Raw genomic sequence first — 72,089 nt, forward strand, 5'->3', positions numbered from 1 at the left:
AATACTGCAAAGTCAACACGACAATCACCTGTGCTTCTTATAATTTATATATGAAAACTACAGTGGAACCTCTCCTTACGGACACCTCTTTAATACGGACACCTCTCTATTACGGACAGTTCAATTGGTCCCTGAGAGACTGAAATCCATATAAAGCCTTCCTCTCTAAAACGGACACCTCTATAATGCGGACACTTATCCCTGCCCCCTTGGTGTCCATAATAAAGAGGTTTGACTGTAGTAATAATCAAAACTGGATTAGGGAGTGTGTTTGATGACCTCAATCCTAGGTTCTCTCTCCTTTGCCAAGTTGGTGATGATTTCATCTGCCCCTGCAAAATTTTGAAGGGGGGTGGGTGCCAGATACGTGTCCCAAGTGCCTTTCATTCACGGCAATCAACATTGGTTGCCCCATACAATCTTAACTCCAATCTGTATTAGGAATGAGTTATTTCTATGTTGAATGCAATAAACGTCGAAAGTCTAATTATCCAATAAAAAAATGTTTCCCTAGTCCCTAGTCATCTAAACCTGGTTTTAAATTAAAATTAGTAAAATTGATTGAAATAAAATCAAGTAACACTGGAGTATGAATCCTCAACTGTCCCTGTCCAAATCTTTACCAAAAAAAATCCATCAGGCAGTCATCCCCAACAGTTTTTTTACACTTTGCTATATGAGAGAGTTCACTTGGAGTAAAGTTAAAATCAAGTAACACTGGAGTATGAATCCTCAACTGTCCCTGTCAAAATCTTTACCAAAAAAAATCCATCAGGCAGTTATCCCCAACAGTTTTTTTACACTTTGCTATATGAGAGAGTTAACTTGGAGTAAAGTTGAAAATAACACTGACAACAATTAAGGAATAATGAAATAATTTATAAAAAAAAATATTTTGTGCTGTGTTAAGTACTGATGATACAACTGAGAAATCAGAGAATTATCTCTGGAGTGTAAATTTCTGTGTTGGAAGGGTTCCTTTCACCACAAAAATTTACACTGTAGATTTTATTCTCTAATTTCTCAATTAAGGTAGGGGCCTTGCTTCAATCCATTAACCTTTTGTCCTTACGAGTAAAAACCCAGTTGAAGAAGTCAGTAGCGCTAATCACTACACTGCTGCAGCCTCACCACTCCAGCTTACGGATAGCACTTCATCTGCAAAGTCCTAATGCATTCATTTTTACACAACAAAATACCTACCATGTATCATTTATAAGCATTCTGTAAAATATTCCTTACAGTACATTTCATCATCTTGTTTTTCCCATAAAAAAATAGAAGGTACAAGAGTGCTTAAGAGAGAGTTGAGTGTGCATATAAAAGTCCTCTTCTGAGTTCACAAAATGATGAAAAACTAATACTTTGAAATAAATATTGCAACTTACCGGTAAAAGCATTTTATCACTTACATAACTAAAGAATATTTTACACGAACCCTGGACAGAGTGGAAAAGGAAATGTTAAGTAATGTTTTTACGCGGGATGCCCTGAGGGCATACCATGTCAAAAAATGGGCTCTGTATATCTTTTTTTTTTTTCACGGTAGCTTCAAATCTGCACATTAATAATTTATTCATTAAACTCTCCCCTCTCCTAGTAGGGATGTATTGTTCCGATTGTCTTCAACAAAAGTGAGCCAATGAAAATCCATTATTGGCGCGTATATCACCAGGGAGGGGACCCCGTAATCCCTACCTGTGTGACGTCAAATCATCATTTGATTTATTCATTAAACCTGAATTAAATTCTGCTCTTCCCAAGAGGGGATGTTTTTGTGGCTATTGTAGCGGCCAGATTGTTTACATGCTTTAAACTCACTATGCCGTTTTCAAAAAGAACATTAACCCTTTTAAAGCGGTAAATCAAAAGAACAACTTCTAAGAAGCACTCGACAGTTAAAACGGTGAAAATTGGACAGTTGCTGGCGAAGACATCATGTTTTGTTTGGCAGTTGCAGAACCACGAGGAGAAGAGGTCATTAATAAGCTAAAACACATGTCACACCACTTTGTCGAATTGATGCTTAAACGCTTCTGGAAATCCACTTCACAAAAAGATTAAAGGTTCTGATTGTTAATTTTACTAAAAGTTTTCTTTTAGGAAAGCTTTCTGCCTGTTTTCTTTGTTTGTTTCGGGGTTTTTTGGTGAAACGAGAACAATTTGTAATCTTACACTTTTATTGAAATTACATAACCAGAATAGAACGTGAGTCAGTCCACGTTTTAGTATTAACACAAGGGAATACGGAAACAACATTAACATCACACTATCTTGGTGACTCAAACTATTCCATTAACTAGGATAGTGTTATAAATCTGCGCATACAATGGGAATAAATGAGGCCACATTTTGCATTCCGGGAAAATGCCATTAGGGGCATCTTGTTCCTAATATTACTGAAAAAGTTACACCAGACCATGTGATTAGGGTTAGAAAACTGTAGCACTGGTAACTGACGTCACAAAACCCATGCATGAAAAATAAATGGTTATTGTTGGATAATCAAAAGTAAGTAAAAGAAAACAATTGACTTGGTGTATAACATTTTGTATAATAATGATACATAAATTACTACAGTGGAATACCAATTTTTTTAACCTCCTAGGGAAACTGAATTTTGTTCAAAAAATAGGAGGTAAAAATCTGACTGAAGCAAATCCAAGAGAATTAGCAGTTATTGGTTCAAGGAAATGGAAGTGTTGAAAAATTGAGGGTTCAAATAACTGAGATTGCACTGTAAATGTAAATAACTGTAGTGTACATATCTCATTACTCATTACTAAGTTTCGAATTTTTCTGTTAATTAAAAGAGATGGCTGATAAGAAGTTTGACCTTTTATCTGTAATCAGTTATCAACAGAAGCTAGGGCCTGGTTGCATTAAACATGGCCTGAATATCAGCCAGTTCTTCTCCAGATGATTGGTGAGCGATGGGAAACAGATATACAGGGAATGCCCCTTGTTCAGCCTATTTTTGTAGCCTCTTTATCAACTGAATAGTTATAAGAATGATTGAGTGACAGTGCTCTGTTGCTTATAAACACAGCTGAGCCCAGGCATCCAGTAGAAAGTTTCACACAAGAATACATAATTTACAAGTTTATGAACTGCCCCAGCAAGAACTTCCATTAATAAACAAAGTGATTCTTGAGCCATACTGTATTTTCATCCCCTCAAACTGTCTAATGGACAAACAACGATAATAACCGAGTCGCTTTGCACATCACTACGTCCGCCCGTCTGATAACGCTAATGAGGTCGGGAATTAACTGGAATGTTAAAGATTTACCGTAACCAGTGGGCAAAACTTCAATCACATCTTGTCCTATAAATGCACTACCTCTAAGGCGCGAACTTGGACTACCTCAAAAACAACAGAAACATCGCATTCAACAGCACTGAACAGCAAAATTCAGAGCTTGAAGGAAGGAGGTGACCGCCATTTTTTTAAACTTGGACGTTAACCCCATGCCCTCTGCGCCAGGTTGAAAGCGAGGTAATCTGCACGATTTGAGCAGATTTTATCAGCCTGTACCAGGGCTGTTCGTCGTGGCTAACCCCGCGGACGGCCCTGGGAACGAGGTTGACTGAGTACCGGCAGCCATCTTGGATTTCATTCAGACTGGGAAGACTGGGCATGAACAAAGCCATTTTGGTCAGCAGATATTGCACTGCAGGCTCGGGAAAAGACCATTTCATTCAAGATTTTAAGCGGGATTCGAGCGTTCAGGAGATATTTCCTCTGGATGTTTACCTCGGTTAAGCTAAAAAATGATGGATTAAAGCAGCAAATGTGGATGACTACTTTTATAAAGAGGTAAGATTGATGAAAGACTGCGTGAAAATGTGTGATTTTATAGATCTTCTGGGCGAGTGCAATAATGCCCCTCTTGAATTTTATAGAGCAAATTCGAGATTTTTGAAGTGGACATTCCCTATTTATTTTTAACATAAAGCCTTTGCAATTGTTTAACGGGGTAATAAATATTATTATCTGTAGCCGGTTTAATATAATGCCTTGGTATAAGCTGAAGACTTACGTGATCTTGATTTGAATGAAGTTGCATGGAGATCATTATCAACTTCATGCATATAAATTATTTGCTATTGGGTGTATATTTTTGTAACTGCCACCTCAGATGTCAGCTAAAGGCTGAATACCCTCATTTTACTTAGAAACTAACAAGATCACTGTGATCACTCAGAAGAACTCACTTAAAGCGCTCAATTTTCTGTTTTACTACAGTTTTTCAACTCAATATTGTTGTCAAGGCCGATACTCAAGACTGCTCAACAAGCTAAGTCACTTATGACCATTGGACTCTATTTTAACTGATTCATTTTGTTATGAATCGTGACTTCTGCTACTACTACTCAGGAACAAATTACCAAATAGCTCAACTTCCCTTTTCAACAATGTAAACATCCTCCTGCAGAAGATGTTTAAAGTTTTTATTGTATTATTTTTATAGCGATTGTATTGTATTTTTATTTTACATTATCATAATCCTGTTGCAATTTCTCTTATAATCTCACATATTATAACAATTTTTTAGATGATTAATGCCGAAAAGCCCCTTTGGGGAGTGTTAATAAAATTTGTATTCTATTGTAAAGTGGATGAAATTTTCACACTTGGTCTCTGGAAAAGCACCCAATTAAAAAACTGGACATTCACAGTAATAATATTATAAGGGCCTGGAAAGGAGATTTGGAGGCTCCAGTAAATACTCTTACAAGATCAGGGACTGTGGAGGGGGTGAGACTGGGGGGACTTCAGCCCCACTCCCCTTACTTTTTGGAGAGTGAAAGAAATATTTTAGTTTTCTACATGTATCAGTTACAGAAACAACTAACATACAAATTGTTAAGTATTTCATGAGAGACATGATAAGTGAATTTATCAACACACCCCTTCTTATGAATCCGGCAACCACTGAAACATGGTTGACCTTTTCGTAATAAATTAGTGTCAATAAATTAAGACTGTAAATCATTTTTCTTTGCTGGATTAGCTAAAGAACAATGGCCAGATAGGACAGAGGCACAAATTATAAATAGCCTAAACACCATGCTCAAGGAAATTCGCCATACATGTAATTTTAGCAAAGTTTGGCATGAATTTTGTTGGGCTTAAAAAATAAAACTTGTTCTCTTTTCAAACCTTTTAATGCACTATTTCAATTCATTTTTTTTTTTTTTTCAATTTCAAACGTTTTATACTAGCTTATTTTATGCAGTATTTATCCTGTAGTATATTCAATAATTTTTTATGTATATTAATTTCCATTAAACAATTACTGTAGTTCAGTTTATAACAGTTACAAAATTATATACAGTATATTAAGCTACAATAATTCTCACTGAAAAATATCATTCTCAGTAATAGCAAATAACTGTGAATGTAAAGCCTGACCTCAGAAAAGTAATTAATTAGCGTGTCCCTTCAGTCACTACTTGTGGTTAAAGCCTAATTAGTATAATTTTAAGCTTTATAATAATAATTATTATTAAAGCTGTTTCCATAGCATTTTATGGCAAAGCATGATCAGTGAAATGTTTTCATCAATGAATTCTATGGATTTTGTCTTTCCATCAAATTCCATGGAAATTCATTATGAATGCAGTTGTGTTCCATGGAACTCTATGGAACTTTTGCCCATGGAATTCCATGGAAAATTTTCCATTAAATTCCATGCAGCAACTCCATTTTACTTCCATGGAATTCCATGGAAAATTTTCCATGGACTCCCATAGGTTCTGCTGTACATCTACATGGTTCCCAACCACAAAAACAACACTTTGTACATGTATGTTCTCCTTTTCATTTTCTTCTTTTCTTGATGGGATCCTATTATAATCTGGTGGTGCCTGTATTACCATGTTGTGAACTAAACCATGTCTTGTTACTCTTTCCACATGCTCAGTGATATAGAAAGGAGGTATGCATCTGAGTTGTGGAGAGTGATCTGTAGTGAGAGACAAGCATATAACTATTAATTTTGTGTTTTGTAAAGTCTTTTACATGTCTGTTGCTAATGTGTACTGTAATTAACAGGTTTATTCTAGAAAATGGTTTCTGTGGACCCACTAGGCCCCATTGGAGACCTTAAGGCTGGGTGCCCCACAGGGCGTTGTTGAAAGATTACATAGCCGGCAATTGTCGCCTGTGTGTAAGCTACGATGATGCACCCCCAAATGCACCCAACCCTGAATTTGGTACTTCATACATGTATAAAACAGGCCTTTTTGTCGTTTTCATATGACTTTATGTTTGACAGAATTATGTGTGTTTTCGTGAGAATTAAGGTTAGGGGACACCTTATCAAACAGTTCGTGAATCTCATTAGCATGCACTTCTGGACATATCTCAGTCATTGATGCATGCGCCTTCTGTCTTGGCAATAATCTTTCAACAGACGCATTGTAAGATTTCATGATGCTTTGTTCGATCACGTTTTTGTATCAACAAACTTAATTTGCTGTGCAATTTCGCAGTGAATTTAGCCGCGATTTACATTAAATTTGACTTCTCTGCACCCTTTGGGTACCCAGGTTATTTCTGCTTCAACTGCAGAATATACTTGATTTAACACCATATGTACACAGATTGGATGTGTAAATTAAATAATTACATTTTTTTATAATTTTTTTTTTGACGTTTGATTAACAGTCATGTACACTTGTACATAAAGTAGGTTAAATTGTAGGTTAAATTTCCAGCATACTGTAGCATTTTCAGGTGTGTGGTGTGCAACAAATTTGAAAATTAACCATGTTTGCAGAGGGCATTAGTTTTATTTGTCAAATCTCTGATTTATAATAAGAATACATACTGTGCAATGCAGCTTAATAGCACAGACATGCACTGCAGCAAAGTTTATGTGCTTATCAACTACTAATTGATGATTTTTTTCTAATTTCTTATTATGTTGGGTTACATTGTCTCCATACGTGAGAGTGCCATACATGTACATGTAATTGTAGGTTTCAGATACCTCTTGCAGAATTTAACCCAAAATGTGTAAAATAAATGACAGCTGTGATGTTACTCTTGTAAATGGACAAAGGTAATGATATCACCAGTTTTATGAAATTAGTTATTAATTTTAATTCTACAATCTTTTAATGCAGATTGAATATAATGGAAAATTATTTCACTTTGATGTGGAGATCAATACAGCAGGGCAGGAAGAATACAGCTCATTCCTTGATTCATCAGTAGCGACAGGTGATGCATTCTTAGTGTTGTTTGCCATCAGTTGGCATGAGCTCCAGGATCTCAGAAGCAAGATCATCCAAGATCATCAACTCACTTCAGCTATCCCGATGGTCATTGTTGGAAATAAGTTTGTAAGTTCTTCTATACATGTACATTGATATGTGAGTTACATGTACATATGTAGTTTCTTAAGAAACTATAGTGTTGTACAGTGGGGACTGGAAACGAATGTTTGGTTTTATCAATAGAGTTAATCAGGTCATTCAGACTCCATTCATATGTAAAGAGATTCAAGTGCTGATGTTTCCAGTGTTACTGTACATGTAAGAGGGAATCACAAAGGGTTTACACTCGAAACGTCAGTACTCAAATCTCTTTACAGTGGCCAAATTACATGTACCTAATATCAAGTGTGTTGGTAAATCTTACATTTGTTTCAGCTATACATGTACATATACAATTTCAGGGGAGCAGGGATGACGCAGTGCTAAGAGCACTCGCCTCCCAGCAATCCCCGGGTTCGATTCCCAGACTCAGTGTCATATGTGGGTTCAGTTTGTTGTTGGTTGTGGTCTTTGCTCCAAGAGGTTTTCCTCTGGGTACTCCAGTTTTCCCTTCTCCTCAAAAGCCAACACTTCTAAATTCTAATTTGATCGGGAAAGTGTCCCCAATTAGTGCTCTGCGCTAAATACATTGACACTTAAATGAAGTGATTTATTTATTTATTTTATTATAAATTATTTTTATGACTGTGTTGCTGGCCTACCATAAATTATCTGGTATTACAAGAAAAAATAAATAATTAAATAAATAAAAAATAAACCAGTGTAATAGATAGGATGCAATTAAATTATAAAAGAAAAAAAAAACCCAGCGTAACCAGATAGGACACACACACACAAACATGTACACAAAGCAAGAAAAAAACAAAAAAAAAAACACTAGGGTTCAGTAAACATGTACATGTGCAGCGCTTTACACCCGATTAACATGCTACATGTAGACATGCTGGAAATGACACCGTGAAACTCAAGACAGATCCAATATACGTGTATGTGGGAACCCAAATAAGTTCTGTTTCCAATGGTCCCTGCTTCCCTTTAACCAACTAAGGATTCAAGATAACTGATACACACTTCCCATTTCTCATTTCTCATTCTAGGATTTAGAAGAGGAAAGAGAAGTTATGAGAGATGAAGTGTTAGAATACTGCAATTCATCTGATGTGAACATCCCATTAATTGAGACATCAGCCAAGGTAGGTGACACTGTTACAAGGTGTAATGGGCATTACCGAAGGTTGGTTCCAAGGAACTGTATAATCCTTTTCTAAAACAAATACAATACCCCAGAACAGCCCCGCGGTCTGAAAGTGAGCCAAAACAGATTCTCAATCCTAGTAGGTCATGTGACCCAAAACAAAACAAAAAACAACAGTTACTTCATATACAGCACTCAAAGCATCCTTCACATCAAAAGTCTCAAAATATTTTGTAGCATTAGGCGCCATCAACCCCTTAATAATGATATCAGGTCGATGGAGCCAGGTCCAAAGAGGTCTTGGGGAAAGTTACTGTGAACGGAAAATCATGATCTGTGGCTGATAACGTCACTAGCTGTTGGTACATTATGAGTTGGCTGCAGAACAAAAACTCCTCTGCACCGCACCCTGTGGGTACCAAGGATATTTCTACTTGAACTACAGAATATACTTGATTTAACACCACATACATACACAGATTGGATGTGTAAATTAAATAATTACATTTTTGATATTTTTTTACCGTTTCATTGACAGTCATGTTCACCTGTACACTGTACATGAAAGTTGCTCTTATAGCTGTACATGTAGGTTACATTTCCAGCATACTGTAGCATTTTCAGGTGTGTAGTATGCAACAAATTTCAAAGTTAACCATGTTTGCAGAGGGTATTTAATATTATTGACAAATCTCTGAATTATAGTAGGTATACATACTGTACAATGCAGCTGTAGCACATACATGCACTGCAGCAAAGTTTATGTGCTTATTGACTACCAATTGATTATTTTGTCTTTTCCAATGGTGTTGGGATACATTGCCTCCATACATGTACATTTACATGTAATGGTAGATTTCAGACACGTCTTGCAGAATTTGACCCAAAATTTGTAAAATAAATGACAGCTGTGATGTTACTCTTGAAAATGGACAAAGGTGTTGGCCTCACCAGTTTTATAAAATTAGTAATTATTTTAATTCTACAATCTTTTGATGCAGATTGAATATAATGGAAAATTATATGATGTGGAGATAGTTGATACAGCAGGGCAGGAAGAATACAGCTCATTCCGTGATTCATCAGTAGCGACAGGTGATGCATTCTTAGTGTTGTTTGCCATCAATTCTGTATCCAGTTGGCACGAGCTCCAGGATCTCAGAAGCAAGGTCATCCAAGATCATCAACTCACTTCAGCTATCCCGATGGTCATTGTTGGAAATAAGTTGGTAAGTTCTTCTATACATTGATATGTGAGTTTCATGCACAGTGTACATGTAGTTTCTTAAGATACTATGGTGCTGTACAGTAAGGATTGGAAACAAATGTTTTTTTTTTTTTTTTTTTTTTTTTATCAAAAGAGTTAATGAAGTAATTCAGACACCATATATATGTAAAGAGATTCAAGTGCTGATGTTTGCAGTGTAAGTCCTTTGTACATGTACATGTAAGAGGGAATCACAAAGGGTTTACGCTCAAAACATCAACTGTTACTCGAATCTCTTTACAGTGACCAAATTACATGTACCTAATATCAACTGTGTTGGTAAAATCTTATATTTGTTTCTGCTATACATGTACATAATTTATACAATTTCAGGAGAACAGGGATGATGCAGTGCTGAGAGCACTCGCCTCCCACCAGTGTGGCCTGGGTTCGATTCCCAGAGTCGGCGTCATTTGTGGGTTGAGTTTGTTGTTGGTTCTCGTCTTTGCTCCAAGTGGGTTTTCCCTGGGTACTCCGGTTTTCCCTTCTCCTCAAAATATAATTTGATCTGGAAAGTGTAGCACTAATTGGCGACACTTAAATGAAGTGATTTATTTATTTATTTTATTGTATTTTTGTGACTGAGTTGCTGGCCTCTCGTAAATTATCTGATATTACAAGAAAAAATAAAAAATAAATAAATAACCAAGCGTAAACGGATAGGATGCAAATAAATAATATGATAAATGTGCAGCACTGTACACTTGATTAACATGCTACATGCATGCGCGCTGGAAATGACACCATGATACTCAGTGAAAACAGAACTCATTTGGGTTCCCACGTACATTCTGTTTCCCCTGGCCCCTGCTTCCTTTTAACCAATTAAGGGGTCAAGATAACTGATTCATACTTCCCATTCCCCATTTCTCATTCTAGGATTTAGAAGAGGAAAGAGATGTAATGAAAGATGTAGTGTTAGAATACTGCAATTCATCTGATGTGAACATCCCATTCATTGAGACATCAGCCAAGGTAGGTTACACTGTTACAAGGTGGAATGATTACCGAAGTTTGGTTCCAAGTAACTGTATAATCCTTTTCCAAAACAAAATACAATACTCCAGAACAACCTCGTGGTCCAAAAATGACCCAAAACGTATTCTCAATCCTACATGTAGTAGTTCATGTGACCCAAAACAAAAAAAACAACTTCATATACAGCACCTAACGCATCCTTCACATCAGACGTCGCAGAATATCTTGTAGCATTAGGCAACAGAAACCCTTTAATAGTGATATCAGGTCGATGGAGCCAAGTCCAAAGAAGTCTTGGTGAAAGTTACTGTGAACGGAAAATCATGTTCAGTGGCTGATAACGTGGCTAGCTGTTGGTACATTTTGAGTTGGCTGCAGAACAGAAACTCTTGTGAAGATGACCCTGCTGTCAGTGTGGCTGATCGTTAGAATTTTTTTGTGAGGTTGCACCGTCTGGTTCTCCAATTTCAGACCTCTGATTATGTAATTTCCCGGTGCCCAGTTATGTAAAACATGGTCTCTAAAGTTAATACATAACCTCTTTGAGACCTGTGATGTTTTTCCTAATAATTATTTCCGAAAAAGTATTATTTTAACGTGCACAGTGTCCAATTTATCACTCAAATTATATACACTGTATTCAGTATGTGGCCAATAGCAGAATTACCACAATGGATATTTACCTTCATAATCACCGTAAAATCGTAGTATTTACTTTCAAACATCTTAAAAGTACAGATATCGTTATTCAGATATCTTCATTTTTAAAGGTAACATCAACTGCCATTAATGTGGTAAAAGAACCCAAGAATATGAACTAAAATTGATTAAAAATAGTAGCAATAGTTATTTCCTTGAAAGGATTGGTTAAAGATCAAGTTGGGTAGACACTCATCAAAGGAAGGTGAACAAGGTGTTATCAACACCAAATAAAATTCCTTTAACTATTTTAACCCCAAAAAATAGCGTCGTAAATATTTTTCCATTACTGACAATTTTTATCATCTAACAAACATTGAAACTCTAATCACAATGGGACAGTAAACACAAGTAGCGATCACTAGTTGGTAGAAACGGATCTGAAAAATGCTTATGAGAAACGGACCTGTTCTATGTTAAATCCATGCAGGTTTTCAGACTTTATAACAGTATCGTTAACATCTATACCCAGTGACCAGCACATACAGTGTAACTTATAACGAATATACCCAACCCCACTTTTATAGGTTGCTTTGATACCAGATGAAATTTGTAATGTGGCGTTTTTCAAGTGTGGTGAAAAAACGATTTCAAAATATTACCCTTGCTCCCAAAGGTATGATGCATTTAGTCTGTAAGACTCTTTTTTGCAGTAACATAGCTCGCCTTGGTGAAATTTGAGCGCCGCGTTTGACACACTTCTGCAAATTGTATGTGTCTGTTTGTTTTTATTTACGGTGACCCGGCAATGCCATCCTTTAGAATAAACCCTACTCTGGAAATACATGTACCCCTGATAGTTTCCTTATTTTTGTGTTTACACTTGAAAACAGCACTGATATAGCTGTGTTCTCTTCACAACTGAAAGCGGCCTTCTTATAGTTGTGTTCACACTTGAAAACAATGAGATGTAGCTGTGGCACGCTTGAAAGCAGCCTTGATATAGGTTTGTACTTGAAAAACAGGTCTTATACGATCGCGAGTATGGCAGTGTTCACACTTAAAAGCAGCATTCATATAGGTGTTGACAATTGCAAACATGCCTGATTTAACTGTGTTATTCACTTGAAAGCAGCCTTGGTGTTGTGTGTTAACAGCACTGCCGCTGCTCTAACATTTGTTTAATGTTTTCTTTAGACTGGCCTGAATGTCGAGCAATCATTCCAACCGATGATGCAACAGATCCAGCGAATTCAGCCGTCGTTGTTAGAAAGAACAGTAGCCAGAAATCCTGGGAGCAAACCGGCCAAACCAGAACAATGTCTTTTACTCTAGGATTAGCATTTAAATAGGATTCATTTTGTAGTTTACATTTAGGAAAGGCTATTCATATTTCATTGCCAACAAGACATAGTAACCGGTTACTTCTCCTACATGGCAATTCTTCCTTAGTGGAGTTAAGTCGCCCATGCCATGGCTTCAATTTTACATACAAGTCACTATTTACTTTTGAGAGTGTCGCATTATTGCATCTGTTTATCTAAAGACAGCTACTTCTTTTATACGGGCATATTTTGACATTTTGGGCGAGTTAACATCTCTGCGGGCAACTTTAGGGAAGGAGAGTTTGTATGTGGTCTAAGTAGCCGACATTCTTAGCAGCTTGTTTTGACATTATGATATCAAAACTTGCCTTTCTTACGGATCTTTATGGGCAGTAGCTATCTCCAAATTTAGTCTTTGTTTTATAAATTATAGTGTCTCGTCTTTAGCCGGACTTTCCTTTTCTTTTCTTTTTTTTTTCCTGGTCAACAAATGGTACTTGAAAATCAGTAGCAGGAGACGTATTGCTGGTTGGGTTTATTCTAAGGAAGACTCATTTACGCCTCAGAAACACGGGCCAAAATTACCTACGAGTCAACATTGTACTGCAAAGTAGATTCTTTCGATTTACTTCGATATAACATGTACCGAGAGAAGACTTGCGGAAATAAATAAATAATTCCCTGACAGCATTGTCGTTAGTGTGTTTGAAACCCCAGCTAAATGTTCCAACATTTCTGTGCATTTCGATGTAAGAATGTTTAGCACTCTGCTCCCCATTATGCTGGACCAGCGTATGTTGGTTGAATGCTCTGTGATCAGACAATTTAACTCGATGATTTAATTTGCGAGTAGACCCTTGCTTTTTCTTGGGGATAGTAAAGCGACCCAGCGTGTAGATTGCTTCCCAGGAGGAGACGAATTTTTTGCGCGCGCTCCACTTAACCATCTCTGGAAAAAAATACTTGCAGTCAACAACGCATTTGTTGGAGGCAACAATTTTGGCGGCGTTTAAATTGAGCTTAAACACACCATGATTACTGAAAATTCCTCACAGCAAGCTTTGGAGTCACAGTAGAATCCCACTGACTTCAACTCAGAAGGGAAACAAAAATAGTTCGAGTTAGCGGAATTGGTGTTGAATTTTAAGTTGTTGGAGGCTGTGCATTATTGAGATTATATGATTAGTTTGGATTATTCACGTTTAAAATTGCGGATAAGATAAGAACAGCATAAGGAAAGACCAAACCCCAAACTAGATGGTGGCCTCTCCCTGCACTCCCCTTCCTCAACCTCAAAAGATGGTCTCTTTATTGCATAGCCACTCCTCTATATAGCAGTAAAAAATAACGATGAGATTAGAACCTCATTTTTCTTGTTTATCGAGCAATGCTGACTCTTGCTAGCTGAATATTTCTGTGTCAACTCAAATTTAAAGCCAGTAAAATGGTGTTGGTAATGTTCACAGAATAGGTGGTGTGTTCTATAGCCCCTACTCCAGACAAGGTGGGTCTTCGAGCAAACTTGTTATGACCAGTTCTCTTAGTTAAGTAAACGAGATTAATATAGCTTTGTATCAAAATAGCCTTTGACAAGTCAGTGTGTGAGAAAGCTAATATGTATATGAAATAGCATGAAGCCGAGTAGAATTAAGGATTAATTTTCACGCATATTTTAAAAGTTTTCGCAAATTAATCCTTAACTGTACGAGGACTCATCGCAATTACGTAACTATTATAGAGGGCAAAATTTTCTTAAAACAACACGGCTTCACACACTTGAGTTTTCCTGTAGTGCGTAAGGACGGACGGAAGTGACGTCATTTCTCGTATTGATGGGCTTATTAATTTCTCTTGGCTATGGTGCTCCCGGCGCGCAGCTTCGCCGCGCAGAGCACCGTTTTCAATCGCAATGGAACCAATTTAGTGAACGTTGTGAAAATCGAGACAAGCAAATAAACCAGTGAAGTGTCGGAATCCTTGTGGACTTTCTTGTCTCATTTCTGTGTTTCAAGCTTTACAAATATATTTCAATCGTTTTGAAAAATATTCGTGGATAAACTAATTTTTGAACAATTTGTTTCGGGGCAGTTTTGTTCGCACCGCCCGGCTCCCATGCAGTTATAAACACACAGAGTTTACTTATGCCCTTAAAATCATGGGGTTTTTGACCTCTTTTGTTAAAAATTGTGAAATAAGAATTTCACTTTGCTACAAAATAATTCTAGAGCAACGACAGGAGAGAAATCAACTCAATACTTGACAGGAACAACTCGTACTCTGTTCTAGCGCATTTTGGAAGTACAAAAATGGGAAAACGTGAAAAACATTAGCCTAACATTTTTTCAAGTTTCAATTCATTCCGACCCACTCTGTCTCTGGCCAGAGGCACTAATCGACAGTTGTTTTGCACTGGGGTGATAATTTATGACAAAACTAGATAATTTTTTGGTTTTTGTTGTTAGACAAGCATTTTCTGGTTTTGAAATGACGTAAAATTTTCGTGATACAGTCGAACCTGTATATAACGGCCCTGTATTAAGCGGCCACCCTCTATTAAGCGGCCAATTCTTAAAGTCCCGATTGTTCGCGCATACAAACGCTGTATTTGGTACCTGTATTAGGCGGCCACCTCTATTAAGCGGCCGCGGCCACCCTGTAGCAGTCCCATGTTTGTCTTTCTTTGTTATTTTTACCTGTATTAAGCGGCCACCCTTGAATAGAAAAGCCACATGCGCAGTACCATGGATAACAGAAATTGTCGCTGGGAGTGCCGACAGTCAACGACTTGCTCTACAAACAAAAGTCTCAAATTCCGAGGTGCCAAACGCACGTGTCCCACTTGTTTAAGTCGCTGTAATTCTTATCCTATTCCTATTTTAACTTGAAGAATTTTATTATATATTGTGTTACTTTTAATTAACAACATTACCGTTATAACTCCACTTCGATCGTATCGACTATGAAATGACGGAATGAGATATTTTGTTGTGAACTGCAAGTCACGTAAGTAAGTGAGTTAGAAATAGTATTGTACACCGTACAAGAGTAGAGGACAATTTATTGCACAGTGCTTTTACACAAATGTTACGTATATTATACCATTAAGTTACAAGTTGGCACTGAACTTTGTTTAAAGTATTGATCTCTTGAAAGAATGTTGATTGTCCTACTGTTTCCTTGCATGAAATGTTTTTGTATGATACACCATTAAAATTGACATTAGACAACGCCCAGTGAGTATTTTTAGTGATCCTGTATTACGCGGCCACCTCTATTAAGCGGCCAGTTCCTCAAGTCCCGAGGGTGGCCGTTATATACAGGTTCGACTGTACTTCCCCTTTAAAGATCACTGCCAAGCAACAAGGAGTGATTTTCCTGTGTTCTCCTTTTCTTGACGTTTACTTAGATTTCAGTAGGAGCAACATTGACTGAGTGAAATATTTTATGGGACACGAAACTGCTCTTAATTGAACTATGCTCTTGTAAGGGAATTCATCACAAGGATGAAGTGTAGCCTCCCACGCAGTCCTGTTTTAGGGGATTCGTATTACCTCCTTGTGGGGAGGAGGTAATACGAGTCCCCTAAAAACGACTGCATGGAAGGCTAGGATGAAGTGATGATAGGAAGACGACCATCGAGTAAGTGACAGCATAGGTGCTCCAAGCTCGCGTCATTACTGGAGAGCGTGTAATAATTAATTACTAGTGGGACCTTTTGGGTGCAAGCGGTATTGTGTTACAAGCAGCCTTTGAGAATTTAAACGCGTTATAAGACTTTATATGGGAAATAAAATACTGTCGATTCTGAAGTTTAAATAACGCTAAATTTGACTGTCATTCAATAAAATAAATAAAACTGACTCACCTCTGGTGTATTCTTGTGCGTTTGGGGACTATTTTACCGTTACGGGCATTCTTTTAAATCACTGCTATTCCCTTCATAAGACGGAGATATCACGGTCATTTTCGAGTGGTCTCTTCACCTTTGATTACATATTTTGTAGCTCGAGAAAAACCCACAGAATATTCAAATTTTGCTGTCTGTTGATATCCCGTCGCCTCGCCTTGCCATTGGTCGCTCATAATAATGGAGCTGGCCGAGATGTCGCTGTGGGGATGGGGTAAATGCTGTACATGAAATGACAGTACCACATGGGGAAGAGTTAATTTGACCTCGGACTCAAGCCCCGTATCCATTTTCAAAATCAACAGCTCTCGAAGAAAAGAGGCGATCGTGGAATCGGAAGCAGAAAATGCCCATTGCCAGCCAAGTGTGAGGAGATTTGGGATGACGAAGCATTCACCAAGGTTCGTAAATCATGGGGCTTTACTGTGAATCAGAATTCGCCGCTGGGATGGATTTTCGAGGCGCAAACCCCCTCTGAGCGGACTACACGAGCGAACGGTCGAAATCCAAGTGTGTTACCTTGACTCCGTCTTATGAGTGGAATAACAGTGATTTTAAAGAATGCCCGTAACGGTAAAATAATCCCCAAACACAGACTAATACACCAGAGGTGGGCCAGCTTTTTCAATTTGTTTAAATGAAATTTAAATTAAGCGTTATTCAAGCTTTAGAATCGACAGTTTGAACACTTCATTCATTCAATATTTACGCAACATCCTTTTAACTTTTTTCTGTTAAACGAATGTTGGGCAAATGTTGAAAACGGGCCTTAACTAAAAAAAAAAATAGCCGATCCCGATATTTACCTACAGTATACATAATATTTTGATATTTTTTTTACCCCCCCCCCCCCCCACCCACTCAAACATAACCATGTAGCTTAGAATGTCAGTTCAACTAAAATGGTTTTTCTTACTCCCCTGTATAACACGTATTATTAAATTCTTATCCTCGGATAATGCATTTCTAGCGTTCTGATTGGTTCACTAAATCCCAGTTATCAGCCCATATACCTTAGTTTGACGTTATGTGGAAAACGATTGCCCCACGTGTTGCTAAGCTAATGTTTTTTTCGGCGGGAAGCGAAAGTTTCTTTGGAAAAATGGAGAACAAAAAAAAAAAAAAGAAAAGAAAGAAATGCCAGAAAATGCCATCGCAATATAACAACAATTAAAGCCACAGAGTTCGGTATGACACTATTTAATGGTACGTATCTCTGAAGTTTCCTTTAAAATCAGAAAAATTGCACGATTTTACGATTTAGGCACATAGCAACAACAACAACAACAATAACAATCGGTCACCTTCAAAAAATTCAGGACGGCTCGCAAATCCTGGCGGTAAGAGGTTGAAACCGATCGAAGAAACTTCTCAAGAAGAGGTTAATGCCTACCTTTATGTTTCTATGCATTTACGAGGACTCCAGTTACAAAAGTTCGACTATGAAATCCGTACGAGCGACGGCCATAATGTTCGTTTCCGTCGCTCGGCACCACTCAGCATAACATTTGCGCAAATGCCGCGCTCTTGCGCTTCACGGTTGAATGCTTGTCTTAGCGCGGTTGTACCTCGTACACTTGGACTTGCCTTAGTGTTGCCAGGCAAACGATACGGTGTAGAAGAGGAAATAGGGACCTCAGCAGAGACGACGACGATGGCAACGAAAGCGGAACTTAAAAATTGCATTAGTGTCTTCTGGAGAAAAAAAAAGTGATGTTGTGTAATGTGGCCGGACTATAGGAGCTAACCTCGTGGAGGCGGTTTTAAAGTTCAGAAAGAGAAAAGAGTGTTTTAAAACGTCTACGAGGAATTCAGGTCAGCATAAAAAAGCCGTCCTTGATCCCTTCCTTCGCTGGGCACCACACAGCAAAACATTTGCTCAAATGTTCACTATTACGCTTCTCGATGAGCTGGAACTTCAAAAGCACTTAAATGCTTATATCAGAAAGGTTGTAACTCGTACATGTCCGGGTGTGTCTGATCTACTTCGCTTTCGATCTTTTCATTCAACTCCGTTTGCAAAGAGCTGCGTGTGTCATGTGATCATAATGTTGTTGCTTTGGTCGAAAGTTGCTTCAACATCCGGTCGTTTTAAGTTGAAAGAAATTTTTACTTAAATTAAATTCAGCAAACTTCAACAGAAATATCCAAACGCGGAGAATTTAATAAAACAATTATTCCATTCGCGCTTGTTGGATATGAGATTGGTTATAGCCAACTCGGCGCTTCGCGCCTCGTATCCTATCTCATATCCAACGCGCTCTTCGAATAACTGTTAAGTATTATTCTTACGAGGCCGAGTATAATTAAGGATTAATTTTCAAACGCATTTTAAAAGATTCCCAAAATGCGCGACAGGGACAATTTGCGAAGACTTTGAAATTACAAGTAAAGATTAATCCTTAATCTATAAGGAACCATTGCGATTACGCTTGGAAGGCAAAATTTTCTTACAACCATCAAGGATTTCGTAAAAAAATGTCAGTAAAACAGTCACCGTAAGCAAGCCGAAACAAACAAATTATTTTTTTCGTAGCGTACAAAACAAACAAAACTGACGAGAAGAGTTGCCATTACACAGATGTAATTAAAAGAGAATACAAGTTTAATTCACGAGCAAACTAACAACGACAAAAACTAAGGCGAGGCATCAATTAATTGTTCCCATGCGTTGTGAAGCTTCCTGCCTCTTGAAAATAACACGAACATAGATTGACAAAAATAGCAAACGGTGGATCCAAAGAAGGAACCCCCGGAGTAATGTCTTCCACTGAATTTGACCTGCTCCTTCCTCCCATCTAAAGGACACTGTTATGCTCGGTTATCGTTCGTTGTAAGAAGAAGTAACGAGGTGAAAGCACTTGGTCGCCATGTCGACTGATTTCAGTTTCTCAGCCACGACAAGGAGACGTCAAAACCAGTCTCTACACACAAAGACTTTTCATGTGAATATTGCAGCTTCAGGTTCACCGGCTTTATTTAAGGCTTCTCTTATTTTACAAATTATCTTCTTTAAGTTCCTTCAGTTATATTACCAAATGTTACTTAAAAAGTATTAATGGAGCCTTTTGTACACGCTCCAACAAGCATGCATGGTAACTGGGCCAACGTTTTCTTCTTTAATTTCTACAGTTATATTACCAAATGTTAACTAAAAAGTATTAATGGAGCTTTTTGTATACGCTCCAGCAAGCATGCATGGTAACTGGGCAAACGTTTCCTTTTTTAATTTCTACAGTTATATTACCAAATGTTAACTAAAAAGTATTAATGGAGCCTTTTGTACACACTCCGGCAAGCATGGTTGGTAACTGGACAAACGTTATCTTTTTTTTAAGTTTCTACAATTATATTACCAAATGTTATCTTAAAACCTTTAATTGAACCTTTTGTACACGCTCCAACAAACATGCTTGACAACGGAACAAACGCCAAAATAGGGTTTCTAGGAGGCATTTCAAAAGTAATCCAGCCAATAAACGGATAGCTGATCAGAATGACTGAATTACAAAAACCCAATTGTTCCGCCACGTTTGCAAATGACATGTTAGTTGGAATTTCATAAGAACCTGAGCTTTTTAATGAGTAATCGAGTTATTAACACAGTCTTCACGAACTGTTAAATGCTTATTAATTCCTACAGTAGAGCCTCTGCCTTGAAAACCTCACATAATACGGACACCTCTGTATGCCAGGCGGGATATTACGGTTAGTTAACTTGGTCCCAGTAAGACCAAATGAACATGTAAACTCTCCCTTTATATGACCGGCAAATTCATAATACGGGCAATACGTTCAGGCTATTTTGGTGGATTGAAACATTTTACTGCATAATTAGTACCCAATTCCAACGACTGGACACAAATTAAAATAAGTCCATTAACACCATCAGTTGAAGATGCAATTTTGCTTATGGTAAGTTCTCCCTCCATTTCTGCAGGAAACATACGTATTGGCGCATAAGTGCCCCTTGTACGTTTCCTAAGAAAAACTCCTTAGCCATGAACCTCATTTAGCGTCCGTTTCTGTAGGTAGTCACAGTGGCTCGCTACAAAAAAAGCAACTTCATTGGATGTTTAACTACTAATCACTCACGGCAATATGTTTTGTACCGTCTTGTTTCTATCAGTCTACAAATCACTTAATACGTATCAAGAAATAGGTCAAAACTGTCCTTATTTTATATTGTGGCTTTAGGGTAAACAAACACCTACAATGAGCAAATGGCCACCTAAGTTATCTATTAATGGGGAGATTAAGTACCGACGACGACGACGTCAACGAGAACGTCAGAAACGAGAACGTCAGAAAATAGTCTTAATTAGAAAAAACGTTGAACGTGCATTATACACTTTCGTACATTTCTTTGCCTTCTTCTGCAAAACAACACCGTGAAATGACCAAATTTAAAGTTTTATGGAGAACGTGAACGCATGTCTTGATGATTAATTTTCTTTTCTCTTTCTGAACTTTAAAACCGCCCGCACGAAGTTAGCTCCTATAGTCCGGCCACATTACACAACATCACGAGTTTTTTCAGAAAACACTAATGTAATTTCGTTGGTGTCGTCGTCGTCTCTGTTGAGGTCACTATTTTCTCTTCTACACCGTATCGTTTCCCTGGCAACATTAAGGATGCAGTCTGACCTGTGTCTAAACGAATCAGTATTCACTTTAGTTGATAAATTACGTGAATCAACGAACTTAAGCGTTTTTTTTTTTACTGAATTTATCTACTGAATCTTTCCTTTTTTTATTTTACCTACTAAAGCTTTTCTTTTATGCTATCTACTAAATCTGTTCTTGTTATGTTATCTACTAAATCTTTCCTAGCTACTAAACTTTTCTTTTTTCATCTACTAAATTCTTTTTTTTTCATGTTATCTCCTAAATCTTTTCTTTAATGTTATCTACTAATTAAAAATCGTTTCTTTTAATGTTATCTACTAAATCTTTCCTAGCTACTAAATCTTTCCTTTTTATGTTATCTACCAAATCTTCTCTTTTAATGTTATCTACAAAATTTTTTCTTTTTATATTATCTACTATATCTTTCCTAGCTACCAAATCTTTTCTTTTAATGTTATCTACTAAATCTTTCCTTTTAAAGTTATCTATACCAAATCTTTTCGTTTAATGTTATCTACCAAATCTTTTCTTTTAATGTTATCTACTAAATCTTTTCTTTTTATGTTATGTACTAAATCTTTCCTAGCTACTAAATCTTTTCTTTTAATGTTATCTACTAAATCTTTCCTTTTTATGTTATCTACTAAATCTTTCCTTTTTATGTTATCTACTAAATCTTTCCTTTTAAAGTTATCTTTACCAAATCTTTTCTTTTAATGTTATTTACTAAATCTTTCCTTTTTATGTTATCTACTAAATCTTTCCTTTTAAAGTTATCTATACCAAATCTTTTCTTTTAAGGCTATCTACTAAATGTTTCCTTTATGTTATCTGCCACATCTTTTCTTTTAATGTTATCTACTAAACTTTCCTTTTTATGTTATCTACCAAATCTTTTCTTTTAATGATATCTACTAAATCTTTTGTTTTTATGTTATCTAATAAATCCTTTCTTTTATGTAATCTACCAAATCTTTTTTATTTTATGTTATCTACTAAATCTTCCCTAGCTACTAAACCATTTCTTTTTATGTTATCTACTAAATATTTTCTTTTATGTTATCTACTAAATCTTTCTTGTTATGAGCCATTTTTCTGGCGATTTACTCTTATGGAAGGTAGCATCCCATAACTCACTAATTAGCATGCCACAGAGAAGGTATATTTATTATCCCCTAATGTTTGCATTTCCCTTTGTTATTTATTGGGATTCGCTACTATTAAAGTCATTCATCCTGTTGGATCATAGCTTAATTTCTGTCTACTCATAAACTAATGGATCAGTAATCATAATTGTACTAGTTAGAAATAATTATGATTCACTTAATTGATTATTGAAATTATTTCACTTGGACTTCACTCACTAACTCGTAATTCAGAACAGCAGCAGTTAATAGGTATCTATGTCTCTCGGATTGATTTTTTGTAACAGCGTTGGCAATGTAATCTAGACCCCGCTCTTTCTACGTACTTAAATCATACAATTATTTCAGAGTGGAGTGACGCCTGGATCACGTTTCACACTTCTATCCTATAAATTATATTTAAAAACTGAAGGCTGCGTTTCTTTTTGCGCAAGTGAATAGAAAAGAACATAAAAAAGTAAAAGAAAACAAAATAAAAATAACGAACAAACAAAAAGCAAGCACAATCACCACCACAACAAAGCAGTTACAACGTTGATTGCGTATCATTTGCTCAGAGTTTAGTATCGTATGATTTTGTTGGTTTAGCGGTGTGAATAGTAACGACGGTCACATCAGTGTGGGATTCGACGTTGCCGGGCCGTTCTTCGTCTTCTTTCTTTGAAGGACTCTCAGTTGATTCTTCCTCTTCTTCGAGGGTGAAGTTGACCACGCCGCTGTCTTTTATGGCGGTTGTCATGGACGGCATGTCAATTCTACCTGTCTGAAGTTGTTGCTTAAGAACGTTAGTCCCAGCCAATCCTCGAATTTCGCCCTGAAGTTCATTCAAAGGTAACAACAGGGCGAGGCAACAAGATAGGGACCATTTTGGATTTTTGCGCCATTCTTTGGCGTAACGATAAATGTAGATAATGTACTGGACTGAAAAGACAAAATAAACTAAATTACTTAAATTGTAATGGCCGTTCTCGCTTCCATACAAAACCTCACAATTTTTCCAACATTCAAATCGTCCTGAAATCTCAGCCTTAAAGGTTATTGGTCTGGCTCCAGTTGTTCAAAGGCCGGATAACTTTATCCTGTGGATAAGGCACTATCCGACAGTTTTAATCTGTGCAAATATTTCAGTATTTCTTCTTGTACAAGCGAACATGCACACTCCAACCACAGTTAAGTTTGGGAGTGTACTAAAACCTTGTTCAACATTTAACGTGAAGTATAGTTTAGACACTGAATAGTGCCTTATCCAGCGGATAAAGCTATCCGGCCTTTGAACAACTGGGGCCTGAAAATTGATGTTCTACAATGTAGCTAAAAAAAAACCATGCTCTTTGCATTTCTGTAATTCATATAGCTGCAGCTATTGGCAAGTTTGCCAATTTTTGGTCACGTGATCAACTGTTGCAAAAGGCCTATTCCTTAGAGACATCATGTCCCAGGGAAATTTGTGTTACTTTTTGAAAACACAGTAACTGAGGATTGGCCAAAATTTGAACTGTCCGCTGAGAAGTGGCAAAGTTTATTCTTTTTAGCTGATAGCTATGAAACATTCATCAAATGTTACCTGTTTGAGATGCCTAACCTTTGTTTGAGTATAGCCATTGTAGATTTTTATTGGGAAAATACTACCCAGTTACAGTGTAGCTAATACATGGGGAATAAGAGGCTAACGATGATGACTTGTAGCTCCTCAGTTTTGTCTAGAGGTCTTGTGATCGTTAGATGATGCTATACAGTGTTCGTAAAGTCTCAGAAGAGATTGGAATCACTTGAAAGTTATTTATAAATGTTCGGATGATACCCGGCGCTGTCGGATCAGCTAATGAGAAATGGCTTAACAGAATGCCGTCTTTGCACATATATCGTTTGTTTCAAAGAAGAGATAGTATGCATCCGTAAGGATAAGAAAGAGAAACTGTATTTGCTGTATTTATAGTTAGGCACACGAAATTAGAAGGACTAGACTGAACAGACTTAAGGTGGCTTACTACAGTTTTCTAAGGTAAAAGACGGCCTTGAATCAAACTTAAGAAGAACGCTAGCAGGAGTTGTTTAGGATTTTTTAGCACAATAAATACAATTGAGATACTTTTGAATCAGAAATAAAATTTGTCATGCTCAAAAAGTGTAAAATAGTCTTAAGTGGGGGCCTGGGAATTACACTTGTTAGAGTTGTCTGGCTCTAAATCTGGCCGTACTACGGTAACCCTACTCTAAAATTTCAGGATTTGAAAAGTGGGCAAAAATACGTAGTTGCAGGTAAGAGCACGAACCTCTGTCAGGTAGAAATTTGGCAAATGACAAAATTTTGAAATTTTGACTTATTTGAAACTTCCTAAAATATAGCAAATATTTGAATGTAGGTTGTACGGCTAGATTTGTAGAAATTTAGCGAGAAAAAATGGTTTTCGCAATCTACGGTAGGAAAGCCATTGCGCATGCTTGTTTCTGGGAAAACCCGGGTTGCAGCGTGCGCACGCGCTCCAACTGGTGAGCGCATGCTACCTTCGTGTTCAGGGATTTTCCGCAGCTCTGTAAAGGCTTCAAGGCTGTTAAGGACCAGCAACCATTAGAAAGCTCGTTTTATCAGTTTTCAAGCCCAAACATAATTTAGCTACTTAGCACACTTCTGGAACCTACTCGGTATATGGTAAAATTGTTTTTTCCGCGAGCCGCCATTTTGTTATTTTTGCTTGCGTGGTCGCGAGCTCGCATCACTTTGCACGCGTGTGTTGCTTTTGTGTTGGGAGAACGCGCATATTACACTCGCGTAGTGCAACACCTGTAGTAAGCCACCTTAATGGATCCTAGTCAACCACGGCTTTAATGTTGTTTTACGGTCTAAATTTGCCATCAACGTGCGAGAAAGATCAACAGTAGAACTTGCATTAGTATGGTATTTGTGTTCTCAACCCTCGATACATGACACGATGCAAATATTTATGGAATATTTTATATTATTCAATATTTGTATGAATATCGAATACTTAAAACCATGTTTTACTGGGTATCCTAGTTTTCCATGGCCGTAGACCACATGAAGAAATGGCATCGAGGAGTACGCATAAATACAACGTTCGGTTGAATAAATTGCATGACCGAATTTGTACAGGATAAGACAATAACAATTTACATCCCGTTACACAACAAGCCATGACGCCATAAACTAAAACCTTTTACCACCGATTTCATTGATACGCGACCCTCGAATAAAAAATCCCGCGAACATTTGGCGATTTACTTCCGTCAATCCTGCGCTCCTTATATGGTGTTATATGAATGCCGCTCTTGTTTTCAAAAATATGGCCGCCAATTTGTTGCCTGTTCGTTTGACATGGTTGCTTCTTAATCTTCACGTTTACGTTAGCGAGTGGTGTATTTGCTCGTGCAGGGGTTGAGCATCGATTGATTAAAAGCCACCGCTCTGACTGTCTTTCCTCTTGCGTACTGAACTGAGCCATCCCTGTATATTTTCATCTTCGTACACTCCTGGATATTGCTCAATTACTCTCCTTATAAACAATACGTCATGTGCTGTAAATGATAAAAGGTGATCAATGTCATCTACTGCATGCTCGTTTATTTATGCTGATTTATGCGATTCTTTTTTCACCTACCGTCCATTTGGCTTGCTTTTCCCGTCCGGGCTGTGAAATCAACCGTGGAGGTATTTCTGTATTTTTCCGAATTTTCTTCACAAATGTCAACCCCACTTTCAGAAGTCTTGCTATAGCGATCGCGCTCAACTCTTGCACGAGCAAAACACCAGTCGCCAACGTAAACTTGAAGAAGAAGAAGCAACCATGTCGAACGAACAGGCTACAAAGTGGCCGCCATATTTTTGAATACAAGAGCGGCATTCCTATAACACCATATTAGGAGCGCATGATTGACGGAAGCGAATGGCCAAATGCTCGCGGGAGTTTTTATTCGAGGGTCGCATATCAATAAAATCGGTGTTAAATGGGTTTTATTTGGAGTTTCTTTAAAATCTGGAACATGGGATATTCCGGAACATCTCAGAACATCCCGGAACATGAAATAGAACGAAATAAATTAACAAAAAAATAGAAAAAACTTTGAAAAGCTTAGTTATGAAAAAAAAAACAAACATAACATAAATCAGCTTAACTACAATAAAAGAAAAAATATCTGTATAAAAAGATTGTTTCTCTTGAAGATACTGATCCGCTTACATTATGTAAATAAAGATTGAGTTTGCACGTGTATGTCTTTTAAAGTAAAATTGGTTTTATCAAGGCCTGTGCTATACCTGTGTTTTTGTATCTGGTTAAGACGGATTTGATAGAGCCTTTTATTCATCAATCGTATGTTTAATATTTGAAAATCTCCTCATTTTGAATATGACCTCTTATTCTGTGTGTTTAACGATGGTGTTTTTGATGCCATATAGGCCATTTCAGCTGGGTTTGGTTTGGCTCGTTTCAGCTCGTGATAGTTTTAACTATTGTTATTGTTGACATCTGTGTAGAGATAGGGCAGGAAACCTCCCTTGGTTCGTCCAATTAGTATCATTCAGGCTGTTAGATTTTGTTGCAAGCTGTTGTGTTAGTTGGTACGACAATTTGACTTTTTATTCTAGTTAAGCTGATTTATTTTATGTATTTTATAATTTTTCTCTCTTTTTCAGTATTCATATATCCTTTCTATTTTTTCCCTTTAGTTATTTCGTTCTATTCAATGCTCCGGAATGTTCCGGAATGTTCCATGTTCCGGATTTTATTTACGCCCTTTTAGGGTAAAATTTGACACAAATGAGGTCGATTGCAAACGTAAATCTTCACAATGTACCGTCAAGAATAAAGTCAATAAAATAATACACGACCTAGCGGGCTGTATGTAGTCCGCCGGCAGACTACCGGGACTTCGAACACGCTTAATGGAGTAAAATGTCAGCGAATAGGTTTGAAAAGCCCTACAAACTAAGAAATATCATTTCCTCACACGATGGCCTGTTGCTGGTATTTTTCTCCCACTTGTGCGGGCTCGTCAATCGCAGCGATGTGTACCACCAAAACATACAACAATGACAAAGCGGCTGACAAGAACGAAAGTTCTTTGTTTGACTTAAGGGGACGTTCCACAGCTACCGAGAGAGGAGCAACATTTTGGAATACGTCAATAATCGAAATGAAGTTCTCCATTGAAAGAAGTTGGATTAAGTCGGTGAGGAGCGCAAAGAACAAGCCGAATTACGGTATGACAAACATGGATTCGCTTTTAGAGGAGGTGATCGGAAACAAATTGGAAATGTGTGATCCACTGATTGATTCGTACTTGAAGGAGATCGGGAAAGCCATAGGTTCGAAGCTAAGCAGATCAAAAGCCACCAGCTTAGCCAACCCAGTTGTTCTTTTTGTGCCTTGGCCTGTGTTCTGCCATGTCCCTACCCTGGCTAGGGGATACTCGGGAGACACAACAGCCTTGAGCCCCTCCCCGTTAGATTTTCACGCAGAGAAAGAGTTATAATTTATGTAAATTCAAATGACAAACGAACAATGAGAATATTGGCCTGGAACAACGTCAGGCGAATATATCTACATAAATTATTATCACGGATGCCATTTTAGAAACAAACACATCACATGACTAGAACAGCGTCGCGGAGGAAAGTTGCCTAGCAACGGGCCATCGTGTCTACACACGGATATCCAAGAGAATGTTCCAATGATGAATGAATCCATGAAATAAAACCATTGGTAAATTAAAAGTGTGTAGTTGTGAATTAAATCCAGAACGTGTTGTATAAGGCAAGATACAGCAGAATTTCATTCCACCGTGTAAAAATTAAACAAATAAATAAATAAATAAATAAATAAATAAACAAAAACAAAAAAACCTTGAATTTTTATATCAGAGAGAACGGTAGATTTCCCTGTCGAGGAGTGCAAAGCATAATGGGTGACCATGCTATCAATATCTTGTCGGCATGGTAACAGCAAGCCACTTGATAAAATTACTGTTATACCAGATTGTAAGCTGATACATCTTAGGAAAAGTCAGCAAGTTTGGTGGTGTTTGCGTTTGTACTTTAAACGTCACGGGCTGATTCTAGATCAGTCTCCCCACCCTCTCTTTCCAGGCTGAATTGGATAAAAAGATGACTTACAAAAAGGCACTTACCACTTAGAAGGAGGATCACTGAAGCATTTGCTCCAACTACCAGTAACTCGAACATGATTTTATCCACGGAATGATCCACAGATGAAGGGATGTTTTCGCTGGGAATCTTACTCACGGCTCCTATTCCCAAGTTGACGAAAGTAACCACTAAAGATGTTAGCATTAACCTGTTCTCGAACGGATCTACCACTGGTTTTTTGACGGCAAAGCCAATTGCATAGATACCTGACATGATGGAAGCGATTCCTGCATAGGACCTGCTCTCACTTCCGATTAGGATTAAACCAGATGTCAGGATAACCTTGCGCACTGTATCAACAAGTTCCCAGTACCATGCAGAAGGCCTGTAGTTTTCAAACAGGAATCGTAATCCCGTAAGCAATTCAGCCCTTTTTGCTTCATTGTCGTCGTCGCAACTTTCACCGGCACCTTCGTCGTCGTTTCGGATAGTTTGCAGCGCCCTTCGTTGACTCAAGAGGAGAGTGAGGAATGAAGCTGCTGGCAGGAAAAGCACGTAACCGACGGCAACGTATCCGACGATGACTAAACGATTGTATCTTGAACTATTACAGTTTATGCCAAAGTCCGCCTTTAAATATCTGGTACAATCATCCTTTTCATCATCACTGCAAAGCGTGCGACAAGCGAGAGGCAGTACGGCTGCTGTTTTCAAACACGTGCTGAGGTAGGTAACATACAGGATGAAAAACGCGTTTCTGTAGATAAACTCTTTCGTCTGAGACATTTTCAGGGCTTTCTGTTGGTCATCCAAGGTGGAACGCAATCTGAGGTATAACTCTCTGATTCCGTAAATACAGATCGACAGGATGATAACTAAAGCGTTTAGCGTGAGTATGGAAAAAAGATCTCCAAATGCATCAATTTTCAATTCTGGGAAGAGACAGTGAACAGGCGCAATCTGGAACACGTTTAACTGCAAAGCCTGGGAATATGTTCCGATGAGGGCAAGAGATTGGGGCCATTCAATGTATGCAAATGCTTCAAGCAGTCCAAACGTTACTTGGTAAAAACCAATAACGATTTTGAGCCGCCCAAGAACAATGTCCACTGAAGAACGCCCGACATTCTTTTTGCTTTTCTTTTTGCTTGACCATACCAGGATAGCGATTATTATGATAATGACTGCGGCTGAGATAGAAAGCTGCCCGATCATCCATTTTTTTGTTGGGCACAGTTCGCAGCTTTTAAATTGCTTGTAGTAGCCATCACTGCAAACTTCACACAACGGACCTTTGTATCCAGTGCTGCAGTTAGAATCTATACCTCCAGTACAAGATTCTTGGCGAGGACATCTATGAGGTTTCGGTACAGCGTGTGGGTACTTAGTTAAAGACCGATTGGGTAGCGAGCCATTCATGTGTGCATTAACTTCAGCGGTAACATTAAGGACATTGCTTGTGAATTCTCTATAGAGATGTTTGTGTGTCTCATTTTCCCAGTACCACCAGAAACCAGACTTTAAAGTTGCGAAGTCATCAGCGCATTCTAAACCATCAGCAGCACATGGTTTGCATTCCCCAAACAGATCTGTCCGATAAAACGACTGCAGGCATTTGCAAGCTCGAAATCCAGCAAAAGAGCTAGAATCAGTTCCTGTTAACGAAAAATAAAGTGTAGTTTTTAATCTCCTTATCTATGCATGTATAGCTTTTTGCTTCTATGTCTGTTTGTGATTTTGAGGTCGCTCATAACGGTTTGCAGCTTTTCTCTTCAGTTATAATTTGATCGATAAGTACTGCTATTCTTTATCAGTAAATGGTGCCAACATAGTCATAATTGTTCGACTTAATAAGCAACAATAACAAAAATATAGCCGTTAAAAACATCCCTTGTTTTAGCTTAGGTTAGCATGACACAAAAACGAGCTGTATGATCCCAACGTTTTACTATGGAATTCTAACCAGCATGCCAATACGCACCTTCTTGCAAACTCACTCAAAAAAAATGTTATAGGAGGGGTTTAGGAGCCACCTTGAATTTTCAAAAATATTAGGTGAATTATTTAGCGCAGTATAAATTAATATTTCTTATTTTTCGGTTGGCTCGGTTTCCTTTGTTCTTTTCAGTTGAATATATGCAATAGCCCCTGTCAATTACTAACTGTCTGAAAAGCTGGGTGCGGCTTTGGTTGTAAAAGGGGAGGGTGGGGTTGGAAACAATAACTGATAACAACGGACGAGGGGGAAATATATATCTCCCCCCTCCCTCGTCATATACCGCTCGACTTATTCCCCTTATTCAGTGTTCTCAAAAATTTCAACGAGTGCTTAATCGTTTACTATTAAAGAAAAAATGAAGAACATAACTTTTACTACTACTACTACTACTACTACTACTACTACTACTACTACTACTACTACTACTACTACTACTACTACTACTATTAATTTAATAACAGGCCAATCATTCCATACTCGTACTGTGCCACTGTTAGCTTTCTTTACATTTGCAGGATTACGGTCACTAATCCGCTCAGCAAAGACAGTGTAGGAAGTTTTTGGTTAAAAAGACTTCATCTTCACAACCGCTTATCGTTGTTTCCACACGGAACGATAGCTGACTGCACACTATTTCCAAAATTTAACAACAGCCGCTCAACTACGTGTAGTGTACTGAATGCAGTGTTTACCACGTATACCAGCAGACAAAAGCAATTGTTTATACATATTGTTGTGTGAATAATCCAAAGTTCAAAAAACAGTTGAGAAAAACATCTTCAGAGCCGAAATCTCACTGCCTACAACTGTCATCAAAAAGTGTTGTGTATTAGACTTCGACCTGTTATAAAATAAGCATTTAACTATTTAAGGTCTTTGTTTCTATTAAGGAAACCTCACCAACAGAAAAAATAAGCATGTTATTGACCTGTCTCTCGGGGATTTGTGATATATTTCCCTCGTGGCGTGCCCTCGGGCGCAAGGGGAATATATCAGATATCCCCTCGTTCCAGGCCAATAACCCTTACATAACTAGTGTACTCATATGCACTACTTTGTTGTTTCCAGTTGGTTTGTTTTTTTAATTTGTTGTTGTTGAAAGTTTCCCATGCTTGCAAATCGTTTCAATCTTTACCCGTAAGGACAATTGTTCGTTTGTTTAGCGGAAAAAACGAAAGAAAAGGAAGCGCCAACGTTTGAGTCTCTTGGCCAGGGATGTGTAAACTCTGCAGCGACACGTTTGCTTTTCCATCCATGCGTCGGGACAAGTGAAAGAAGGGACGATGCCCCAAAACCTCTCCAGGGCTTGGAATCTTAGACTGGGTTAGGTTACTACATGCCTTGTGTTTCGCTGTAGATATTTAACTCCTTTAAACACTCTGGATATTTTAGCAAGATAATGGTATTACCTTGAGGACAGGCTTTGCAATCGCTGGCGTTCTTCCCAGGCGCATCGTTCTCAGACACAAAAGTTCCGTTAGGGCATCGTAAACAACTTTCACTGACAAAGGCTTCAGTGTCCGAATAATGACCTCCTAAAATGTTAAACAAAAAATATTCAAAACCTAAAAACCTTAACCATGCTTTCTAGGGTAAGCAGGGAAATAGTAGGAGTGTCACACAAGTGGTACGCGATAAACGAGCAGCTCACCATAGTTATTGAGCTTCCATGTCATTTTTGTATAACCAATCAACGCAATTTAAAGGACTCTGTTACGCCGCAAAATGTTATACTAACACAAAATGTAATAACATCGACGCAAACTGTAATAAAGTATTCAACGCAAAATGTAAGAACGTTTCTGACGCACAATGTAATAACGCAAAATGTAATAACTCACGAATGACGTGAATGTAATTTTGAAATCAGTATCATGATTCAGTGTACGTTCACCTATGCATAAATTGAATAACAGGTGTACATGCAGGTTTTATTCTCAACTCTTAAAAGTTTCAGATCGGAGGATTGGTGTTTTCTTACGGTATCTACTTATGGTGGCGTTTAAAAATGTGACTTTTTGGTGCTACGCTTATTCAAAAGAAGAGTTCTTAAATTTTGCGTTGAAAACTATATTACATTTTGCGTTAATATTGCATTTTGCAGGGACTCTCGACATGGTCAAAATTTCTATCGTATATTATACACGTTCTTGTGGCACTCGAAAAATAGGTGCCGCCCTCCAAAAAGCACCTCAGCCCTCAATAACAACGCGGTCACTTATTCGAAGCACATGAACATTAACTCTAGGGTGATAGATTACGAAGGGGGTTTCATCCTCATATAACTACAGTCAAACCTCTTAAAAACGGACACCGCGGGAACATGAATTAGTGTCCGTATCATAGAGGTGCCAATTTTAGAGAAGTAGGCCTTAGATGAATTTCGGTCTCTCAGAGACCAAGTGAACTGTCCGTAAAAGAGAGGTGTCCGCATCAAGAGGTGTCCGTAAAGAGACGTTTCGCTGTGCCCGAGTCCGATCTACAGAGTTTTTTAACTGAGTCTCTTTATGTCTGTTATGCATTCACGTTTCCAAAAGTGACTGTTTTAAAGGAGCGTAGCACCTAAAAGTCACATTGTTAAGCGCCACAATAAGTAGATACGGTAAGAAAACACCAGTCCCCCGATCTGAAACTTTTAAGAGTAAAGAATAAAACCTGTACTCCTGTTATTCAATTTATGCATAGGTGAATATACACTGAATCATGATACTGATTTCGAAATACTATACACGTCATTCGTGAGTTATTACATTTTGCGTTATTACATTATGCGTCAGAAAAGTTCTTACATTTTGCGTTGAATACTTTATTACAGTTTGCGTCGATGTTATTACAATTTTGCGGCGTAAAAGACCTTTTTCTTTTTCTTAATATTTGACTTTAATGCATTGAGAAGTAAATTCACTTCAATGTGTAACGAAAAAAAATAACGCTTGCGCGCGTTAAGTTTTGTCCTCTAAAGATAACATGCTGGAGTCAAGAATGTGATTTGTGAAGCACACTAGATAAATTAAAGGGGCAGCTTCATGGGAGATATCATGATTTCGGCCAAAAATTCACTAAATTTAAACTTTAAACACTGTCTTACAGTTAATTTCTAAATCGCTAATTGAAAACAATTGACGCAAAGGTTGAACTAAAATATAGTACAACCGATTTTTAACGTGTTACGACAGCGAAAATTATTGGAAAAGGTTGGCCTCACGTTTTCAAATTTGAACCCATCTTTATTTTGGTCGTCTTCCAGATGATAGTTTCTTGGCATTCTACTATTCTTTTAATTTAATTTGGTCGTTATATCTTGGCTGCTATCGACGGAATAGCGTTTTTTTTTATTTTCAGTGTGTTGATAATTATAGCGTGATACTGTCCCTTTAAGATGAAGTTTTTCCAGGACAGCATTCATTATTTTGCAGATTCAATTTCAATAAAAATTGAGCATCACTGGAAGAAGCTTTCATTAACGTTATGATAGAACTGTACATTTTAAAACATCTTTTTTGGTTTAAAAAAATACATCTATCCAATGAGTCATATATAACACATTGCAAGGTATGTCTTTAGTAAAGAACAGGAAACCTTAATCCTTTGTGGTTTTATATCAGGTTGTCAGTGTACCAAGTATAAATTTGACAGTCCAAACGGCACAATGCTTTTAATTTTCTGTGTTTGGCGGCAAACTATGATACCCTATTGAGCATGATTCTATGATCAAATCATCTCTGTAAATAATCCACTATTTTGTTTTTATCAAGTGCGGACATGAAAATTCTAACTTCCTTTCTGGAAGCGCTCGTACTGTCTCGGTTTCTTATTCCATCCAAAAATACAAACGAATGTTCCTTTCCTTTTCATGGAGATAAGTGAAAATGCCTTTTTGGGGGAAATTGAGAGATTTAGAAAGTACATTCTCAAACTCATTAATTATTCATGCAGTCAAAAGCCAATAAATGACCTCCATTTCGGTCAGGTGGATGAATCTTGATACCCCAATGAAACACCAGATGAAACACCACCAGGTTTTCATCTGAGATGAAACATGTTTTTCATCTGAGATCAAACATTTGCATTTTAATGAGATTAATTTCTTATTGTTTCATTTGAGAAGACATGTCAAAAACTCGGGCTTCGTGCTTTATCACGGGTTCCAAATACCTCGAAACAGATGAAAGCACTCGGCCTGCGGCCTCGTGCTTTCATCTGTTTCTCGGTATTTGGAACCCGTGATAAAGCACTCGCCCTCGTTTTTGACATATTACGTAAACACCCCCTGTCGTGAAAATAAAACCATTTTCTGGGGATGCTAGGGCTTACAGTAAAGTTACAACTGGCTATCTCAAACTTGTATGTGTGGAACAAAAAAATGTTTCCCTTGTTTGTTGGAGATAGCGGAAGTCTACTCTATAGTCAATTTTTACTCTATAGGCAATTTTTACTCTATGGGCAATTTTTATCGGTTACTTGTAGAACCCATGTCATGACCTCAATCGGTCACGTTTTCCTAGCTGATTGGTCCATCCAAATGGCCCTCTCTAAGTACCAAATTTTGAAGCCTAAGCTTAAAAAGATATCAATCTTAACAATTCTTCTAATGTATTTTCCTGGATCGCTTTGAATAAACATTTCACTCTGTCAAGGTTAGTTTTTATTAACATTTATCTTTTGTGTCCTGAAATCTTGATAAACTGGAATTCAACTCTATTTATCTCTCTATTTACTTATTTAGTTATTTATTTGTTTATTTTTATTCTGAGTAGGTAGGTCGAATTGTGCCAAGGAAATGACCTTGAAAATTCATGCTGTTCAACAGAGTTGTTGTTGTTGTTGTTTTAATTTTCATCACTTTTCCGAGGAATCCATGCCCCATTTGCCTTCCGAGCTAAGTGAAAATGTTTTAAACCATACGTAATAAGACAATGTGTCACATTCCCGACACCCCTTCCAAAATGCCCAATTTTTTTCCTGTAAACCGTATGTCCACCTTGCCTAGATCAGTATCCTATGATCAGGTTGTTCTGCTGAGCGCCTTTATGGCACGTGCCATAACACAGACACAGATTATTCGAGGGAGTGGGCAAACGTCTAAGGTCGGAATACTCATGAACAACCAGCAAAAGATGCCATATTTAAATAGTCAAAACAGCAGCGTATATCGAACAAATGAATGAATGAATGAATGAATGAATGAATGAACGAACGAACGAACGAACGAACGAACGAACAAACGAAGGAAGGAAGGAAGGAAGGAAGGAATGAATGAATGAATGAATGAATGAATGAATGAATGAATGAATGAATGAATGAATGAATGAATGAATGAATGAATGAATGAATGAATGAATGAATGAAAGATTCATGAATCAGCATTTTTGATTTTAAATCAATCAATTGTTTAAAGACGAGAAGATACAAGGAAAGCGTAATATATATGACGACTAAAAAGTCGCCGAAACGTCGATTTCCTCATCGCTAATTTTTATCATATATGTTTGTCGAAGTCTTCGTTATAATAAATCAGTTGTTTGCCAGCTTTAATGCAGTGGTGGTCATTTATGATAAGCTCTTCTTAGGAAACAACATTGTTAAAAGACTTAACAGTGATTTTAAAAAGATCTTCTATACAAGATAGACACTTGAAGAGACTCACCTGCTGGGCACTCCTGGCAGGTACGAATGCCGAGCTTTAAAAAGGTGCCGGATGGGCATGGAAGGAGTCTGTATTCTCCAAGTGATGTATCTCCAAACCCAGCAGCCACAAAAGCCTGTTTCATGCTCTCCTTAGCTGTTGGACGCCGCACTTGAGAAAGGTTGATATCTTCTGAATCGCCTTCCCCCAGGCCACTTCAAACAAACCGCAACAAAAGGAAACAAATAATAGAATACTTAGCTTTATTATTCCACCATTATGTCATTTCACCAAATAAGGTCAAGAGAACGCGCAAAATATGAGACCGTAATACACTGTAGTGTCCCGGTTTGACCGGTTTACAACAGAGCGAATACGGACGGAAAAGGCAGAAAAAAGGAGCAACAATGGCCGGACTGGACGAAGAATAGTTTTTGACACGTTGCAAGCTCGAAAACAAGTTTTTAGCATGCCAATCACTTTTAATTTATCTTTTCATTCTATCCAATCAAATTAAAGACATTTAACTGGCTTTCTGTGTTGTTTACGTCATTCGTACGCGCCATATACCGATGGACAGTTAATGCCGGGTGTATTTGAAAACTGTTACCAAAACAGAGAAGCAAAAATAACAAAATCTTTTCGTAGTGGAATAATAAATCTCTTATTCGATGGTTTTACATATAATACTCGCGGAAATTTTGCTCATTGCTTGTATTTTTCCTCACCCCTTCGGGGCTCTGAAAAATACTACGCAACTTGCAAAATATCCGCGCGTATTATATGTAAAACCATCGAATAAGATATATGAAATCGATGAAGCTGAGAATTAATTGTTCAATAATATATTCAGAAAATAATCAGTTTAACACTTACAGCTGGATTTTGCAGCGCGCTATTCCATTTGCATGGGTGAATTTCATGGTACCTATTTTCCCATTTTTCCCAGTTCTGCAAAAGGTACATACATAGCTATTTGCTTTTCAACGGGTTCATTGAATCATGAAATTAAACTGAAAAAAAAAACATTACGTCATTTACCCGAGCTTATTTATTTTATTATTATTATTATTATTATTATTATTATTATCATTATTATTATTATTATTATTATTATTATTATTATTATTATTATTATTATTTATTTATTTATTTTTTATTATTATTATTTTTTTTACATATTCTGCTCGGAAGGGGTTGGGGGTAGGAGGCTCGTATGGACTATCAAGGCTTTGACATTAGCACCCGAGAGAAAGATGGTACGTCAAAGATGTTTCCTTTGAGGAGTGCAATGAAGATATGTGTCCAAATGGAGGCCATTTGGTTTTCTTTCTTTTTTTTTTTAAGTAAATAAAAATAAAATAAATAAATAGGAATTTCTGTGGACTCCACGGAGTGGCTCTTCTCTCCACTGTTTCCAGGTCGAATTGGAATTTGGAAGTGTTGAGTGACAGGGTACTGCAAACATTTTTGCTTTAGGTTACTCAAAACAGGAAGACTCCTTTTTCTGGAAAAAATAATACGTGCCATAATTTAGTTGACACTGCAAGATGAAAATAAGTGAAAACTGACCTGTCATAGCGAATTGTTTCCAGGTAAATTTATTTAAAAAGTTATAAAAGTTCAAAAACATCCTCTAGAAAACACGGTGTCAAACTGGAATATCTATTAATTAAGAGTATACTATTTACTATTTGATATCAAAAAACTACCGTTTAAACGCGGAGTAGGAATTTTGATACTCACATTTCAGTAGCCAGATTAGCTGCCCCAATCAGAGATGTAGAGTTTACTAATTCCAACTCCGTCCTTATCATGTATCTAACGACAAGAAAACGATATTGTGTTGTTTGCCTTTTTATCAAATGTTATTTAATATCTTTCACAAGAGTAATGGGGTGATGACAAACCTTATAATTCGACATCCTTTGAAACTTTGTTTTTATAACTGATCTCGGACAAATAATTGAATATATCAACTTGAAGCTTTCAAGTTGACACCTAATCATCCCAACACTCTAATGCATTCTTTAGAAAACGAGACAAAGAGTAATTGTTTCTAACTTGTGTTTGTAAATAAAAGTAGACAATTTGCAGGAGTGATTACAACTAGTCAGTCGAACGGCGACGGAACCCCTTTTGAGAAAATTATAATTAACGGCAAATATTTGAAATGTGGTTTACTGTTTTTCATTTTCTCTTAACTTTGTTTTGAGGCATTCATTTACACATTTGTGTACCTTATGACACGTGAACCCATTTTAAATCTATAGCCTAATTTTTATGTAATAGATTTCTTTTTTGGAAAACAAATTCCTTCCGCCGAATTCACGAACTGTTGGGATACTTTACCTTATTCAGCACTGTGAACGAATCTTTTTTTTCCTTTCAAGACTAAAACGATTAATTTTCCATATCCCAAAGGTCTGTTCCGATCAAAAACACAACCTTTTTTTATTACAATGTGAGCCGAACCTCTGGAGCGATAAAGTCTTTCTACTGTCGAAAAGGACCGTTGGACGCCCCGGACAAGTAGGATTAGTGGGTGAAATTTAGTTATGACTGATTGCCTCATTTTCTTTGAACCATGAGCAGAGATATCTAGGAAACTTGCATATATACAGTTAATACAGAAAACCCAGGCACAGTATATAAACGTCAGGTTGTCTTTGTATCTTGTTGGTGATTTAGAAGAAATTTGTTGCTGTTTAAAGCCGGCAGTTTCGTTTCGTTTTTACTTTTAAATACAGAAAAACGAGGAATGCTAGAGACTCGCTTCCTTCTTCTCTCAAAAATTGCTCTCGCATCAAAATTCTCATCCACTTCTTCGATAAGCGCCATAACTTAACCATAACATTCACCTTTCATGTTGATCACACTGGGATCTTACATAACGAGAATTGGAAGAAAATTCAGTTGCCGTTGATTTTCGCTTACGTTCGGCCCTTTTGACGGAAACCGCCGTGGGAGGCTGCACGAGTTCAAATTACATTAGGTTCTCTTACTGGTCAATTGAAACCGACTCTCACGCGCCAACAACGAAAATTGCACAAGAGGGAAGAGCTTTCTTTCTATCACGAGTAATCACGGGCCCAGAACTATTGGGAACATGTTTTCATTGTGGACAATGTTAACGGAATTAACGACGTTTCAACATATTCCAACATATACTCACATAGAAAGATCTCGGTAAGGCACAACGAATGCCCGAGATCCAATGGCCTGTATAGGATTATCTGACAGCAATCTGCGGAAAGAAAAAAAATCGTTGCACAAGTCGGCATCTAGCTTAAATACCGAGTGCCCGGAACACTTTGAGAATAACACTTAAGTGACATCTATGATTGAGATTTGTTAGAAACACAATAGGGCTGATTTTATCATATACGTTTTTTTTTTTGGTATAAATAATTTTTAATGCAAGGTACAAAACTTTACAGCATTTTATATTTATGCTATTAACCATAGTTTACAAACATTAATACACTTTCAAAGTTCCTAAGTTGCAAGCTATGCTTTGTTTTTTAGTTTTTGTCACTAAATGATTGAATTTGCACAAATTGACGACATTGACAAAAACAAATAACAACAACTTAGAAAACAAAACAAAACAAAACGAAACACACGTCAAAAATACATATTAAAACAAATATTGAAAGGTATATTTGAAAGTAGTAATACTGTGAGAAAACTGTCAAATAAGAGTTCTACGTTGTGTAGGCTGCTGTAGAAATCCACATACAATCCATACAATCATTATATTTGATAATGTTTGGGATTGTTCCGTTTTATTGGCTGAACAGCATTGGAAAGTCTTTCAAAAGGCTATAGCATAGGAGCAGCGTATTATTAGAACATGTGATGTAAGGAGTGAATGTCAGTTAAGCATTGACTGCATGCATTGTTGCCACAAATTTTGGCTCTTAAGGGCCCAGTAAAGTATCTCGTTGCTAAGCTACACGGTTGCTACACAAGTGCAATTTAACTTCTGGTCAGCCAAAATTTTTTCGCGCGCTTTTTTCGGCGCCGGCTTGTCGCCGATTCAAGTCGCCGGTACCTCTTTGTTTACTTCGTTGCAACAAACACAAGAAAAACTTTTCGTTTACATTTTTATTGATTAATTTTCTGCTTTACGGTTACAACATGCCGCGGAGTCGTGCCTTTATTTTTGAAACTTGAGTGTTTTGCTTGAAAATGTCATCCACGTAAGGACGTACTGAACAGAAAGCCGCAGCGAATGATGCATGTCGATGAGGAAATCTCGAAAAGGTGACAGTACAAGACTTCTAGTGTCAGGTTGGGAATCGAAATCTCAAAGACGCGGAGACACAAACTGAAATTAGTATTGCGCTATCATCACCTGCAAACTTCAAAGAAAACTCTGTGTCCGCGGACTTTTTGACCGCTCCGAAACTCCCTGACGTCTTTCGCGATAAAACTGTGCGACCCTGTGAACCTGAATCCGTAGACTTCCCTTCCGAACCTGAGAAACTCCACTGTTTAGATATAACACAAATAAACGAAGCTATCGAGGCCACTAAATTGCAACCACTCTCCTAAGACAGCATGGAGCAGCAGACGGTGAGCAAGGAGGCTTGTAAATTATCCTTGAAAGCAGCTCTAGCTCAAGAATTCCATTCTTACATCAAAAATGCTAACCACTCGATAGAAAACCTGACTGATAATGGTGAGCTCGAAACTTGTGATGAACAACTCCTCCTTACAACATCAACCTCGCTTGAGAACCTAGTTAACAGTAATTTAAGTTATCTACAACACTGTGACTGTGAAAAAGACACTGAATTCGAATTTTGTTCGGTAAAACAAAACACAGTTGAAGAGTTCGAGTTCGAGTGTAGTCCATGTGGGAAGTTAACTTGAAGAGTAGCATTCCTGTCGTTAAAGCCACAGCTCGTCCAAGATCTGCAAGACGTAATCTCGTTGCTCTTTCATTCCTTGTCAATGGGTAATTATAATATTTCAAAGATTACCACAAAATTATCGGGACTCTCGGTCTGGATCACGTCAGTTCCACTCAGTGGATCCATATTATTGAATGGATTGCACCGTTCGTAAAAAGGATCGCCGACTGGAGCGTGCAAGAAGCAAGAACTGAAGCAGTTCGACGTGGAGATAAGTCATCATTGCACATCCAGTTCGACGGCTTTTATCTGACTCGCGGCCACTATTCGAATAACAGCTCAGCTACCGTCCGCGTTGCGAAGACTGGCAAAATTATTGCGTACTCACACCGAACAAAGCGCGGCCAAGGTGCTAACTGGGAAGGGACAAGCGGTGGAGCAGCCTGGCCAACAATGCTTAGGCACCAGGCCGTTGAAAATTCGCTCACCACTTCTGGTGCCGCGAAAAAAGAACTTTTCTCCTCGAGAGATAATTGTAATTGCTGGGTTTTAAAACAATTTGAAAGAACATCATATTTTCTCGGAATTCAAGCATGGGTTTTGCGACAAAATGAAAAACAAAAAAAATATGCGCAAAAGAGTGGTCAAAGAAGCACAATTTCCATTCTCATTTCTTTAATTTTCATTATAAACCGAAACGCATGCTTAAATTTTCTCAAAACGGCTTTTGAATTCTTATTGTACAGAAAATGCGGAAAAAAAGGTTTAAGCCATTTATTTAAAATGCATTTTTCTGTTTCTGGTCACGTCACATTGGGCGTGGTCCGATGACGTCATGAACTGGACCATATTTGCCCCCCATGGGTATTGCCCAAATTTGGTCTAATTGAAACATACACGTGCAGAGTTATACCAAATTGATTTTTCCCTAGCAAAGGTATCAAAGCATACTTTAATAGGCCCTTAACAGACTTGCTTGGGTGGTGAGAATGTTATTGATATTGATATACTAGAACATCATTATTGCAATGTTATTTTTGATCTGGAAAGGTAATTCGTACACTTTACGAATGGTTTCGTGAGAAAAAACATATCTTAAGATCTTTTTATCAGCGGTGGGCAGTACGAAGATTTCTTTTAACAGAGTGTTTAATACATTTCTGTGGAAATAGTTTCTTTTGTTTTCTCACTATCTAAAAATCGGAAAGGAGACTTTTTAATTGCAAAATTCCAAGAGACTGGTATAGTGTCAAACCAGCTTTTATAAGAAAACGTTTTACAATTGATTACAATCTTTTCGTTATTCCAAATTATTCATGAGTAGCCTGCAGAACAGATGCTATTTTTTACTGTTCAACTATTTATTTTTAATTTTTTTTATTTTTTCCCGTTTTTCAGACGAGTGGAGACTAGCGCGAAGCTCGATTTCCGCGCAACGGGGGGAGGGGGGGGGGGGTAGATTACGCCTGCCCGCACATCATTGTTCATGCTATTCGGCCCCCAGACACTTCCCAAAATCTCCAACTATTCACAGCGTCTAGTATGGACGGTGAATACCGGTATTACGTAAACTGCAACAAAAACATACACTAACGGAATAACAGCACGGGAAAATTGTTGTTGGTGACAGTAACAACTGTGCAACCCTTCAATTGATTTAGAACGGGAAGTAATGAGAAGTTTTATGGATTATGGATTCTTTTTGTCATCTGGGAGTGGGGGGGGGGGGGTGGATACTTCACAAGTATAAAAGCTATGACAGGGAGAGGTCCGCAACGCGAAATGATGACGTCATATCACGTGGTAATCATGTCGTGATGATCAAATGGCGGCCATTTTAGATCCGCCACCATGGATTTTTGAATTTCCCCTAAAATATCAGCGCCGAAATTGAAAGAAAATTAAACAAAAAATAAAGGAACACTAATATGCGCTAAAAAAAAAAAACATAAAAGTTTACGGAAAGCGATTTTTCTTCATTTTTAAAAGAGATTTTCTATTTCTGAAAAAAAATGCCTGTTAAAAATTGGTGGCATTGGTAACCTCAAAGACAATGAACGCTAAAAGACCACATCACGTTTTTCTCAAATAAATTTATTGAAAAAGTCCTGAAGTTCCAGGGCGTTTGTTCAAACATTCAGAAAGTATTTTAGGCTCAAAGTTGCCGCAGGGAGAGTCCGCACCCCGCCCTCTCATCCCGGGTCTTCTAGATAGCGTTACGTTTGAAAGTTCTAACGATTTATCGCGACCCTGGGGGATCCTGTTATTGCGCTGAGGCGACCTTATTTTGCGATAATGTCGTTTCGAAATGAAGGTTTCTGATTGGCTCAAAAACTGTCACGTAAGCGTGGCAGCAGGCACTTAAATGGGTTCGGTGCGCACAGATCAACATTTTAATTCCGTAAATGAACATGCGACGTTTACAAAGCTTGTGGCACTGTTCAAGGAACACTAATAATATTTGTTTTGTGGTGAACATGTACTATATAAAGTGGATGCAACTTTTTTTCCTGAAGGTAAGCGATAAATAGTGATTATAAATTCGATAAAGAGAAATTCACAGTAAGGCTCAAAAGACTTTTTCTTGAGTGTGAAAACGGCCACAGTAAACAACAATGAGCTTAAATTCCAATAAATTATGGCATTTTCAAAGCAAAAGGATATGATTTATTTAGACTGCTCCCCTTTTCAGACGCTTTGAGATGTTGTCGCTTTGCTCAAAGTTTTTTCTTTCAATTAGTACCATCGCCAATATATGACGTCAAAGTTTTCACCTGCTCGTCTCTCCAGAAAATACGTTCTCAAGCCTTTTTTGTAGGCTGTCAACATTAGGCTCATATTCTTCAACGAAAGTTTTTTTTTCCTGGTCTCTTATATCTAGAAAAAAGTGCTTCAAGAGCTCTTTTACATTGTCTTTCATGGTTGTGTCTGTCAATTTGATCTCCTTCTCGTAGCTAGCGCAAGCGCCGAATGGCAGACTTGGTTTATTTCAAATTTTTAAATCTCTACGGCATCTAAGCTAGGATAACAATGCTCTTTCTTCGTTTTTGGGTACTAGTATGGTTGCTTTTTTTTATTCTTACTTCTGGTTGTGAGATTTATTCATCACTGCTTTAATGATGTTGTTTATCTCGCGGCGGTAACAAGTTTTCAATAAATTTGCTTTGAAAATGTTTAAACCTACTAGCTGGTCTATTTCGTCAATGGTAGTACTTTATAGACTGTAAATTGGTGCATTTTCTTTTTTTGTTGTTGAAAAAATTAAAGCCAAAAATTCAAATTACCCGCCCAGAGAAAAAATGTCGCGTACGGATATTACCATAGCTACAGTTTGACTGAGGTAAGAATTTCTCTTTCAATCAGTGCACGATTTGTACTTTATCCTTTTATTCTCTCCAACAAAATGTTTGTATCGCGATAAAACCCTTAACACGGAATATATTTTCTCCCGGAATGTCGTGTCAAAATCGAATTTAGTTTATATTAGAGAGGTTTATTTTTTGTCTATAAAGCTTAAGGTTTCTTCTCAACCAACTGTTAAAAGTCTTTTCTAAGTTCAGAATTTCATCCACTGAAGATTAAGCTCTAGGTTTTGAATCAAATCTTTCGGTTCTCGAGGCCAGCGAAAACCAAATGAAGTGGTCGATGTCGTTTTTCGAATTCTAGCAACCAAGCCGCATTCTTTTTGGTTTCATCTTTGTTTGTTTGTTTGTTTATTTATTTTTGTTTTTCATCTTTCTTAATTTCTTTAATCGCGTTAATGCCAGGTCAAAAATTTAAGTTATCCAGGGTGTTAATATGGAAATTTCGATTTATTTCGTTACATGTGTAAACTTGAAAGCCGTTCCTACATATTTTATTCCTGGGTGGTTCTGCCATGTAGTTTACGTTGCACGCGTTGAAATAATAGGGAAGTAGTCGAAAATACGTGAATTTCTATTTCTAGTCGAGTAGTTTTAGCTGGCATTGCTATAGTAGCTGATTAAAATACCTGATGAAAGCTTTACTACAGCTATCCTTGAAATGTTCAAATTGTCAACCCTTTCTAAATATACTTACAAATATTTAAGGCTTGTGAGGTTAACAAAAGCTTCCTCTGGTATTAAGCGGATGCTGTTATTTTGAAGAATTCTATTGAGAACAAAAAGCAGACAGGCAAACATGCAATAAATAAATAAACAAATAAATAAATAAATATGTAAATGAGTGAATGAACGCAAGAACGAACGAATGAATGAATGAATGAATGAATGAATGAACAAATAAAAAACTGTTAAAATTGTGCAGCGCTACAGTTTTTGTTACAAATTCAGTTCTACCTATTTGCCGACAATTATTGTTGTAACTCGATTTTTTTCATTCTTAATTGCTCAACATTATATTTTTCAAACAAGCGTTCAGTTTCTCATACATGGTGTTTAATTTTTCTGTTCAATCAATCGATCATTCAAACAATAACTCAATCAGTCAATCAATCAGTGATGTTCAAGCCTAACATATGGTCAACGACGAAGGAGGATTTGGAATAAGGATTGGAGATGAAGTTTAAAGTTTCGATTCCGTGTTATTGACTAAAAAGTGCCGTAACTAAACACATCCATAATTCAACTATGAAAACAATGGACATGCTATACCTCAATCCTAATAAAAACATGACAGACCATAGGATGCTACTCACAAATATTGTAGATACTGTTGATTCCAGAAAAGACCAGCGGTAATGTTCACGAGTTTATTATCTGCCAAGTTACTGGAAAAATGGAAACAAACAAAAACAAGACAACACAAGGGACTTTTTATTAGGCTTATAAACATTTTTCAACAATTTGCAATAACCAATAATAAACAATCATGGGCCATTGTGTTCGGGCAAGTTCCCCCCATGGCTAGACATGAATCCTTTGCATGAATGTTGCCCCATTTGCCACATGACTGGGTTCATTCCTTGGAAGGTGTGTTCGAAGAATTCCTTTTGTACTGTTGCCCTTTGATTATGCCATGAACTACTCCACTGCTTGACTTCATTGATTTCAGTTTTGCTATCGACAGTTCATTGCTTCTTGCAATTTCAATAGCTTTGTCGAGAGATAGAGTCGGAGCGCCAGCACGTTGGTTTTATAATCTACTTGAAGTTGTACAAAATAGAGTTGCGACGTTCAAATTGATATTGAATTAACCCAGGATTTTACAGCTGCAAATTTCGCCACGATAACAACTATGCTCAATTTTTTCTTACTCAAGCAGTTTAAGGCCTGGGTTTGAAGGGTGGTCAGAAATTATGAATTATCCCCTATATCTTCGGTTTGTCTGCCTAGAACAGGATGAAATTTTCCCTGAATATTAAACTTGATGTTTTTTTTTGCCTTAACGTATAATTTTGATCGCGTGACACATCACGTGATCAAAAAAATGAAAATTTCGTCAATCGGCGATGTGGCGGCGAATTTTCTTTATATAGATAACGGAATTAGTGTTTCCGAAGCAGATTTTAAATATTTAACTTTCTACGTTTGCAATGATTGTCCTTAAGTTTTTAAATTGGAGAAATTAACAATCAAAGGTTGAATTGTGGACTAAAAAATGACCTTTGTCCTAATAAATTTTTTCTGGAGTACAATGAACGATCATTCCAAACGTGAAGCGATGGAGATATTTAATCTTTATTAGAAACGCGTTTTTGTTTGATATTTTCTCTTAAAACCGTCGCCTACCTGTCAAATCTTTGCTTTTTTCACAAAAACGATCACGTGACTTGTCACGTGATCTATAGTACTACTTATTACGCTTAGAAATTTTCAGAATGATAAGATCTTTTTATCTTCCAAATTTCAGTTCAGTGCCATTGAATTTGTTAACGTTATCTCGAATAAACCATTTTTCCTCTTAAAAGCCCTTAACCCAGGCCTTAAACTGCTTGAGTAAGTTTGTGTGCTTTTATAGAACAAGATTTAATTTATAACACATGTTCTAAATCGCTCTAACTTTGGATATTATAAGGTTAGTGACGTCTATTTCACCCGCATTTTCATTAAAACCGTTTATGCCTGGCGGATGATTGTACTATTTGTTTTTTAAAAAAAAACTGGGCGTCAGATCCCGTAAAGTTTGTCAGCCATCACCTGTTTCCTGGCGAAACGACCTATGAGCTTGAACTTCAGAAATTCCGAACTGATAACATAATTTGCATACAGATCTGGGTGCAATTTCTGACTTGTTACAACAAATTTCCCTTGTTGCGTATTTGAATTAGGAGGAGTATATGTTGTTGTTAAGATCGTGTTTTCACGTCTTCCTGTGGTATCTCATCGAAGTTTTCTATAGTCGTAATTGTGTACTATGCCAACTCGTTCCCCCTGTTTTTTGTTTTTATTTTATTTTATGAAGAGAGTTTTTGTTTTTGTCTGAGACGAATTTGCTGCGAATTTGGTGAAAATCGGCTGATAGATACAGGATATATTAAACGACAACTGAAGTGTGGTTTTAATGCATTGAAATGTAATATTATAAGCTGTCAGAACCATATTCTGAGCCGGAAGTAGTTGTAAAGCAACTCAAAGATGTATTAAGCCATCTTTTGCATGCTAAGCTGTCGTCGAAAAGTGTATTTTCTGGGTAAAACTTTCAATTTTCTGGCAGAAAACGAAAATTATAGTAGAAAAAAGTGAAAAATCAGAAAAAAAAAAGTCCGCCATGTTGGATGACTTTACTGGCCCCAAGCAGCGCCACTTGTATAGGTATCCACATCGCGCAGAATGCCTGGGCATCATTAATTATTCATAACCAGTGAAGCGTCAAATTCGAATGCGTGGGTGCCATTGAATGGCCTGAATAAGAGAGGAAAGGGCCCAAATTAGCCCACAAGGATTGATAAAACTTACTTTTCTGATTTCCTGGAGTTAGAACTTTAACTTTCACGCGCGGCTTTTTGAAGAAGAAGGTTGTATCTTTAATTTAGGCCGAAAAGTAAGTGGATATAGAAGGTTTAACGATTCGCTTTTTGCGTTTAAAAATGAACAAAAATAGACCATTTTTTGTATGGGGGCCGTTTTCAGAAACGATTTTCTGACAATCCAAACAGCCTTTCAAATTTTCACGCACGGCAAATAAAAGATGGATCTTTTTCTGAAACAAAACCCGTTTCAATATTGAAAATAGGTCAACAGGAACCATTCGCCTTTTGAGTTTGAAAACTAGTTGTTGCAGTTGCGCTTCAAAATGGCGCGTCTTGGGTCGAAGAGCTATTGTCATAAGCACAGGTCTGCATAACAATGGATGTCAAAACTAACAATAGCCTATTCAACAAAACCACTTGACTGTTAAATATTCCCTGATTACCGCGAATTTTAAAAGTGTTAATGTTGGCACAGCTGGTTCATTTGAAAACCTGTCACGCAATGAACCAGGAAAGCGAAAAGGTAAGCGATCGCGAGCTCTTTTCAGAGCTAGTTCGAAAACCCGATCCACTCGCTGTTAATCAATATTGTACCTCCTTTTGTAAACAAAAACAGCCTTATGGTTCACTTCGAACTAAACGGCGAGGCAGTTCGAAATGAAGAGAAGTTTGTGGGCAACCCAGCAAAGTGTTTGCAATTCTACAATCAAGTATTCTGTCTCTCGGTTACCGATTAGCGCAATCTGCTCGGAAGCGTGTTGGAAGTGCGTTGTTCTGTAACACTGGTACCATCATTAGCCTGTAGCTTTTAACGTTTCTTAGCAGAATGTTCTAGTTAACGCTTCTCTTTTTTTCACAACACTAGAATGGATACGAAGGCACGCGCGCGCTAACTTTATTTAATAATAAGTAACTCAAGATTTTCGCACGACCAGACGGCATTCAAGTTATTGTAGGTTCGAATGATTTTTTTTTTTGCCGTGGCGTAGCGGAAGGTAAGAGTGTGAAGCTGATCAATCGGTCTTAAAATACCCCTCGATCTTAGACTACTGAAAGTCAAAATACTAGTTTAAAGCACTTATTCAGCCACAGTGCGAAGGTGCGATATTAGAAAACAATAGAAAGGGCATAAGTTCATCAGGCCTTTGTCTTTTAGCTCCGCTCCGACAAGTTGATGAGCTAAACAGTATTCCCTGCGGAGCAGTGCGCGCGTAAATTTGGACCAATGACAGTCATTCAGTTTACGCTTCACCGCTCTTTTACAGATCTATAATTTTTGCCTTGCAGTAAGTAAATGTCCCAAGAACAATAGGCATTCTGCGCGATGCAAAAATATTAACATCATCTTGTAGACGAAATAACAGGCTATCTATTAAAGAATATTTCGTAACGTATCGTAATATAATTACTTAATATATCGTATCGTATAGGGGAGTTCCAACCACCCACCTCTTGTGATATGGTGAGGGTATGAGTTTACATGTACGTCCGAGGATTAAACTGCTAATGAGACTGCCAGTAGTCCTTTAGTGTCTTGATGGTTGAGACCGCGAGCTATTCATGGGAGGAAGCGAAACACGATCTCAGACCATCGTGAATCTTCCTTCTTGGCGGCAGAAAATAGAATACACACAGATTTTCCTGCTTTGGTAGGGATTTCTACGAAGTATCGGAGCAAATGACGACGAATTTTGCCTACGTTTTATCCTCTTTGCCCACTTTATCGCTCAAAGGTGATTATCGAAGTAAAATCACAGCTGGTCTAACGGGGATTTAACCCTCATTATGACGTGAAACACTTAAACTTTGAAAATTTCACGAAAAAAAAAAGCTTCTCCAAGATGACTCCAAAAAATATACATATATCTTTAACATTGGTCTCTTTGGGGTGCCTGGAATCTCAACGAACTTCTCCTACTGGAAATGAAATTATGATAAAGGCTATTTTAATGCACTAAAATAATGGGACCCAGGGTGAATTGCAAGGGTATCATGTTAAATCATTGCTAAAAGAGGAACAAATACCAACAACCAAGATAGTTAATAACACTTACAGAAAAACCAAATTTGTTAGGTCTGCAAATATATCTCCCGATAGGTGTTCAATTTTATTCTTGTCTAGGTACCTGTAAATGGAAGGGAAATTATATTTGCTTAAGAGTTAATATAGCTTATAAATATTTTACGGAAATATGATGAGATTAGGTTAGTTATTTCAATTCATAACAGGGTTGGCGCACTCTATTTTAGAATCTTTTATACACCGAGAACAAATTGCGACATTCTTTTTCTGTTGGCTGAGAAAGAGAAAAACAATTGAAAAGTAAGGCACCTAACGTCGAAACCGGACAATCTGACAACCAGCCTACCATTTACGGTGTTTTACTGTCACAGCTAATTATGATAGCATGCCTTTGAGTTTTTAAAAAGACGGAATAGTACTATATTATCTGCATTTTTACCGACAAAATATGTTGTGCTCGAGTACGTTTCATTAAGCTGTTAGGAGAGAAAATAAATAGCTTATTGTAGTTGCTATAGTTTTGAGGCTCTCGTTACTGAATAACGAATTGTACTATTGGATCTTTTGGTACGCTTAAAAACAAGCCATATTTAGCCATGTTTAGTATAAGCCATTCATATTTACTCGCATTTACCTTCTAGTTGCACGATATTTTATCCACTCGTTCTTATATTAGATGATATATTTAAACGACGTATTCGCAGGTTTTTTTGTCGGCTTGAGAAAGAGAAAAAAAAAATGAAAAAATAAGGCACCAAAAGTCCCCCTATGTTAATGAAACTAGACAATCTGACAACCAGCCTAAGATTAGCGGTGTTATACTGTCACAGTCAATCATAATATCATGTTTTTGAGTGCTATAAACAGACGGAATAATATGTACTCAATCTTCTTGCATTGTTACCGACAAAATACGTTGTGTTCGAGTACGTTTCATTAAGCTTCTCTTCGTAAGGGATACCCGTCATATTGTTCCCTGTATTTTTTCTGCCATAGCAGTTCTAGTTCTTTGTTTGACATTTCAGTTTTACATGTAACTCCTGATTCATTTTGAGGCGTTTCGATATAAACTACACTTTACTACACATAGCATTGTACTTCATGTTATCCATTCACTCAAATAGCTAACTGCTTTGCTTGCTAGTTACTCCATGTTATTTTTTTCTTTTTAGTCTGCTAATAAGTCTGACTGCCTTTGGTTCTCCTGAAGTCTTCTTAGCTAAGACCAAGGTCGAGGCAGAGTGCCAGAAGCCAGTAGGGAAACTTGTTTCTCGTAATACGCCTTAAAACAGCTAACTTTGAATAAAACAAATCAAAACTTCATGAACACAATATTGCAGAATTTTATCAATCCAAAGGGCTATTTTCACGATGGCGTCACGATGGCGTAGACCGGGGAAGGATTATGGCCGCGGAAACTTTGATTCTGAATAACGTTTTTATATTTTTTGCTCAAACGGCATGGGACTTGTTGATTTTTTCACAAATTTAGCTGGGAACAGTTTGATGTTGTCCTGATACTGTTCATTGACCTTGATTTTATCATGGCGACCAAGTTTTGATAGGCCGAGTTTTTTTTTGTCTTGTTGTTGTTGTTTTTGTTTTTTTTAGAAAACGGGACGTCAGATTTTTGAATGAAGAAAAGTTAGTTGCTCTTCATTATGTTAGCAAGGAAGGCCGAACAAAAAAAAGAAGGCCGAACAAAAAAAAAAGGCCGAAAGGACTTAGCACGAAATTATTTTTTTCCTTAAATCGGCACTCTTACTCCCCACGGAATCAACGAGCGCTGTTTATTCGACTTTTTTTTATACCCTTAGCTTTTACGTTACCATATGCATACTCCTATCAGTTGTGCAGCTTTACAGCTGATATATAAACCATACACTCGATTGCAAAAACGTTGACACCTAAGAAGCATAAACCGTGAACGATGAGACCCAATGGCTTTATGAGTATAAGTGTACTAAATTTATTTGCATAATATTCTACTCTCGTAAGACGGTTGACTGGACCAAAATAAGTCACACGTGGTGAATGATGGAAACTGTCCAAGCTTTCCTTAAAGTGTCCGAGTTGGCCAACAAGGCCCAATTTGAGTGATATTGCGATTTGCCTAAGTTCAAATCAGTCAATGAACTTAAGCAATATTTGGTAGAAAATTATTCGGAAGAATTAAGTCAGCACTGTATTCTTTCTTGCAAAGAATGAGAATGGTAAATTATTGATTATGGGTGTCATCGTTCACGGTTTATGCTTTTAGGTGTCAACGTTTTTGCAATCGAGTGCATACAACCCACAATTCCTTGATTTCCTCTGACGAAGGACTAATGCTTGAAACCGACGTCACTAATCGAATCTCCTCACAATGGCTAAATTACCTTATCAACTCCGTTGTTTAAACCAAACATCAGTGATTGTACGTTTGGGCTCCAAAATGTTGACGGCGTTGGAAAAGAACGGGCAATTCATTTTTGCATTTTGTGCGCGCATTTTAACAACACGAAAATCAAAACAGAATAAAAATTGATCTTCGTAGTCCGCGCTCTTGATCCCCATGGAATCAACGAACGCTTCGCTTACCATTCGATTAAACCGTTCTTCTTTTTCACGTTACAATGTCATAACCAATAGCGTAACTCACAGCTCCTTGATTCGCTCTTTGGAAGGGCCGCATACGAAACAGCAACTCATCGCTCGTTTCCAGGCTACCACAAAAGGAAAAATTACATCTATCCTAGCCACGTAGGAGTCTGAATGGAGGAAAACCGTCGATGCCACTAGCAAGAGCGTGCATTCAGACCTAATAATATACGAGTTTCCTTTTATTTGTACTTGGATAAATAAGTCGCTAAACAGGAGACATTCAACAAATTTGTATTAGTAGATTTCCTGCTTATTTTATCATGAAAATTAATATAATAATTCCCATTTTAAATGTAAAATATCTAAAACCGGAGACCTTACCTATTCCATTAGGCTTAATATAGCTTTACCAAACGCTCGAGAAATTTCGAGCGTATCGGTCATTGACCGATGACATCACCGCGGTAATAATGATATGAAAGGTACTTCAGATAAACATCTATACACCACATAACACCATGCCATAGCAAAAGGAATCAGCTGCGCGCTAATGTTGAAAAAGGCTAAAATACAGTGCCACACAGGCAAAATGCTTAGGAAATATCCGAAGAACAAATACAAACTCTACTGATATTATTTATTACACCCAGTTTCTAGCAAAGTTTGATTGTTAAGTTTTCTGTCGAGAAATCCTGATTGCCCTCAGTAATTAAAGAAATCATAACAGATCAGTTACTTCCTTTATTTTTATTTTCATAATCCATATTTCTTAAGGCAATCATTCAAATTCCAGGTTTTTAAATCGTAATTTTTCATTTTTTTTTTTTGGTTCATACTAGTGTTCCTTTATTGGTTTCGATTACTTTTTGTTCTTTTCATTGCCAGAAATGGAAAATGGCGAATCCAAGATGGGCACCTTTTGGCAATCATGTCTTATTACGACGTGATATGAAGTCATTACGTTCAGTTACGGACCTCTAAGGAGACATCTTGGACGAAATATCTATCGTCGAAGTCTCACGGTCATAGCTTTTATACTCCCGAAGTTATAGAGGGGGGTGGAATACGCCCCCCCCCCCCCCCCCCCGACCCATAAAGACAATAAAAAAGCACGGTCTAGATAGGGTTAATTAAACAGGTATAGTACGTGCTTCAAAAACCGCTCGCTGACCTTACAATACCTTTCATACTTGCTAGTACGTGCTCCAAGAATCTTTGCCGACTCTGCGCTGCTTTTGTAATTTATTATCTTATAGAATTTTCAATTTAACCTTACTTTTAAAAATAGCCTTGTCACCTATAGCTTCTTGAGTTACATATATTTTTTGTAATTTACTTTCGCTAAGATCAAACAAATCGTGTACGCACTTCTTTGTATTTCTTTTAGTTAAATAGAAGTACGAATCAAATAAAAGCCAGTCTGTTTGTTCCTTTTTTTAAATACATTTGTGACTACTTGTAGGATTAAACCTGTGTCGAGTTGTACCATAGTTGTACGATAAGATTTGTCCCAACTTATACGATTACACGAAATAAACGTTGTTGAATCCAAGTCAAGTTTTCGCTTATCGCTGCGTACCAGTTGGAGTTTTGATCCTGTACCTCATTAGAGTTACGGCTCTTTCCCGCAAGCCAGTTGCAACGTTGAGTTTTTAAAATTCCCCCGTTGTCAATTTTCCCAAGCGTCAGAGATTCCTAAAGTTCGTAGTTGCGCAGAAAGTGGAAAAAAAAAAAAAAAAACGTACCGTCACATTTGCACTGAAATAATTTTTAATCAAAATAAATTGGTTCTTTGTTTTCCTAACAGCTCTTGGACCAATTTTTCTTCCAGCTTTTAACCGTAACATAATTTGAAAAAATAATGTACATTTCGGAAAAATTTACTTAATACTTCTCAAAATGACTCCAAGTCGACCAGAATTGATCGCGGGCCCCATTTGCTAGCATCGAGTATCTTTCCTTTTGGGTTTTTAGCAGTGAACATGGTCTTACTGAACATTTTTTGTTTTGTTTTTTGAAATTGCATTAATTTATAAGAAAATTAGGTACCATATTTATTCTTCACCAAGTGAGTGTTATTTTTTTCAAGGCGCGCGATAGCTCAGTAAGTGAACAGCAAGTCGATCGCATTGTTGGGTAACCGTTGTCTTTTTTCCCGCTAATTACTTTTCGGATTTTCTTTGCTCTCAAACCAATCTTGCCGGATGTAAAGGTGTGAAATATCACCACATCATTTTCCAAAATCGATTTCTTCTCGAATCGAGTCACGTGTGAGTGATTTATAACAGATTAACCTTAAACATAGGGGACAGTGAAGTATAAACTATTTGAATATATTTTAAAATGCTATTATAGCTTTCTTCGGCAGTTGTCACGAGTAAAACGAAAGAAAAATTAACGGATAGAAATTAGCTGGGTTTTTTTTTCTCAATCAACGAACTCAAAACATGCATTGACCATGCCCCGTACTATTAAAATCGTAGAGGTTGGTTTTTAGAACATTATTTTTTGGAGAAAAGTCACTGAATATTCCATTTCTTTTTTTATGGTGAGATTCACGAATGAAAGAGCGACGAAAAAGTTAAGCCCGGTTCAACTCAGTAACTTCAACCGATAAACAACAACAACAAAATTCCGTGGTAGTCAGTTTGAAGGCTCACATCGTTCAAGTCGTTCTTTTAAGTAAATATTTATTCTAGCAATATCATTATGTATATTACTTTTTTAATACGGTATTAAAATATTCGAATAAGATTACATTAAGTTAAACATCTAATGATAAAAATTAGCGAAAGAAGTTTTACACTACAGGCATTATTTTCCTTCACGCTTTAACCTGTACATATTATAAATAGATGCTAATTTTTTTTTGCATCAAACCTAGAAGCGAACAATCATATTCACACCTCACTGTGTTCGTCCTCGATTTTCGCTTTAACTTTGCAACAGAAGTAGCCAGAAAATGTTAATTTGCACAGAGTTTTTGTCCGCAATTGGCAGACTACCGTCAAAAAAAAAGCAGTTTACCTGCGTTGCGTCATAAGCAGCAAATACCTTTGTTCGAGGATTTATCAGTGTGTCAGGTTTCAATATAAGTTGTTAAATACGCTCTCAAGAAATTCCAAAAAAGAGTGTCTCCGAAAATATCGAAGAAAACGTGCGAGCTACAGCCCCGCAACTGGGTCAAAAAAATGTTCGTTGTCAAGGCAATTTTAAAGACGACAAGAGCACGCTAAATTTTTCATTTTAAGATTTTGTCTTTAATGTATCTGGGTTTTTTGTTTTGTTGGTTTGTTTGTTAGTGCTGTTGTTGTTGTTGTTGTTTTTTTCATTGATAAGTAGCAGACAAAGGTAATTTTGTCATTCGAAAAACGCACGTTGTTTGGGCTAAGAAGATGAGCTATCTAAATTGTCTGTATTATCTGTCAACTCGGAAATGTCGTTTAGGTGAGTTTTTAATTATCAGTTTTATAATTTGACAGCAAAATTTCATGTCAATAGTATTTCAGTTCCTAATCAGAACCTTTGGTGGCTAAGCTTGGATTTACCTTTGGAATTACAACAGGTGGTTTTGTCCAGTTTGATTAATAAACTTGATTTATAAAACCTTAGTACCTTACTTGTTTTGCTTCGCCTCTATTTTTCACACTAACGTTAGGTTATTTTGAATTCTCTGATAAAGGCGTCCTTTGTTCATATTTGTTTTCATATTCAACTCCATTATTTTCTCGCTGGCTGAGAGTTCTTTACATAGCTGTTCAGTAGAGCTTGAAGTGTATTGACGATCGCTTGTCTTTTTGTCGGTCTTTACCTCCATCAGTTTAGTGTACTCAACTTTCTATGCTCAGGGAAGAGTCAGCTATGGGCATTCGAATATCAGAAAATTTCTTTGTGATCAAACCTGACCTCCCATAAAAGACATTAATATACATTGGTCTCAATTTTGCATGGAAACCGCATCGAAAAACATCCAGGGACGCCTAGCCTGCGAACGCAGACGTATTTCCAGCTGTCGCTTCTCTCCGGAGAGAAGCGACAGCCAGAAATACGTCTGCGTTTGAAGACTAAGGGACACCCACCCTACGGCCAGTTTCGCTGAGTATTTTTTCGAAAAGACTTTTCAAGCCTCTAAAATGGGATTTAATTGTGAAAAAAAATACTAGAGTTATGTTTTAAGCAAAAGGTCACTTCAAATTTTTGCCACGCTGAAAAGCAAGTACATTTTGTTTTCAGGGGGCCAAATACCGTGTTAAAAGTATTAAAAAGGCCACCTTATATTTTGGAAAGCCAACAGCAACTCTAAAACTTCTTTGTTTAGGATTTTGTCTTTAAAAGTATCGGCCATTTTATTACATTTTTAGATAAAAAATCCGAACAGATAAAACAAGCTGTGTTAGCTTACGTGAGTTGGCCTCTTAAAAACCCAGGAAACATTTTAAAAATCTTGTTTTAATGCTCTCGTTGGGTGACCCTGAACATCGAGTTGCAAACTTTCTACCACACACTCACAACACGTGCCTATTTTGTACATATAGATTGGTTCTTTAGGTTGTGCAAGACCTGACCACCTCAGATTAAAGGGCTCATTCCGCTCCCTTATTTTCTCTTCTAAGTGTATTAAATATTTTTCAACTAAATTCTTTTTCACTTCACTAAATTTATCTTCTGCTATCATAACCAGTTATTGCCTCCGACGTTTCTCGATATGTTTGTAACTAGGAGTCAAGAACATAATTGATTTAATTATAATTTAAAGGGAAATTACCACTTTCACTTTCCCCTGCGTCTAGAGGTTTTAAAGCCAATAAAAAATATATGTGATCTTGGTTACTTGTTTGCCAAGGATAACAAAAGGCATATCGTAGTTATTTTACTTGTCAATCTAAACAGCGTTTCTCAAACATTGTATAAATAAAATGACTCTATTAGATATTATAATGTTGCGCGGTTTCTTTACAGAGTGAGCATGAGTCATATAATGTGTTAGTTTCTCAGAAAACAACAGATGTTTATTTACAATAAGGAAATATGGAATCAAAAGATTGGGTCATATGTTTGCTAATTATAAGTCAAATATAGAATGTGATTAAGAAAACTTTATCTCATATCCAGAAATACAAACAATAGTAAAACTAACAAGGCTGTGTGGAAGAAAATGGATTAGCGCCACAGAATCCTTTGCAAAATGAGGACTTTTTCAGAGGTTGTGAGAATCGTGAGTACATATCGAATGGTCAGAAAATTGTGAGCTTTTTTATCTTTATTTCATTCCCTTTTTCTGGTGCTAAACCTTGCGCTGCACCTTTTGCCGCGCGATCTATTATACCCTAGAGGTGATTCCTTTGAAATGAAAGAAATATTTGATTGCAATATCAGTCTAGTTGACCACTCCTTGTCAGGTCGTGTGGTAGTAAACATGGATTGTATGAAAAACACTCTTTTAGGTCCCCAAATGGTGGGCAAGCTCGTTTTCCTGGGAATGACTCGACTCATTTTTCTGTCGTCAATTCGGATAATAGGAAAATATCAGGGTAAAAAAAAGATAGCTCCCTATTAACTGGGCTTGCCTTCAATAAAAACATGTTTTCAGCGTGCGCGCGCCAAAGGTGCGCGATAATGACTCATTAATTAATTCACAAGTTCATAGTGTGGCATCAAGCATTTAGCAATAATACTAGGCATCACATGTGCGGGTTTGGTCCAGGTGTTCATATCATGTTTAATTCATTTCCACTCGCGCCGATAACTTATCATACCATTTTCCTATCATTTTCATACACTCGCCACCGTTTTATATATCAATTTCAGGTCATGCAGGGTGACCTTAAAAGATTTGGCACAAAAATGCATGGAGTTTTAAATGTCCCACAAAAATTGGGACCAGAGTGGGATATAAGAGTGCTAGATTCTACGCAGCTCACCTGGTTAAATGACTATTAGGGAAAAAAAACAAGGAACAAAAGAAAAAGAAGCCCCTCGCACTTACAAAATCAGCATCCATGATTGGTGTGAAAATATCTCTTTCGGTAGATGTTGAATTCGATTGTTGCTGAGGTCCCTGTAAAAGAAATGAAAGTTTATTTTATGATAGAGAGAAAATCAGAAGGGTAAGACAGGTCATGAAATATTAAGGACAATATATTAATAGCTAGCCTCGTTATTGCAATTTTAGACTGTTCACAGCCCCCCTATTTTTCCGTGGGATTCTCGAGACCGGTAGGCTTCGATGGAACCGCCGCCATCTTTGTTTATATAAGCGAGCGCGATCTGGGGAGAGTGTCTAAACTACCGAGGGGAGCAGGAGTGGGTGTTAGTATAGTGGGGGAGGGGAAGCGAAAAAATAGAGGGACTGTAACAGCTTCTCACTGTCTCGCGTTCCAAAGGCCCGTTGCATCAGCAACGGCAACACTTCATTGGTCAATTAGACAATAGTAGTTCTGAAGTGTTGACAGCATGACTGACGTATCTTTCACCGCCAGTTCTAAAAGTGGATACGGCTGGCGTGTAATGTTGTGAAGATCGTGTTTTGATTTTTATCGTTTGTCTCGCCGGCTTGGAATTGGAGGCCTAATAGTATACAAACATCCTCATCGCCGCTCGCATCTTTCAACAAAACGTTCAGTGTAAAATTCGCGTCTTGGTACGGGTCGATACGGTGGACGGAACTGGTTCAGAACGGTTGAAAATCAGCGCACACTTGGCAGGCGGCAGACTGCAGTTTTCCGTCTCTTTCCACTGCTTTGAAGTAGATGGCGAACTGTAGGGACAACTTTTTTAACAATTCTCTGGGGCAAAACAACACACACAAAGCGGTTGAAACGTTGCTGATCGTGGCTTTCGTCGCAAGCGCTATTGCAAACACGTGAAGATTTCCCATCTTGTGGATCAACTTCAACTCCAAGATGTGCTTTTCAAAGATCGGCTAGAGGAATGCTAGCAACTCCAGCTCTTTTCGGGATTTTAAACAAATTTTATGTGGAAATGCACTTGTTTGCTTCCCGAAATCGCCGACTGATATTTTAAAATAAATGTTACAAATGCGGCATGTATCTAAAGAGGTTTCGCTGTAAGCTTCACTTTATGTGTTCCGCTTGTATAACTATTGAAATTCACTATGCAAATAGCTGATGTACTGTACTGTATTTTCATGCCTATCCTCACTCGAAAGACTTTCGCAACTTTATTTTATTTCACAACTGTACTTTGTTTCGAAATGGTACAGAAACTGCACTGTAACAAGGACTATCGTATTTCCTTCAATTTGACATGTTTATCTCTGGGGAGCATATTTTTTAGTTGGTTCAATTAGTCCAGGCGACAAAGTTTCGGCACGCCCCTCGAACACGAGACAGTGAGAAGCTGTTACAGTCTCCCTATTTTTCCCGCCGCCTCCCAACTCCGCTCCCCTCCCCTCGGTAGTTTAGACACTCTCCCCAGATTGCGCTCGCTTATACCGAAGCGTACCGGTCTCGAGAATCCCACGGAAGAATAGGGGGGGCTGTGAACAGTCTATTACAATTTAGAGGCAGGGGATAAAGCACTTTTGAGTAGAAGCCTTGACATTTAAGGTCTGAGTGGTAAAATGTTGTTTTCATAAACTATAGGTCTGGACTTTGGGACGCTAATTTCCATTTTACTCATTCCTCTTGAAAACCTCTAAATACCTTTAGTGACTGCGTGGGAACATTTAAAAATGGCATGAGGTTATCCCTGGAGCGAGGAATACCGGCTAAAGTAGTGCCAACCTTGGTTTATCCGACTTGATAAAAAGGTCGCGAATGAGATGTGGTGCTGGTGCGTATGCATTGCTCTTTTTTTTTTTTTTTTTTTTTGGTATTTTTAGTCAGCTTGGGATTACGCCGGCCACAGTTCCAACGCAGCCCCATCCCCCACCCCACCCTCAAACATTAAGTTCTACATAGGCAGTTCGGATTTCGCTCGTCACTTATGTTCTGCAAACAATTAGGCGATAATAAGTTGGGCAAATGGCGTTACGAGATATATTGTGGCCAAGTGGAAACGTATGCGCCTGAAAATTTTGTAAAAAGTGTGAAAAAGGCCGATTAGCACTTCTGAAAAGCCAACAGAAGCTCGAAACCTTCCAAAATATTATATGTTTTAGTGACAGAAATTAAATTATAATAAGCTTTTCAAACATTGGAGGACTGTAACCACAAGAATTAGATTTTTGTATTCATTCACTGTTGTGCAATCAGCTTAATCATCAAATTTGTCATCACGTAAAGTTCAGCTTTTTGTAACCAATGCTAATTTTTTCCTTGTAACTTATGCTTACTTTTTCTTGCAAGTTAGTTTCTGGGAGTCGCATACGTAATCGTTTGTTATTAATTTCATAAGTGCATTGGGCCTTTCTTTTTCGGTTAATTTTTGTTATAGCGTTTTGTATTTCGCCTTTGTAAATCAGTTGTTGTGATCCCTGAGTTGCTGTACAGATCTTCTAAGTAGTTATAGTTTTGCGTCTGAATTTTTGCTAGTTTTCTATTCGATTTGTTGTGCATTCGGTTTTTCTTAAGTTTTTAAGCTCGCGTCTATAAATTCTGCATTTTTCTCGTTTATGATCGTTTCTAGTGAGTTATAAAGTATTAAAAGACCAATTTGAAGCTGTACCAGGAGCGTTAATTACCAGAACCTTGTAAACAAATTAAACAATTGTAGAAATTGCTTCAATCCAGGAGTCATGCCATAAGGACGTAAATTTTGATCATCCGGAGAACGACTGTTTGCGATTACATTGGCTGACCTTTCCACAACCTAACTGAAAGTCGTTGTTAGGTTCAAGTAAGTTGTGGAGCTTCAATAGATGATATTAGTGGCTTTGGTCGTTGACCTGATTGAAGGCAAGATGCTATTTGTCGTTTGTCAACTAAGACGTTATGTTATTGTCTGTAACGACTGCAAAAAATGATTCCTGCTTTTCGATTCGTCCATTGTAAGTGAAAAGTCGGTTGGCCTATTGTTAGTAAAATTAGTCAGTTTGTATAGTGTTTGCCTGTTTTGTTGATGTTATCAATAAGGGCCTGTGGTTTCGGCTACCCACCCTCCACTGAGTTATCCTGGACGAGCAAGCCTTTCACTTGTTGTGCAAATAGTTCTTCAACTCGCTAAGCGGGTCTCGGGTGTCTCGCCCCCTCCCGACTCAAAATAAAAATTTACATTTGAGCTCCAGTTTTGGGTTTACAATCACACATTCATTTGCAAGAATTTAATTTTAATATATATTCCTACAGTGATTTAATAAAGGAAATACAATCAAACTAAAACATGCATCGTTATTTCAAAAGATCCATTTCAGCCTTTAAGTGCCACCTCATCTCTATGTCCCCTTAAGCTGATTGAACTCTTTGAATTCGTGGATCCATTTTGTGAATTTAGTCCATACCGACCCCAATAAAAACCTTTTCAGCCCCACCAAAAAGTCAGTTTCGCCCAGTGGAGAATATTTCATGATCAGCATCTTGGTGCATATAGGTTCTTATCACTAGAGCCATTTCCGTTCCAGCCTAGCTGGTTCTAATGTAGGGCCGTCTCTGCTCCTATTAATGGAGCTGTTTTGACATCGAAGAACAGAACTACAGTATTTTGTTACAACACAAGATGGCCATAATCAGTACAACCATTTTGGCTTCGACTGGTAGCTCCATTTTCATTCAAGCCAAGATGAATCCGATTTAGAGTCCATTCGTCTTCAAGTATTGAATTTCGTGGAAAAATGTATGATAATTTCCACCTTCTTCTGACTTGCGGTGGGTAAATACCGTCATCAGACAGCCACGAAAGGTTGTGCAATAAATCAAAGATAGTTATGGTCGTAAGCGTCTCATTAGTGCCATTATTACTTGGGCGGAGCCCAAGTTATAAAATAGCATTTCTCCGTAAGTCTCAAATGGCAAAGAGGGGTCTACTGCACGCGCGCTACATGTCAGCCGAGTCTGCATGTATTCATCATAGGCCGCCATTACGATACAAAAAACAAGGACGTAATATCAACACAACGAATAACGTATTTTTCAAAGAAAACTGCTAGTATGTGTGTTGTCTGCTTACTCCTTCCATTGAACGGAACTAAGGGGCGACTTTCTTTTCAGGATGGATATTTTCCAAAAGTTCAACTTCGATTAACCTCCCTCCCAGACGCTCTTTGGACTCTTCTCGATAAACTGCCCCCCTTCAGTGTCAAACGTAATCGATAAAGCAGCCGAGCAAAACATTTCATTTCTCTGGCCGCAATACAAAAAAAAAAACTTTCAATTAACTTAAAAGATTTAATACTATTCCGTGGGTAAAAGGCTTAGGGTAAAGTAGAATACTAAAACTAAAGCTTCGAAAATAAATTTCATTCGGGGTCCAGTGTTAGCGATAAGATCTACTCACCAGAACAAATGTAAACACTGAAAGTTTGCTAATGCACAGCGACAATCAACGCTTGACGAATTAATTTCTTTATTTACGTTCACTTGGGTAAAACCAAAATGTGATCCTCAACGGGAAAACAGGAAAAAAGGTGAACGCACGGGCACGCCAAATTGACACGCTAAATAATAGACAGTGAGTGAAATGACACGCCGGCATCTGAGCTGTGTGTCAGAATGTACGGCTAATTATTTTTTCTTTTGTTCTTATCGCACGATAAAAACAAAGGTTTTCAATTTATTGTTCTCTAGTCTTGTCAAACAATCGCAAACTGGGGAAGCTCTTTTCAATCGAGTGTGAAACCAAAAGTATTCAATTCATCTTTATTAGACGTTATTTAACGCGACACAAACTAACAAGGGCAACGGGTAAATGTCAGATGACTCGTGTGCTTGTTTCAGCAAACATAAAATGTAAAAATGAAAATTTTCAAAGCAAATTACCCCTAAAATCCGAGTTAATGTTATGAATGAAATTATAACAGTAGAATTTGAAAAAAAATCTTTCCTTCGGAGTCGAGTGTTAGCGATAAGGCTGAGTTGCTCGCAGCATGGTTAGCGCTAACCATTGGTTAAGAGGTATTAAAACCTATAGGTTGTCATGGCATTTAACCCGGGTTAGCGCTAGCCATGCTTTGAGCAACTGGGCCAAGATCGATTCATTGGAACAAACGTAAACGCCGAAAATTTGCATATTTATACCAACAGCAACTAAGTACCGCAACGCTAAACGCATTTTAATATTTTCCTTGGATAAAGCCAAAATAGCAATTTTAGCACCCGGGCTTTAGCAGAACTGAAAGCCCCTTCCGATGTTACGAAACGTTGAGAGAAGCTATCGTTTGGATGCAGAGAGGAACTGCCACGCTGAAAACACCGGGAAGAAATCGGTCACGTGTGTTCACGTATATCAAGTTTCATCCGGCGACGCGGCATCGAGGACGAAAATTTTTCGGCGATTCTTGGAAGAAAAATTGGACGGTTTCTGCTTGTTATTCAATCGCCACGGGAGCTGCAGTGTCTTTCCACTTTATAAACCTAGCTTCTTTCATTTGAAACCTTTTTGAAACTTGGAAACACTCTCTTTTTTGTCATGATATTTTGTCCATTGGCAATCACGCAAAACCACTAAAAGAATGAAGTCAACGTACATTTGTACAGTTCGACCTCTGCGTTGCCTTCCAGTGCGAGCGAAGTTTATTTTCTTTATTGCGTAAATAACTGTAGACATAATTTGAAATACTTCACACTTTGGTCACTCACAGAGCGCTTTGATTTTGTCATTAAATTTCTGTCCCATTCCAGTGATCATGAAATAGATTCTGTTTCTGTAAATCGGATGTCCTGTGAGGTTTGTCTTATCACACGCGACCCAAATAGAACGCATGTCTTTTCGCACGCGTGTCATATTACACATTGTGCGTGACATTTTGCGATCGTGCGCTGTTAAGGCTGGTTTCCATATGATCGCGGATCGCAGATCGCAATAAAGTCTGCGATCGTCTGCGATCCTGCGATCGTGATCGCAGAAGTAGTTTCCATATGATCGCAGACGATCGCAGACCTTATTGCGATCTGCGATCTGCGATCATATGGAAACCAGCCTTTACCAGGGAAAAAGCTGGAACATCTCTCATAGAAAGCCCAGAAAAAAAAGGGTGTCAGAGTACAAATAGTTCAAATACCCCTCTGTCACCAAAATTCATCATTACCACTGGAACCACGAACACTCCTTTGTCGCCAAAATCCATCATTATCTTAGATGCACCTCATGGTTTCAAAATCCGACATGTTTAGTAAGAGAGTAATGTTTTATTTTGTTTGCGTGACATTTTCGGTGGAAATATGACTCTCAGCGAATTTTTTATCGTTCACCTGTCACCAAAGACTGAACTAACGTGCATGCTCAGATACTCCTAATACAACGACGGCCAAGTAAACGCTCCGACAGCGTCTTGTTGTTTACTTGAACCCGCTTTTTGTCCAATTGTGGTATAAAAGCTTCACGAGCTCATTCTGCACAGATATTAAAAAGGAAGCATGCGTACGGTATCGATTTTAGGACAGACCACTTTATGATGGAGAACATCGCCAAATTGCTCACTAAAGATGACTTGAAGTTCCTAAAAAACATGTGATTTTCCTTTTGGTGCTTGTTTGTTTGTTTTTTGTTGTTGTTTCTCAAAGCCAGCGACACATTTGGAGATTTTATACGCCGATCGCCGCGATCGGCGTATAAAATCGCCGATATGTGGCATGTCAAATATCGTCGATTAAATTCGCCGGCATTCGCCAAGTGTGCCCGTTACCGCGATTTTCTAAGTTTATTGCTGCGAATCGCCAGTAAAGCCAACCCGTAAGGTTGGGTGATTTTATCACATCAGTTTTCAAAACTGTCACATCGCCGCGATCAGCGAAAAAAATCGCTAGGTGTGTCCACATCAATCGGTCGCGAAAATGGCTTATGATTTTCGCTGGCGACCAAATTTGCCGCGTATAAAATCGCCAAGTGTGTCGCTGGCGTTAGACTATTGTCTAGGCGGCCATGGTATAGCTGCAATATGTAAGGACGTAAATTAATGTTGTTTCAATTTTCGGGAGTTTGAAGTAATAGATCAAAAACGAGTGCGAGTTTTTTATCAGGGGTTCCAAACACCAAGAAACGGATTAAAGCACGACCCGAAGGCAGAGTGCTGTTATTGTTTCGAGGTGATTGGAAACCCTGATGAAAAACGGAGCACGAGTTTTTGAGCTGGCTTCTCAAAGTAGTGTCAGAATTTAGTGGAATTATTTCCGAAGAATAGATAGTTAGAAGGCGTGCTCAATAGGCTATTGTTTGTTTCTTATTCGTGGTAAATAAAATAAATATTTAAAATGTGGCCATGGGGGCGAGTTTTTTTGGTAGATTAACATTACGTCGCGTGATGGAGCTTGAGTCCGAATCAAAACGATTTTGCGTTCCTAAAACTTCTTTTCAAGAAAATTTTCTGGTGAATGACGCCGTTCCAGCTTCAACTAAGTATAAAACCAAGTGGGCTGTGAGCATTTTTGCCGAACGGCAGAGGTTAAGAGAGGTTAAAGTTCCGGTATTACATATTGGTGGTCTATTCAAGGACTACGATTTTTACAAGGTTACCGCTCTGAGCGCAGATATTGCCGGAATGGAGGCTTTGTCGCTGAACTATAGGCTTGCTAAAAAGTCCGGAGGAAAGAATGATATGTTACCCTATTGTTGTTGAAAGTAAAGATTGAAGCGGCAAATATACTGTATTCACTATTAAGACTGATTAAATTTCAAGTTTCCTGATCAGTGTCTTGATCAGTTTTTGAACTTATCGAATGTGTCTTGATCGGTATGTTTATTTGTTATTAAAATACATGCACCTGACCCAATTGATGCTGTTTGGGTCATCAGCACATGAATAATTAATGGCTTTGAAAAGTACTAAAGGACTTCTCCAAAGAAACAATACAGAATTATGCAGTGTTGTATTCTTCCCATGGAAAAAGCGAACAATGAAATTCACATCTCACTGTGTTCGTGCTGGATTTTCGCTTTAACTTTGCAACAGAAGTGGCCAGAAAATGTATGTTAATTTGCACAGAGTTTTTGTCCGCAATTGGCCGACTACTGTCAAAAAGAAAGCAGTTTACCTGCGTTGCGTCATGAGCAGCAAATACCTTTATTCGAGGATATGTCAGTGTCTCAGGTTTCATTATGAGTTCTTAAATACGCTGTCAAGGAATCCCAAAAAAGAGAGTGTTTCTGAAAATATCGAAGAAAACGTGCGAACTACAGCCCCGCAACTAGGTTAGAAAAGTGTTCGTTATCAAAGCAATTTTAAAGACGACAAGAGCACGCTAAATTGTTCACTCTAAGATGATATCGATTTTTCTTGAATGTATCTGGGTTTTTTGTTTTGTTTGTTTGTTAGTGCCGTTGTAGTTTTTTTTTTTTCATTGATAAGTACGAGACAAAGATAATTTTATCATTCGGAAAACGCACGTTGTTTGGGCTAGCAGATGAGCTATACAAATTGTCTGTATTATCTATCAACTCGGAGATGTCGTTTACGTGAGGTTTTAATTTTTATTTTTATAATTTGAGAGCAAAAAAAGTACGCTACGAGCCGCAGGCGAGTGGCGTGACTGATGTTCTCACCACGTTTTGACGTCATCTGTGCGTTATCAGAGTACAGACGCACGGCAAAATGGAATCTATTTGTTAAATAAATCACGTTTATTAATCAAACTGGAGAAAACCGACTTGTTGTAATTTCAAAGGTAAATCCAAGCTAAGCTGCCCAAGGTTCTGATTAGGAACTGAAATGCTATTGGCATGAAATTTTGCTCTCAAATTATAAAAAGCCATTTTGGTTTTTCCCGTTTTCTTGGTTAGTTGTATTCCCTGTTAAAATAGAGAATCCACTAAACATAAGAACTGTCCGACTTTCGAGAAAAAGCGGGATGAAACGGAAAGGTTCCGTGTATCAAGCCGATAGCCACTTTAATTACAAATTTATTCAAATTTCCTTTTATTTTTGGTTCAGTACCATTTCTACTTCATAACAAAAGAACCTTTCTTTGATGCTGGTTTATTTCTTAAAAATTTAGTGACACACATCTTTTAAAGCCTTTTAAAATGTCCCACTTACACTTTTATTCGATCTGACCGCCATTTCAAATCCGCTCCTGCGATACAAACCGCTTGCCGTCTAGGATTTCTGGTTATGGTAAACTGTGGAGCTTCAGTAGATGTTGTAAGTGGCTTTGGTCATTGACCTGATTAAGGGCGAGCTGCTATTTGTCATTTTTCAGCTAAGACGTGATGTCATTGGCTGTAAAGACTACAAGAAAGGATTTGCCCTTTTCCATTTTTGTAAGTGAAAAGTCCGTTGGCCTATTGTTAGTAAAATTAGTCGGTTTGTATAGCGTTTGCCTGTTTTGTTGATGTTGGCCCCGTGGTCTCAACTACCCACCCTCCCACGAGTTATTCTAGGGGAGCAAGCCTTTCATTTATTGTGCAAAAAGTTCTTCGACCGTCTAAGCTTGTCTCAGGTGGGCGAGACAACTCACCCCCTCCCGACTCAAAATGAAAATATTCATTTGTGCTCCAGTTTCGGGTTTATAATCGCACATTTCTTTCAAGAATTTAAGTTCATATCATATATTCCTACAGTGATTTAATAAAGGAAATAAGATCAAACTAAAACATACACCTCTATTTCAAAAGATCCATTTCAGCCCCAAAGTGCCGACTCAGCTCTATAGCGCCTGAAGCCGATTGGGACTCTTCGAATTCGTGGGTCCATTTTGTAAATATGGTCCATATCGACCCCAATAAAAATGTTTTCAGCTTCACCAAAAAGCTGATTTCGCCCAAAGTGTAAAATATTTCATGATCGGCACCTCGGCACGTATAGGTTCTTATCGAATTCAATCACTGTGTCTCAGGACTGACCACTTTATGATGGGGAACATCGCCAAATCGTTCACTAGAGATAGCTGGAGCCAAACGAATGAAGTTTTCACCGGCAACGATCAAAAGAATATTAAGTAAGTAGTGCTTGAGACAGCATACTTTCGCATTATTTTGCATCTGAGCTGGATTTGAAGCCCATCGCGCTCCTGTTATATTAAAAATGCGGGTTTTCTTTTTCTTTTTTGTGTTTTTGTTGTTGTTGCACCGTAGACTATTCTCTTGGCGGCCATTATATGGCAGCAGTCTGCATTTATTTATTTATTTTCTCCAGTCATCTCCACAATATATATTATGAGAATAAAAGTAATAAAATAACGGAGAAACGGCAGAAAATAGAAGGATTAATACTTAACCCTAAAGATAGAAGAAAACAAGGATCAAGGAAGAGATAATATAATAAGCAATTATTGGATGAGGTTGAGCATGATAGCGAGAATTATCAAGGCCAAGGTTTGTGTTATCTGCCGAAGCCGAAGGCTGAGGCGGATAACACAAACCGAGGCCTTGATAATTTCGCTATCATGCGAAAACCGAATCCAATAATTGTTTTATTATACAATTATAAATGTACAAGCGTTGAGACATTTCACAGAACAACAACAAAGTAAGCCACGCAATGACACGTTTCAGTGTAAACATCTTTATTAATGACAGCCGTGAATAACGTGTAAAGCGGAATTCAAAAGGTTTACAGAAAGGATTTAAGCTTAAAACATCTGAAAACGTTTCAGGAAAAACTGAATCGAACTGAAACTTTTGAACAAAATTCTAAAGTTAAGTTGTACGGTCTTATGAAAAATGTTCCCGATTTGCGTTTAATGAATGTTGACATTACAGTTGAAGAAATTAAAATTTTTCGTTATCTCTGAATGAGAGTTCTGTACAATAAATTCCTCTTGAGAAAGGCTAATAACAGGAGATAACTGGTGCGGATTAATAGCCACTTCCTCACCTCTCACCTCGCACTCTGTCGTCAGGGTTTCCGACATTTTTCTCTTGGTTGAAATGTCAGTCCTGCTATAGCTCCGAATGCTGGATTCATTTCTGTGCCCGCTCACCGCCATGATATGCCTTGCTTCGAACCCGGACTTCAGTGTCCAGGATTGTAACCGCCGTTGCCCTGATCGAGTGATTGGTGTAAGACTTTGAAAGTTTGGCTTCTCGAGAGATCCTTTTCATTTTTTCACCGAGCAAACGCTCTCCGACAACCATGTTATCGTACCACACTTGATCAGATATGCCGGCGTTTTTCTTTGGCCGCTGAAACAAAAATTCGTTTGAGGGATTCAGGTGCTGTATGTACCGTTCAAATGAAGCCACAGGACAGTGTGGTCCTGGTTTCTCGAACATCACGCCTCCTTCAAATCCTTCATCATTTTCTCGTCGGTTCTTTGTGAGTTCATCTGTTGTTTTGCACACATATTTTGCACCTTTGCCATCCGTGCTGAATGAAAAATCAGCTTTTTTGAGTTCACGAAGATTTTGCCTTCCACGGCGACAAAAGTACAACATAACCTCGAAAAAAACTTTGTTTTGAAGCGTTTCCGGGCTGTTTTGGTTAAAAACATCGCTTTCGTACAGCTTTTTAAGATCTTCTTCGCAGATCGGTGGCGTGTGTTCGACTTTGGCGAGCCCTTGTCGTTTTAGTTCAACGCACTTGGCGCCAAAAACTTTGTTTGCCTCGGCAAATGCTCGATCGTTTATTATATCGAAGCCAAGAGTCGCCTTGAAGTGTCTGCCCAGTCCAAATCTCAGGCTGTTGAGAGTGCTTTTGGAATAAGAAGTTCCATCGACTTTTCTAGCTTCGGCATAAAATAGTTTGAGAACGTTACTGATGCCATCTTTGGTTTGCGGTTCGGGAGCTTTCTTCTCCTTCAAATACTGCTGTAAAACTCTAAGAGCTGTCTTGGTAGCTCGTTTGGTGTTCTTTGCGTCCTTGTTGTCAACAAGGCGTCCTAAATCCGCTTCTGAGACTGACGCGAATCTTGGAGCGGACTCCGCCATGACAATCTTGCTCAAACCGCCGGCTAGCTTGTCAGGTGACGAACACCATTGTCTGCAAAAACGCGTCATACCTACATGCATAAACGCCAGTGACGCGATGACACAGCGCCATCTAGAATTAGCGGGGTGCTTTTAGCCAATCAAAATTGAGATAGCATCAGCATTGTATAATAATATACGTAATTGAACATAAAATCACATACTTAGACACGGAACAAAACTATTAGTGAGTGCAACGGAGCAAAATAATTACACAAAGTCAAACTTAATATTGGGAAAAGTAAAATTTCAAACGAATTTTCTTAAATAGTTTCTTGTAAGGTTTTGTTGAAATATTTGGAGGAATGTCATTCCAGCAATACAGTCCAAAAATAGAACAACAAAATTTACGGATATTAATTCGGAGTGAAGGAATCGGTAACAGTTCTGAAACTGCATGAAGTTATCACTGGAGCGAGGAATGCCGGCTGAAGTAGGGCCAACCTTGGTTTATCAGACTTGATAATAGGGTCGCGAATGAGATCCCGTGCTGGTAAGTTGTTTTGTTTTTTTCTTTTTTTGTTTGAATTTTGGTTGCTTTTGTATTTTTAATCAATTTGGGATTACACAAGCCACAATTGCAGCGCATCAACCCAGCCAAAACAAAAATAAAAAAACCTGATTTCGTTATACATAGGCAGTTACGGTTTAGCTCGTCACTTAATTAGGTTCTGCAAATAATTAGGAAATAAAAAGTTGGACAGATGGCATTATTTTATGAGATATATTGTGGCAGAGTGAAAGCGTAGGTGGCTGAAAATGTTGTTAAAAGTGTTCGAAAAGCAAAGGCCGATTAGCACTTCCGAAAAGCCAACAGCAGCTCTTTGCTAGTCACTTCTTAAAAAAGATAACATATTTCAGGGACAGAAATTAAATTATAATAAGCTTTTTAAACATTGGAGGACTGTAACCGTGAGAATAAGATTTTTCTGTTTATTTATCGTTGTGTTAATTTGTCTGATCACGTTCACTTTAGCTTTTTGTACTGAACCTACGCTTTTTTCTTGTTGGTGTCGCGTTACGTAATCGTTTGTTGTTAATTTCATGTTCATTAGGCCTTTCTCTTTCGGTTAACATTTTTATCAATGTTTGTATTTCGCCTTTGAAAATCAGTTGTTATGATCCTAGAGTTGCCGTGCAGATCTTGGAAGTAGTATATTTTTGCCTCTGAATTTTCTTTCGATTTGTTTTCATTCGCTTTTTCTTAAGTTCGCGTATATTGATTCTGTATTTTCTTTTCGTTAATGTTTGTTTCTGGTGAATTGTAAAGTATTAAAATACGAATTTCAAGCTGTATCAGGAGTGTTAATTACCAGGACCTTGTAAACAGCCGAAAACAGGGAAAAAGAAAAAACGTTTCTTTATACATAGGCAGTTACGGTTTCGCTCGTCACTGAATTAGGTTCTGCAAATAATTACGTGATAATAAGTTGGACAGATGGCATTATTTTATGAGATATATTTTGGCAGAGTGAAAGCGTATGTGGCTGAAAATGTTGTTAAAAGTGTCAAAAGCACAAAAGTGTCAAAAAAGAGATTTTTCTGTTCATTTATCGTTGAGTTAATTTGTCATCACGTTCACTTTAGCTTATTGTAACTTATGCTTACTTTTTTTTGTTGGCGTCGCGTTACGTAATCGTTTGTTTTTAATTTCATAAGTTTTTTAGGCAT

General features: G+C 37.7%; 2 protein-coding genes and 1 pseudogene across 3 annotated transcripts in view; 1 reads left to right on the forward strand and 2 right to left on the reverse strand.

The window, feature by feature from the left end:
* Positions 1-13,381, forward strand: part of LOC146456075 (ras-related protein Rap-1b-like) — a 279,286-nt gene extending 265,905 nt beyond the window's left edge. Inside the window, exons 4-9 of one of the 2 annotated variants that reach the window (XM_085093526.1) lie at positions 7,138-7,356; positions 8,388-8,483; positions 9,487-9,714; positions 10,632-10,727; positions 11,957-12,045; positions 12,567-12,683. In XM_085093526.1, the coding sequence (XP_084949652.1) occupies positions 7,138-7,356; positions 8,388-8,483; positions 9,487-9,714; positions 10,632-10,727; positions 11,957-12,045; positions 12,567-12,576 (738 nt within the window). In that variant the 3' untranslated portion in view covers positions 12,577-12,683. Of the gene's footprint in view, positions 1-7,137; positions 7,357-8,387; positions 8,484-9,486; positions 9,715-10,631; positions 10,728-11,956; positions 12,046-12,566 lie in introns of both variants that reach the window. The other variant, XM_085093525.1, reaches the window with a different exon arrangement.
* An 8,740-nt stretch (positions 13,382-22,121) lies between these two features.
* LOC146456086 (uncharacterized) lies at positions 22,122-49,977 on the reverse strand. Its single transcript, XM_085093521.1, has 10 exons — positions 49,912-49,977; positions 45,644-45,715; positions 45,025-45,096; positions 39,279-39,350; positions 37,850-37,924; positions 36,980-37,054; positions 36,125-36,318; positions 31,887-32,012; positions 28,520-30,133; positions 22,122-23,296 (listed from the first exon to the last, which is right to left on the reverse strand). The coding sequence occupies exons 5-10, from the start codon at positions 37,918-37,920 to the stop codon at positions 22,929-22,931; spliced, it is 2,448 nt and encodes an 815-aa protein (XP_084949647.1). The 5' UTR covers positions 37,921-37,924; positions 39,279-39,350; positions 45,025-45,096; positions 45,644-45,715; positions 49,912-49,977; the 3' UTR covers positions 22,122-22,928.
* A 19,022-nt stretch (positions 49,978-68,999) lies between these two features.
* On the reverse strand, positions 69,000-70,394 carry LOC146456087 (uncharacterized protein KIAA1958 homolog; annotated as a pseudogene).
* Positions 70,395-72,089: the final 1,695 nt, after the last annotated feature.

Source organism: Pavona decussata, unplaced genomic scaffold (assembly GCF_977016875.1).
Source record: "Pavona decussata unplaced genomic scaffold, jaPavDecu1.1 SCAFFOLD_261, whole genome shotgun sequence".
NCBI lineage: Eukaryota > Metazoa > Cnidaria > Anthozoa > Scleractinia > Agariciidae > Pavona > Pavona decussata.

Coding starts and splice junctions, on each gene's coding strand:
- LOC146456086 (XM_085093521.1), bottom strand. CDS start 37,920: ATGATAAGGACGGAGTTGGAATTAGTAAACTCTACATCTCTGATTGGG. Junction 37,055..37,849: donor GCTAATCTGGCTACTGAAAT/GTGAGTATCAAA, acceptor TACCTTTTGCAG/AACTGGGAAAAATGGGAAAA. Junction 32,013..36,124: donor CTGCCAGGAGTGCCCAGCAG/GTGAGTCTCTTC, acceptor TTAACATTTTAG/GAGGTCATTATTCGGACACT.